This window comes from Suncus etruscus, chromosome 1 (assembly GCF_024139225.1).
Source record: "Suncus etruscus isolate mSunEtr1 chromosome 1, mSunEtr1.pri.cur, whole genome shotgun sequence".
NCBI classification, from domain to species: Eukaryota; Metazoa; Chordata; class Mammalia; order Eulipotyphla; family Soricidae; genus Suncus; species Suncus etruscus.
Window position 1 is genome coordinate 177,765,401 of NC_064848.1, and position 72,089 is coordinate 177,837,489.

Below are 72,089 nucleotides of genomic sequence, written 5' to 3' on the forward strand. Positions count from 1 at the left end.
TAAAGTGGCCAATTATCTCTCAGCCATTGGTTGCATATGATCTTTACCCCAAGCTTTGGAAATAAAGACAACATTTAGCAAACGTTCTGCTCCAAAGCTAATGTTTTGGAAAGAATAACAGCATGTTGGGAATAAATTACATGGTCTTTAGTGCATTTTAGTGTTATTGCCTGTTAACACGCAGTGTGGTGTGCCAGCTCATGAGAGCATACCAGTCTGTTAGGAATCGATTTTTGAATTGTTGAGTTTACAGCATCTGTGTTGTACCACTGATCAGATTGGAAATACAGGGGTCTGGTTCTTTAGGAGATGACCTGGGGGTGACTGTGAATCATAGTTCAAACCTTTATTCAGATAATAGCCATGAGCATATTCTGTGCAAAAACACCTGAGGTTTTTCATCTGGGACTATCCAGTCTCCCATTTCATTTTAGTCCTAAAACCAGATCACTTAATATACCTAATACAAAAAAAAATGACTTGTTTTACTTGAAGATCAACTAGGTATAGGCTCTTTTCCCAGACTCTATAGTAGGATGTGAGAAAAAGGATCCTTGACCCCAGTTTTAGAAATACTCAGAATAGCAAATCCATAGAGATAAAATGTAGGTTAATAGTTTGTTAGAACTGGGATGGAGGTTAAAGGAATCAGGATGTACTAGCTTAAAGGGTTTCTCAGGAATACTATAAAATTGATTGTGATCATAGTGTTGCAACTATGAGAATATACTCTCAGTTCTGAAACTGAATATTTTCAGTGGGAAAATGATATGGTAAGGGAATCATTGCTCCATAAAATAGTTATAACTAAACAGAGAGAAGAAAGATGCTCACAATTTTAGGTGGAAAACATTAAGTACTAAAAACAGGAGAACAGCTCAAATGCAAAGGGAAATTCAAAGCTTGCTTCCCAGACCTGAAGCCTTTACTGTTTTGTTTTTGTTTTTTTTTTGATTTTGGGGTCACACCCAGCAGCGCTCATGGCTCTACTCTCAGAAATCGCTCCTGGCAGGCTCGGGGCACCATATGGAATGTCGGGATTCAAACCGACATCCTTCTGCTTGCAAGGCAAACACCCTACCTTCCTGTTATCTCTCAGGCCCCGTGAAACCTTTACTTGTTACTGGAACTGGTGCAGTCCCTCAGTAGCTCAAATGGGTTTTTGAGGGAAGGAGAAAAAACTGTTTTCAGAAAAAGAAAAGGAGATTTTCACTACCAAATATAAATAAGGGTGACTGCAAAAGATATCATAGGAGAATAAATTTCAGAGCTGGGTTTCTTGGTAGGCTATCCATGCAAATAAGCACTGCCTGCTCATACAACTGACCCATAGGAGGGCCTTTAACTGAAAGGAGAAAAGAGTGATGGATGATATTACTTTTGGATGTGAGGTAGCTCATCCTCTTACTGCAGTGCCACCAAGCTAAAGAGTTTCCCTGGAAGAGTATGGTCTTCATTTTCTTCACTTTGCTCAGTAGCCCTTGCTTTTGGGGCAAAGAACTCTGGGATCTGGGCTGCCCACATAACAAACCAGTAAGAACTAGCCTCAAACAATTTGTGAGCTAAAATATTATCCCTCACTCAAGATACACACATCTATTTCTCAGGCCATGTTGGCTATCATAAAAATAATTTTAAAGGGAAAAAATTAATTTGAAAAATAATCCAAAAGTGAAAAAGCAATGTAAATGTATTAACTAGTTTTAAAAGATTCTTCTTGGTGATTATATCAATTGAATGAGCTGGAGGAAAAAAATGCTATTTAACATAAGAATGTTTAACTTATCAGCAAATACACCAGTTTTGGAAGTGGGAGAATCCTTAGTTATGTCAATATATCAAAATTTATGCAGGTTTCTTTTTTTACTACCTTTCACATTTAAAAATACTTGTGTCAAAGTCCTGGTGATGTCAGCCCAAATACTGGCAACCTGGAGTTTTGGTTGGTTTGGTGTCTCAGTATTCATGGTTGAATGGTGAAGCAGATATTGTAGGTGGTAGGTGCTGCTACAGAGGCTTCAGCAAGGCTAGAACTTGCTCCATCTCTTCTCCCAAGATTGCTAGCTTTCAACTGTATGGCTAGTGTACCCCTGATTTTTCATGGCTTGGTTTACATATTTTTTGAGAATAGAGTGAGTCTAAGGATCTGGCTGAATGAAGATATAACGACAGCATTTGTGGGGGTCTATCAGCAGATTCATATATTTATTTTATTTACTTATTTTTCATTTGTTTGGGGACCATACTTGGCAGTACTCAGGGATTACTCCTGAGTCTGTGCTCAGGAATTGCTCCTGGTAGTAAGTGGGCATCATATGCAGTGTTAAGAATCAAACAAGGGCCTGCAAGTTAAACACCATTAATCCTTGTACTATTTCTCCATCCCTTAGATTTATGTATTTTAACTAATATTATTGTAGGTCTTCTTAAATTATCAAGCAGTGCATAACCACACTGAATAGCCATGGCTAAAGAAAAAGTTTGTGGGAAGACTATTCCAGGTTTGGTTTGCTCAGTAACTTTTGACCCTGGTTTCTGTACTATGACACTGAAAACCTTTTGTTGTTTTGGTGCTGTCCTTGGTTTCTCCACCCACATTGCTATAATAAATATTAAGCTGAGGGTATTGTTAAACGGGCAGTGATTTGGTAGGTATGTTGGCAGAGAGTTCAAATCTTCCCTCCCCTCTTGAAAATGTCCCCAACTGGATGTCAGTTTGGTCAGTCCCATATTGAACTTTTTTGAAGCTTGTGAGTCACATTAAAATGAGTGATGTGTATTCTTGCTGGCACCTCTAGTAGTAAACTGGAAGAACCCAAGAGAAAAAGCTCCCTTTCTCTAGTTCATGCCCCACCCACGTGATATGAAAATGCAAGCCTCAGTTTGGGGATGCTGCCAGATTTCTGGTGTGGGACTTGAACTTTTGGCCTCCAGGGAAGAAGTAAGGATGCTACCAGCTGAGTGACACAGACCAATTTCCTGTGTCGATGACTAAACATATCTAAAGGTATGTGAGGCATTTCTTCTTTCCACCTCACCCAGTGTGGGCACTGGTGCTGGCATAGCCAGAGCCATGTTCCCTCCTCTCCCCTCCCCCCCCCCCCCCCCCCCCCCCGCCCCAGGTAGCTGCTACTGAAACTCTACAAACCTCTTAAGCACTTTGTCAGCTCATTCTGGTGGCCTTGGTGATGTTTCTTCACTATAAGTTTCTTATTTAAAAGGAACTAGCTTCGGGCCCAGAGAGATAGCACAGTGGTGTTTGCCTTGCAAGCAGCCGATCCAGGATCAAAGGTGGTTGGTTCAAATCCCAGTGTCCCATATGGTCCCCCGTGCCTGCCAGGAGCTACTTCTGAGCAGACAGCCAGGAGTAACCCCTGAGCACCGCCAGGTGTGGCCAAAAAAAAAAAGGAACTGGCTTCAAAAAGGCATATTAGTGATTGGACTTTCCCCTACCCACTATACGCTCATACATTAGAAACAGAGATTAAAGAAAATACCAGGGTATTAATAAAAAAAAAAAAAAAGGAGCAAAGAAAGTACTAGATCTGGGTCATCTACACATTGAATACTCTTGTGATATGAAAGACTTTAAGAAATAAGTGTGACTATTATGCCTGGAGCCTGTAGTTAGTTTTATGCCACGATGCTTCATGGGTAAAATCTCCCTGTTTTTAGGCCAAAGATTTTACCTTTCTATTTTCCCCATCTTTTTGCTGTGCCTATGCAAAAACAAAAAAAGGCAAAACAAAACAACCAAAACTGCCATACACATACACCTTTTTCTTTTCCTTCTTTTTCTAATCTTTTTCATAGAACCTTGGACACAGATTATTTTTTTACTCATATTTCTGCATTTTTCTATATAGCTATGAAAAGAATAAAGAAAAGCTCAGGGCCAGGTGCCAAGTGGTCTCAGATGCATTGGTGGGAAAAAATAAGGACAGAACTAAATATCCAAGCCAAAGTCAATAACACTAGAATCAAGGGACCTAAACTTTAACAATGTAAATTTAAATAGACCTGTTATCCTGGCAGGCCAAGGGGCAAAGGGTGGTGGTATAGGATGCACAATGGGTTCGTTGGTGGAGGGAGGTTGACACTGGTGATGGGAATGGTCCTGACTCACTGAAATGAATCTGAAATTCAACTATGAAGGACTCTGTAAATCACAATTGTTTCAGTAAATAAAAATTTTTTAAAAAGAAAAAAATAGGTGTGACTAGAAAAATGGTTACTTCAGACCCATAAAATGACTGAGAGGTGAACATGAAACCTAAAAACTAAAAGTAGAATGTGAATATTTTCTTGATTAAACTTCTCCAAATGTTGCTTCGACTATTGTTTAAAATCTTTACTTTTAATGATAGGTAGAAAGGAAAACAGCATAATAAATCATGTACAAAATAACCTACTTATTTTACAGACTGGAAAATTAATCACTGGACAAAAGACAAATCCTTAATTTACCTTGTCTTTTTTCCCCTTTCTTTCCCTGCCAGGCATGATTTTTCTTCGTGTCTCTGGGGTAACCTTTGCTGTGGCTGCCCATGTACCTCCTGGAGGAGAGTGATGATAACTCTCAATGTGTGGTCTTTCCTAGAGTGCTGAGACCTCTTCCTAATCCAAGTGTCCTTTGCATGGTATATCTCACTGACAGAGTTGTGAGTTTCCAGAGACTTAGAAAGGCCTACCTATGTTTTCTCCTCAGTTTATTCCCAATATAAAAGGATGAAGATTATCCTGAGCACCCTGACCTCCAGGACCAAGAAAACTGCCTCTCTAGAACTCCATTAACATTCTCATAGGCTGCCAGATATTTTTTAAATTGTACATGGAGGGAAACACTGACGTAGATGATTTGTGTTGAATAGGTTCCACTGATAATGTTAGTGGGTTAACTATTTTTTAGTGCACACTTTCTCTTGGTGCTCTTTCCTTGAAGATCGAGAGCTTTAAGAGCACTCCTGCAGTTCCTTCAATGTTGTATATATTTGCCTAGAGGACAAACTATCTAGAGGACAAACTATCTGGGCTCAAATTTTGAGACTCTCTTTTGTTACCATTGACCAATAAGAATATCTCTGAGCATCATTTTTTACTTTGTGACATGGGAGAAATACTGCTTAGATGGTTGTTGGAAGTATATAATGAAGGATATGGGGCTGGAATAAAAGTACAAAATATAGTGTGTTTGCCCTGCATGTGGTTGACTCCGGTTCAAACCCTGAAACTCTCAACACTCCCTGACCCAGATTCAGTTCCTGACACTATCCAGAAGTAATACTTGAATTCAGTTTCAGAAGTAATCTTTGAGAATTGCTGGGTGTGGTCCCCAAACAAAAACAAAACAAAAAATGAACCAATGCTAAAGTGGCCCCTTGGTGTCCAGTATTTTGTAAGAATCTGATATATATTAATAGTGATGTAAGTTAGCCTCATCCTGTGAATTACATTGCTTTTTATTTCATTTTCTCTACCTCAAAGTGAGCTGCAAGCACTGATGAGCAACAAAGGTAGGGAAACTAGAATCTGAGCTTCCATTCTGTTGGTGGAGTGACCTTTGACAAGTGACTGCACATTTGAAGCTAATTCCACCTCTGTAAAATATGGGTGGTGTCACTTACCTCATGTTCTCTCAGAGTATCCAGTGTTAGAAGAAACGGAAAAGGGTCAAATACATACTCAACACTCAGTAGATAATGGCTGAATTGGGACTTGGTTTTGGATGCCTCTATTCAATTGTCCCTTTTTAGCTTATGTTTTCAACTAGAGGAGAAGGTGACCCACCCTCCTCTGCTATGGTGCTTCCAGCAAAGAGCCAGCAGGACAGGAAGCCAAAGCATGAGCGAACTTTTGGCAAACGCTCGACAAGGAGTATGATCACAAGACCACCATGCAGAACTTCAACAACCGAATGTGCACATTATGTGATCCAAGCTGGAATATCACCCAAGTGTATTTTGGAACTGCAATGACCACATCCCAGTTGGACTGGGGAAGTAAAACTGTCCAGCCAAGGATTTTATTATTTTTATTTAAAAGTGTGAATCATCATACAAGCAACTCAATCCAGCCAGGTGTTGTTTTCAGATCCTACATTAATTTCAACCTCTTGGGCAGAGTAGCAAGGCAAAGTGCCTCTGAGAAAAGTTCTGACCTTTGGGAAGAAGATTTCAGTGGTTAATTGATATCCTACTGGATTAGGCAAGGTGACATTGGGAATTTCATATCAATTTTCTAGGACTTAGTTTCCTTGCTTGTAAAAGAAGGTAATGATAGGGTAAACTGTATAGGATATTGTCAAGATTAAATAAGATATAAAAGTGTTATTTGAAGAAAACATGATACAGAATAAGTACTGAATGGATCTTTATGATAATAATATTACAGTACCAAGAATTGATAGTTTAAGGGGTTTCATGTTCTCACCTCTATTTTAGTAAATTTATATTCTTTGATGTTTAAAGCTTTCCCATCTAACAAATGAAATAGTAAGATTGAGCTGTTGAAACTATATGATAACTGAGCAAGATCTCTATAGTTTATATGTTTGAGACTAATTTTGTATTGATAAGCTGTTAGAGTCAAGTCTTTCAAGAAATCAAAGTAATGGATAGGAAAGAGAGGGCATTACATTGAAGGTAAATAGTTTGGTTAATAACAGTCCAAAATGCCTTAATGTAGTAAAAGTATTTTGGTATCTGAGTTGCAACTCTGAACAAGAGAAACTTTTTCAAGTTTTACAGACTTTTCTGAAACCACCTGATTTCACCTGCTTCACGTTTTAATTCTCCTGGTATCAGCCAAGTCATGGCCTAGCAACTACTACTTGAATCCATTCTTGCCCCCATGAAGACAGCGTCTTTTTTTTTTTTTTTTTAGATTTTTTTTTCACTCCAATTTCCTTCCTATTATTTCCTCTAATAAAGGGAAGCATGTAGCAATTTGACTTTTTATTTGAGGTTGATTGAAGTTTCTGAAGTGTCTTTCTAAACACAACCTCTACAGGGACCCCCTACTAACAGGATGTTAGTAGCTATTATTGGGTCTGTAATATTTGAAAGATAATTAGTATTGCACTATCCATAAGGCTGCTGAGGGGTGGGTAAATATAAAGCTCATTAGAGTCACATTCTGAAGCACAGACCATTCAATACAGCAGCCCCTTTTCCCTTGGCTGTGTAAAACACAAGGCTTTGGTTTTTATAGAAGGAACATACTCACCTAAGTTCAGATATCTTCCCTATTGATACTCTTGATACTTCAAACAGTGGTTTTGCTTGATGTTCCCAGCATTATATTGACTTTTCTTTCTTCAGATAAAATCATCTTTACGTTAACCCAAAGGTCAATTTTTAGGTAGTAACATCTTGTTTTTGCTTGTTTTTTATTTATATTTTTTAACTCCTAAATTGGTGAAGGGGGTATTCTGTTTATGAGTGAAACCCAACTTGTAACATGCTTGTAAACATGGTGCTTAAATAAAAATTTATTAAAAACAATAAAATTAAAAAATAAAAAGCTGAGCTCCTTATTTGGTGCTTACAAGAACCTCCCTACAAGAAAAACAAAAACAAAAGCAAAAGCACTCTGAAAGCAAACAGATCTTGTAAAATAACTGCTATCAGAACGTGTGAGGTCTAATTGTGGTTTGACAATTTACTAGCTGAGATATCTGATTATTTGAAAAGTATTCTAAACTTCCTTCCACACTTATAAATAGAAATTATGAAAATAATTCTGCTTACCCCAAAGTAAAGTGTCAAGAAATAACAGATATAGAAATACAATGACTAAACGTTTTCATTTTAAAAAAAGAATACAATTGGGCCCGGAGTGATAGCACAGCGGTGTTTGCCTTGCAAGCAGCAGATCCAGGACCAAAGATGGTTGGTTCGAATCCCGGTGTCCCATATGGTCCCCCGTGCCTGCCAGGAGATATTTCTGAGCAGACAGCCAGGAGTAACCCCTGAGCACCACCGGGTGTGGCCCAAAAACCAAAAAAAAAAAAAAAAAAAAAAGAATACTATTAAATTCAATCTCAATCCAAGTGATAGCACAATAGGTAGAGTGTTTTTGTCTTTCACAAAGCAGATCAAGGTTTAATACTCTGGAATTCCAGTGATAATACAACAGATAGAGTGTTTCGCCTTTCACATACATCGCAGACCCAAGTTTAATACTCCCAAATCCCATATGTTCCAAGAACACTGCCAGAAGTAATTCCTAACCTCAGATCCAAGAATAACCACTGAGCACTACCAGGTGTGGCCCCAAACGCAAAAAGATAAATAAAATAAATCTCAATTTATAAAGAGATTGGCTATGTTTATTTTAAAGGGGAAGAGATACTTCTGGGGAAGAGAGAAAGTATAAAGGATAACTACTATTTTAAGGAGTATTAGAGAAAAATCTAAATATTTTGATAGAATTCTATTTTATTTTTTGAAGATATAAAAAGAACGAAAAGTATTCTTGGGTTTGTTTGTTTGTTTTAAAGTATTTAAAATTTTATTTTATTTTTAAGGAAAAATAACTTTTTTTGTAAACCAAGTAGAGGAGACTAGTGATAGTTTCAGGGTGTCTGGAATTTTAGTCTCTTTGTATTGAAGCACCAAGTTTTCTCTTACTAAAGTGTGTTGTGATCAAACTGATATTCTACTGGCTAAACGTAATCCTTTGGTCTTAGGTGACCTCTTAAAAACTATGCATTAAGTTTTCTAGGGAGGGAAGGCTCAGAAGGTAGCACAAAGATTAAGGCACACATGTTTTGTATGAGGTTAACCCCCGCTCATTTCCAGCACCACATAGTCCCTCAAGCACCACTGAGCACAGATCACCCAAGTCTCACAACATCCTTACATCTTAGTGCTAAATCTCCAGCTCAGATAGCCAATAACCACGGAAGCCTGGCCCCTGAACATCACTTAAAAGCCCCTTGCCAAATGTACTGGCCGGAGGATTACTTTCCTTTGTTGTCTTTGACGCATTGCGACCTTAGGTTCATTCTAGGACTGATATCCCAGGGTCTCATTTGTTCCCTGTATTTCAGGGATTTTATTGTAAGTTATTTCCTCCCCAGAAGTGAGAGGATCAGGATTCAGTTCAAAGCTATTAAGAAATTTGAACAAAGAATAAAAGTCTCAAATTGTTGGTTAACATGACTAATTGTGCTTAAATCTAAATTATGTGAGTCTTCCATTAATGTGACTCTCCTTTTGTCACTTGCACTTTTTATATACAGGGTAAAGCATAGAATAGTCTATGCAGAAAAAATAATTCACTATATATTGAATTTATACTACTTCCCAGAAATTTCTAGGTCTTTTAGGAAATCCATTCTAACTGTGCTACAACTCCTGAGACAAGTACTGTTATTTATTTTTTATGAATAAGTAAATTCATCTAAAAAAGTTTTACTTGAATCATCCTTGATAAATGGTAGGGAATGCTTCTTGGATGAAATAAGGTATATCCAAGTTCTCATAGAGGGTACATCAGCTGGGGCTGGAGTGATAGTACAGTCAATAGGGCATTTGCCTTGCATGTGGCATATCCTGATTCTATTCCCAGCACCACATATAGTTTCTTAAGCCCCATCAGGAGTGATCCCTAAGCAGAGATCTAAGAGTAAGCCTTGGGAACTATTAGAGCAGAGAGCCAAAAGTAAGCCTTGAGCACTATTGGGTGTGGTCTAAAAACCAAAAATAAATACATTAATTTTTCTAAGAAATAGGAAAGTCATTTTATGCTGTGGATGCCATGGATTTGGCAATATAGATGAAAGAGCCTGGACCAGAAAGTTCAAAACTATTTTCTGATACAAATACATGTTACTTTGGACAAATAAATTCATATCTTTTCCTTTAGTCATCTATTCTTAATATTGTTGGAAAGATTAAATAATGTAAGTAAAGATTCTATTACAAGACCTAGAACCAAGGAGAACACTAAATAAACTGGTTTTTATTCACCTTCCTCCTATTCCATATTTTTCTTGTCCTCCTCCTCCTTATGATCATTATCAAAACCATTACTCATCCCAACACTAATTATCAATAACATCTATATTATTTAATTTTAGTGTTTTAGTGATATAATACCATAATGGATCTGGAAATGCTCTGTATCCAAAACAAAAGTACTTTAAAGATATTGGAAAGTATTTTAGGACCTTAAAGAGCTGAAAATAAAATTTTGCAAATGTAATAATTTAACAAATTGAATTTAAGGTAATTACTGTGAATTTTGCAATTTTTTGACTCCACTCCAATGGTTTTATGCCCTAAAATGCTGACAGTTGAATTAAAATTAAAAATAAAACTCAATTGACCATCTTTTGATGTCTACTTGTTCATGTTGTTGGCATTTATAGAGGTCAGCTTTATGTATTTATAGTTCAGTTAATTATTGGAGGCTTAAACAGACCAGTTAAATCTCTTGTCTTAAAAAAAACTAATGAAGTACCAATCAGAAATTTAATATTTAATAGACATATGAAGAGATAGAAAAACAATGAAGATCCATTGATTCTTTTTGTACCCAGGGGATATAAAAACGAGGAAAAGAGAGCTTACTTTTAAACTAAAATTGTACATATGGTACTGATACATATGCCTGTTGAGCCAAACCCCAACTGAGAAAGAATATAGAAAGACTCCCCAGAAAACTGATGCTTTGCTTCTGCCTGTAAAAGTCTGAGTTGTATTATATCTAGACTCACTTCTAAGAGTGTAACCCTTAATGAACACAGCTGCTGTAAACCCAGCAGCTTCGAAGTAACAGTCATAGTGATGATGCTGACAATAAAATATCGCCATAACCTATCAGCATGACTTTATTGCCTTGTAGACTTATAACTGCCTCACTCCTGCATCTGAGGCGAATTTTGGAAATCAAAATTTCCAAAGGAGACTATGACCATCAAAATCCCTGCTTCCTAATTTCCCACCCCCAGATATTCCTTGTATATTTTGATAAACTTTAGGTATATTTATATATGTTTGCCAAATTATTTTTTAGTATAGGGAAAGAACTCCAATACTTGAGTCATTAGCAAAGTAACATTCATCCTTGTCTTGTGTAGGACTTAGAAATATGAAAAGAGTTCACACTGCCAAGGATCACACATAGTTATGCCATAGTACTGCTCAGCATATAGGGTAGGAAGGGATTGAACTTGAAACTTCATGCTTGAATAATAGAAACTCTGTCTCTGAGCTATTCTTGGGCTCAGGGATTGAATTGTTTTTAAAGTTGGCCTTTTTGTTTGTTTATTTGTTTTAGGGGGCCACACTCAGCACTGCCTGTAATTACTTCTCAGTCAGCACACAGGAATCACCATGCCTGAGAGACCTTATGGGATCTTGGAATAAAACCAGTGTCAGCTTGTGTACAAGACAAGTGCACTACCCACTTTACCAACTCTCCAACACCTAGAGTTGATCTTTGTAAAGAAAATGCCTAATTTTATTACTACTTGTATTTAAAGCTTTGTTTAGTGTCCAAAAGGAGTCAGGAGTTGGATGAAGTAAAATATCTACTAAAAAAAAAAAAGGATAAAATGATTGCCTTTTAAATTTTTCACCAAAGGCTGGAGTGATAGTACAGCAGGTAGGGTGCTTGTCTTGTAGGCAGATGTCTTGGATTTGAGCTCTAGTATCCAATATGGATACCTGAGTTCTGCCAAGAGTGATCCTTGAGCATAGAGTCAGGAATAAGCTCGGAGCATCACTGGATATGTACCAAAAACCAAAACATTGAAATAAAAATTTGCACCATGCATTCCTAATTCACTTTATTTCACCCTGGTCCTTACATTAACTGAAGCTTTGTGGTATTTACCAAGCTTTTCTTCCATGACAGAGTCTAAATTTCATGTTTCTTTATAGCCCACATCAGAACCTCCAGGTTCAATGTAGCTTCATGGCCTCTTTGCCTTCACTTACAAATTCACAACCATTTTCAGAGGAATTTTAAAGTTTTACTATCAAACTCATCTATCTGTACTTCTCCCTGGAATTTTAAGCCACTTAACCAGACTCATCTGACCTCATAGATTGTTTCTGGCTTCACATTATGGGGCTTGTTCCCAGTGATGCTAAGGAGATCACAGAATCAAACATGAGCCTCACATAGAGTAAGGAAGGCATTCTACCATGAGTCACATCTGTGATCTTCAAATAGGTTTGTAAAATGCCATCTGACTTTTTCCACTGATTCTCTGCAGCATAGTTTGTTCCATTCAAGGTTGTCTTCATAGTTGGAAGTGGAAATTCTTTTCCTTTCTCTTTTTTTTAATGTGATGATACAAGTTTGAGGATACCTTTATTTTTCTCTCAAATTTTTAATATTCTGGTGATGCTTTAAATTTTCAAGTTACAATCTTTCCTTCTGTCCATTATTTATTTAAATGCGAGGTTTCCTCTGAATTGAACAATATTATCTCTGCAGTGCATGAAACTTTGCCCATATTCTGAGGAATTCCAATTTTCATCTCCATGGAAGGCTTTGAATCTTTTATGGAAAATCATTTTTTAGATCTTAACATTCCAATACTAAACTATCATTTACTTTTTCTCTGTCTTATCATTATCCTGCCCCTATTTCCACTTAGTTAATAATAATGGTTGATTTTTCCCAGGATCCTTTCTGAAACTAAAAACTTTAGAAACCCATACTCTTATTTTATTTTAAATCTCACATTATTAATGCCATACTCTGCATGTAGTTTCTATATAATACGTCACATATATTATATTAAAATACTGGCATACAATGTTTAAATACACTCCTTGCATCTCATATTTATCCATTAATATTGTTCCTAATTTATAATTTCTTGCCTACATTTTTCCAACATTCTGATAATTCAGAAATGACACAAGTTTATTTGATCCTGCTGTCACTTTTACTTCTTTCTCACATTCATGACACACACCAATTCCTTATTACTAAAACTTTCCTGATGAAACCAGATATAGTCGTCAACTCAGCACTTCTTGGAGTAGCCACAAGCATTGATAAGCTAATTGAAATCCACATGTCCTGTCTTCCCTACCTTTCCTACCATATGGTAAATAAATAGATAGTACTGACTTTGTTTATAAGGGATATTTTAAGGGAAATAAGACCATGTCATTATTGACACTTGAAAATTCTATGAGAGTTTCTTCTTGCTTTCAAAATAAAGTTACAAAACTCACTGATTAATCATGTAAGGACTTTTATAAACTATTTATTGGAAAGCTTAGACTCACTTACCATTTTTGACAAGAATATTTTCATCTCCCATGGCAACACATCTTCCCACTCATGTAATCTCAACATCTTTCATGATTTCTTTTTGTGCATACCTTAACTTCTTCCAAAAACTCCCTTCCCCATTCATTGCCTATTTAGCCCCAACCTACTCTTACCTTTTCCTAGACTTCTCAGTGCAGAACTAGTTCATCTTCTCTTCCCTTCTCCATAACAAATTTTGAATTTTCAGTAGAACATATAGAATTTTTAGTATATTTTAACTGCACACATAATTTCAAAAAACATTCCAGATAATCATGCTGACATCCTCCAGTGCAAAATGCCTAGCAGGTGTTCAATAAATATATGCTAAAATAATACATCCGTGGGCAACCCTCTTTTCTTTCTGAGAGATGTGACAAGCTTGGCTGCTTCTTTTAATTTCATCATTAATTTGATATTTCTTGGATATCTACTATGTGTTAGTCATTGAGCAAAATGCATGACAGAAAGCTGCAGTGTCTGCCAAGGCATCACACAGTATCTAAAGTAACAGGAACTAAGTGAGAACCACTTTAAGTAGCTTTTACACAAACATTTCAATCTGTCATGCTCCCTTCCATGGGTGAGGGAACTGTAAATGAAGTATTTGGTTCTCAGAGAATTATGGCACAATTCTTGGCTCACTTTGATAAATATTGATCTTGTATAAATTACTTAGGAGAGGCAGTTGATGGTTCTCTGAGCAGCACACACAACCCCAATTCCCCTTTATGCAAAGACATAAATCATTTATGAATAGAGCCCCACATGCTTTATGAATAAGTCCCTTGGATTCCAAAATGACTGATACTCAAGTATTTTTCTCATTTGAGTGCAGACCTAAATTTAAGCAAGCATTCAGACTACGTGAAGATACAATGCCCTTTTGTTCACAGTAAGGTGAGAGATGCATAATAGGCTTCCGAGGGTCAACATCGAATGTTTCAAAATAAACACCATTAAATGCAACTGCACATTTTCTGCCCTTAATAAAACTGATGGCAAGGGGATAGCTCTTTAGAAACATCTCATGTCATGTCCACTCAATTTTAAGTTTAGTCACTTAGAAAGAGGGTTAGACTGTGTACGTATGTATGTGGAATTATAGAGAATTAGTTTTCTTTGACTACAGTTGAATCAAGCCTTTGGTTTCATCTGGAAAGTTGTGAATAGCACAATAAGGGGTCTATGTGTGGTGAGGAGTCATTGAAATAAAGAACCAAAGGGCAGCAAACATTGGTTTTCAGGGATTCTTGTGGTAAGATTAATAATGAGTGTTTAACCTCTGGGGACTTCATCACTAAAGGGACAAGAGGGAGGATAAAGAGACATACTGACAAATAGCTTGTGGTCTCTTGGCAGGATCTGGAATTTGACATTAGAGCTCACACAAAGGGTCAAAATGCTGGGACTTATTGGGTGGGGGAGAAAAAGGAATGTGACTTATGCTCTTTGGTACTTTTATTTATGTGACTTTCTCCACCTTGAACATTTTTTTGTCTTCCAACTTTTCCTCCAACATTCTGTGAATTTTTATCATTTCTTTCATAACTTAAATTTTATATATCCCATGTCACAAGAAATCATATTTTCATGGACAGAAAATTTTTACTGAAGTCTCAGAGCCATATAGACAAGAAAAATTACCAAAAAGTTATTTCTAATGAGACAGCATCTAAATGTCCACAGTACATTAGTTCAATAAATTTTGGAAAATTCCTACAAATAAATGAAATATAGCAGTGAAAATGTAGCATATATATATATATATATATATATATATATATATATATATACCAGATAAACATTTGTCCAGATTAAATATGGGTTAAAGAGAAAAGGAAGACTGCAGAATAATATTTATAGTGTGATTAAAAAATAAATAAACCATCATGTTATATTTATACATGATATGGTTTATAATAGATATGCTTAGAGAGTGTAATTAGAACAAGAGGAGGGTGAACTTTCATGTTTTACATGAAAAATGGTCTATATTGGTTGAATTTATGGCAATGGAAAAAGATTATTACACAGTCGTGGTTTTGCAATTGAAGAATTTTTGTTAAAAAGTTTATTGTCAGGGCTGGAGCGGTGGAGCAAGCGGTAGGGTGTTTGCCTTGCTTGCGCTAATCTAGGATGGACCATGTTCGATCCCCCAGAGTCCCATATGGTCCCACAAGCCAGGAGCAATTTTTGAGTGCATAGTCAGGAGTAACCCCTGAGTGTCACCGGGTGTGGCCCCAAAACAAACAAAAAAAAATTTATTGTCTTTGGGCCAGAGCGATAGCACAGTGGTAGCCAGGACAAACCTGGGTTCAATTCCCAATATCCTATATGGTTCCCCGAGTCTGCCAGGAGCAATTTCTGAGCACATAGGCAGGAGTAACTCTTGAGTGTCATCTGATGTGGCCAAAAATTCAAAAATAAAAAAAATTATTGTCTTTCAGGTTCAAGATCAAATGTCATCTAATCCAGGAATGGGCTCTCTCTCACTTCCATAAAAAAAGCAAAATTTTGTACTAATTTTGTGACACTGCTCCACATCGCTGCAATATTAGGGAGAAAACACTGATTTTGAGATCAGAATACTGGCATTAAAGAACAGATCTGCTGCTTTTGTATTTGAATAATGTTGAGAAATGACAAGAACTTCTAAGCCTAAATTTTCCTTTTTGAAAATGAGAGAAACAAATTTATCACCACAAAACCCTAAGAAGTTGCAGGATGAAAGGAACATGCATAATAATTGTGTTCTGTTGTTGTGTGTCTTATCATTGTTCAGTTCCTGCCAAGGGAGAGACTTGACATTTATTAGTTCAATCACTAGGCAAAGGATGAGCAACTCTAATGTGTCAGACACTATGCTGAGCTCCAGGGAAACATTAGTGAACAAGAAAGATGGCAGTCTTTCCTACTTGACACTTAAAATTAAGTAATAAACGCACAGAAATAATCAATCATCAAACAATGTGATAAGAGAGATAAATGAGATCATAGGAGAATCAGAAGTGCTTTTTATCAGGAATTATATTTTCAACTAAGAAAATAAAAAAGCTTTCATAGTCAAAGAAGACAAAATGTGATGTGTCCGGTGAATAGGAGAGAAATGAATGACAGTGTGGGGCATTGAAGATTTTAAGCATGGTAGCATAGCTGGAATTTGAAAGATGATCAGAGAGAACATAGGCCATCTTGCACTCCACTAAGATACTTCCTCATCTTCCGTGAGTTTTGTTGGTTCTCCAAAATATCATTGAATGATACAATTTAAATATATTTCAATCTTAAATTTGTCATTGGAGGATTAAAAACAAGTCTCAGACTCAGAGCCAACACTACTTTAATATTTATGGAGAGACTCAGCAGACTCTAAGAAAAATGGATCCATTCAACTTCTTCAAAGTTAGGACATGTTATAGAGGAATATTCTAAATGATATCACCTGGGTGATGGAGAGGGTGAAAGAGTAAATTTGATGGAAGAGGCCAGGAATTTTTTAATTCAATTATTATTGGTTCATCATCTATTTCCATTGAAAATTTTTTTCTAGTCTATGAAAATTTCTCCAAGAACACTGGAGAAAGATTTTGCTATATATTGCAGTTTTATGAAAAGCAGGTTTAACTCAAAGAGTTTAAACAGGTTAATGTAAATTTCATAACTGAGGCAGATAAATTAAATACTACTCATGAATAATAGGCAACAGGCAATTCCTCCCTCATACGTTATTATTAAAATTTTAAACATACATGAAATAATTACTAGGTCAATAGTCATATGCCCATTGCCCATATTCTACAGTTAATGTTATTTTTGTGAAATCAATCTTAAAACCTTAAAATTTTTTTAATTAAAGAACCATTATTTAACAAGTTATTCATAGTTGAGTTTTAGAATACAATGTTCCAGCACTGATACCATCACCAGTGTCATCTTTCTTTCACTAAAATGTCCCCAGCCTGCCATATTGACAGACACTTTTCCAAGTTTGGTTGTTAAAAGTTTGGGTCTCATAATTTTATCCTTATTGACTGTGTGGTTTGATTATCTCTGTCATTCCTTCCTAAGTCCATTTGACTCCTGCCTTTTGTTATATTTGTCTTTCTCCTATCTTACACTCTTTTTCTCTCTTTTTCCTTCTCATACTCTGGGGCCAATGGTCCTTCCTTAATCCATTTCATTCCCTCATTCAGATATACTAATTACCACATGCAAGTAATATCATAATCCTGTTTTTATCCTTCTGATTACTTTGTTTAACATATCTTACAGTTCTATTCACACTGTAGAAAATTGCATGATTTCATCATTCCTTGTAGTATTCCATTATGGACATATACTACATCTTCATGATCCACTCCTCAATGGTAGATATTAATGTTGATTTCAAATCTCGGCTATAATACTAAGTGCTGAAATGAATAAAGATGTGTACATGTCCTTTTGAATGAATCTTTTTCTGTCCTGGGAATAAAAACCCAAAAGTGGAATTGCTGGGTCATATGACAGCTTGATTCTGAGTTTATTAAGAAACTTCCAAACTGTTTTCAATAGAGATTGGACTACACAACATTTCCACTTGCAGTGGGTGAAAGTTCCTTTTTCACTACATTTCCTCCAACACATATTGTTCCCAGTATTTTTGATATGATCCATTCTCACTGGTGTAAGTTGATGGTTTGCTATCATCTTGATTTGGATTTACTTAAAAAATTTATAATAGTATATAATTACTAGTCATAGTATATAATTCTAGTAACTGTATATAATTCTACAAATAATTATTTAAAATGCATTTATAAGCTCCTAGCTTCAATCCTTGATATCAAAACTAAACAAAAATGTAAATGCTGTATCTTAAATTTTGTAAAATCAAGTATCATATTTGTTTATCTCCATATACCCAATACTCAGTTTGACTCTTGACATATATCTGGCCCTTGGTAAATTTTTAATGAATGATCTGATAACATCATCCTAGTGAATAAAAATGGGCCTCAGCTAATGAGGCAGCATACTATGCTCTCTGGTAATTTAATAATAGAGAAAAATACATTCCAAAATATAAGGAACCAGAATTCACTAGGGATCAATACAGCAGATTATATGTTGGATGAAGAAAAAAAAAATGCAGCAAGTCTTTCTCCATATGCTGACACACACTGGAGAGGGGTGTGAAGAATTCAAATGAACCATGGTAAACATATTAGACATTAGCATGAGGTCTTATTTTGGTTAATGATCAATTAATTATACAAGTAGCAGATGGAGGAGCTTCTACTTAACAGAGTTTCTAGATTTAAAATGTGGATGTGGGCCAGAATAATAGAGTGGGTAGAGTGCTTATTCTGCTTGTGACTGACCTGGGTTCAAACTTTGGAACCCTATATGTTCCCCAAGTCCACTAGGAGTGATTCCTGAGTACAGAATAAGCCTTATGTTCAGCAAGGTGTGACCCCCACATCCAAAAATAATTTGATGAGATATAGAAAATAAATGAGTTATTGTGAACTGGAAATAACTATTTTATTAAATATTAAATATAATAAAGTAAACATTAAATGAAAAAATAGATATAAGAAAAATTTTTTTCTACTTACTTTAAAGAGTCCTCTCAACACTGGGGAACTAAAATAGTACTATTTAATAAAGGACAAAATTATAATAGATAAGAATCTTTAAAAGAAATTTGATATATTTAGACTAAGCAGGAGAAAATAAAAGATAATGTGTAAATGATCTTCAAAATTTGAAGTGTTAACAGTAAAGGGCACAAAAATAATGATATCGAGATGGTAGTTAAACTGCATATAAGTAATCACAAAAAGTGTAAATATGCTAATATTTTCAAAACTATAAGATCCATACACATTTTAGGGCTATTATGCCATATGGTTAATAAACAAAGGGAAACTTGGTGAGATAAAGTTGCAGAGAAAGTTATAGGTAAGAACTCATGGAAGAATGCAATTGTATAAAGATGGGAAGTGGGCAAAGTTGATATATAATCAGATGGAGTCTGCCAATGATAATAGAGAAAAACCTGGCTAATTAACCAACATCTAACTTGTACCCCTAATCACCTACATTTATGCACGTGCAACACTTATGCACACACTTATGCATGGCCTATGCATGCCAGAAATAGAGGAATCTGCATTAAGATGAAAATAGTGAATATAAGAGCAGAAAATATAAGCTACTTCCTAGGTGTTACTGATGTAGGAGAACTTCACTGGAGGGGTTCACATTCTAATAATCTGTTGTCCAGAAACTCTCCCAGTTCTTCAACAAACCAGCTTTCCCAAAGGGCAACTCTCAAAAGGCAAAATGCTTTATCAGAGAAATTAAGTGAGAAAAGCCAGGAGGGAAAGAAAGTAAAACTCCAAATTAATCTTTTATAACCTAACCTTGGATGAGAAAGGTTTTCTGCTGTATTTAATTCTTGAAAATTAAGTTATGTGTCTAGTCCACATTATAGAGAAGTTTACACAAGCATGTGAGAACCAGGAGTTGAAGTCATTCACAACAGAAAGCTGTGCCCACAGCAATCAGTACACTAAGAACCCAGGGGAAAAAGCAGACCTGATGCTGGGAAACATGGCATAATTTAGGGATGGAGGAAAGGCAGAAGAGGAAGAGGTAGTAACTTGAAAAGTAGACAGGGGCCAGATCCCTAGGCCAGATTGCACTTCTCAGACCTTAGTGGTTTGGATTTTATTATGAGTGTGAAGAACATTTCTTGAAGGGTTTTGAGCAGAGAAAGTTAACATTTCTCTTATGAAATCATAGTCATAGTAAATAGCAATTCTATTTGTTCTACATTTTTTAATGACCTACCTAAGGAGAAGCTGGCAATTCCACATCAGTTGTTCTGTTAAATATTTATTGCATTGTGCTGGCTTTTAGTACCCTGAACCTGGGGCCAGCTAATGATCTGTAAAGACATGATGTAAAATCATAGATTTCAAAGATTTTAGCTCCTCTCTGGGGATGAAGGTATAGTTGTTTTATCATCTTAATCGTTGTCAGCATTATTGTTGTTGGGTTATTTATTACATCGATTGAGCATTCTTTACTATAATCCCGGGGGAGGGGCGCGGGGGGAAGTTGAGAGAAGCAAGGAGTTGGCACAAGAAATAATATGGTGAATGTGATCCTGACAGTATATGTAGTTACTGGGGAAGGTCACCCATTACTCATGGGTATTCAGGAAGTTCTCCCTCCCAAAGAATAAATGCACTTAAGTTGCTGATTCCTTCTCCCTAGTTACCTGGGTCATTTAATCCCAACACATAACTGCCAGTTGAGCTCTTCTCTGGCTGGACTGCTCCGCTTTGAAACTCTCCCCCTGGCTACCTCGCCTAATGATGTCAGATGGGTGAGTGCCCTGCCAGACCTCCACTCTCACAAGATGAGGTGCAAGGGGAAATGCACACTGTCTCTGCTCAGGAAACATCTGGTTGATCCACCAGTGCTCAAAACTTGTTTAACAAGTTAGGGGAAGAGAATAGCTTGGGAAGACACTGCCCGCAGTTCAGCAATTTCTCCAGCCCGCCAACAAGTTGCAAACTGAAATGAAACGTGAGGAAACGGCCTCCGTGGCAGGCTCTCTCCAGGGACCCGCATCGCTGTTGCACAGTCCCATTTCCTCGCTTGTAATGGAAAACGAATGCTGTTTACAAGAGTTTAAAGTAGCTGGAATGGAAATGTGAGACAAGCGGTGTTGAGGAGGGCAAACTCCTACTTGGAGGCTTTCAGCCTTCCAGGACTATTCAATACGAGGCCCGCTACAGAGGCTCCTAATGAAGAATATTATTCCCTTTCCCTTGGAAAATGAAACACCACATTCATGGGTAAGCAGAATCTATGACCACGTTAAAACACATCCAACCACCTCCTAAGCCATGTGATATAAAACAAAAAATGGCTGTATATCCTTCACCAAGCTCTTAAGTGCCATTTTTTGCCTTGTGTGGTTTCCAGGGTTCTTTTTTTTCAGTTTATGAACCACTAGAGAGGAACTGGGTAAAATAGATAGGAGTAAATGGATTGTGTATGTGTGGCCCTCACCCCCTCAATCTCCATCTCCATTCTTGGGGGAAATACCATTGTTGTTGTTTTTTTTCTTTTGGTTCTCAGGATTCTAACCTGTCAGTGAAAAGGGCTTCTCTTCTTTCTACTCCAGCTTGCTGCCTGCCTCTTGCCTATCCCCCAGTTAAATCAAAACTATGTTTGCTGGTGTATATGAGCTTTTCTTTTTGGAGGGAAGGAGAGTTGGGTTTGGGAGCCACATTGGGCCTTGCTCAAGGTTTACTCCTGACTCTGCACTCAAGGATCAGTCCTGGCAGTAATCAGGGGTGACAAAGATCAAAGCTGGGTTCACCACATAAAAATCAAATGTCATCATCTTTCTCACCCCAGATGTGAGTATTGTACCATGATCAGTTTAAGTCTACTAAAGGTGTTCCATCACAATGAAAAAGTAAGGGAATTTTATAAAGTAAATAAGTGGAGGACAGAAAGAAAAAGCAATCCTAGCTTTTAAAAATTCTAAAAATGCATTTATTCTCCAAATTTGCTCTCTGGAAGTTAGGTGGAAGATAAGGTGAAATGAACAATTATTTTTTAATGTATTTCTTTTTCTAACAGAATGGTAAAAGAGAAGTCACTTCGGGGAGGAAGGTTAGAGAGTTGTTTCTCTGACACTGATTCATTCATTCCTTCAGTAGAAAGTTTTGAAAGTTTTTGTGTTTTCTGTTGAGTATAGATTTGGGGATAAGACAAGGCAATTTACTCATAGTTTTAAATGAGCAACAGGGAAGCTGAAGTGATCTATGATGTGTGAAGTGCTTAGCCTATACCTGTCACTGACTGAGAGGTCAACAAATGTTAATGATTATTAGCTCTTAACTCCAATTGCACAGACCAATTTACCTCCCATTTCTACCATCTCTGAAATTTGCCTTGGGCTATTACTTTTACCTATGAAAACTTTTTTCCAAGTTTTGTAAAGTATGTCCAAATCCAACTTACTACTGATTTATTTTCTCTATGGTATTTAAATTTGAAAACTCATAATCTGTAATGGTGCTCAATTGATGAAATCTAACACCTTAGAAATAAAGCAATTCTCCCTTTTATTAGAGGTCAAATTTCCTGTATTCACTAGGTTCTCCAGAGAAACAGAATCAATAGGATGTATATGTGGATATGTGCATTGTAAAGAATGGGATCCCATATGTATGTAGACTGAGACCATGAAAATCTGCAGTCAGCAGACCAGAGACCTGAAAGAGCCAACAGTTTCAGCTCAAAATACCGGCAGGCTTAAGACCAAGAAGTCATGTTTCAGCTCAGGTCTGAAGGTAGAATAGTCATATATTCCATCTTAGCAACCAGGAACACTTCCTGCTTTCTTGCAAAAGGTTCAGCCTTTCCTTCTATCAAGGGTTTCAGCAACTTGGAAAAGGACCACCTACATGAGGCAAGGCCATGTACTTGAATCAGTCTACTGAATGAAATGGTAATCCCAAGTCAGAACACTGAGCTGAAGAAAAGATTTTATAAAATACTTGGAGATTCCAGGACAAAGTCAAGTTGGTAGATATATTGAAACATCACACTTGTTGAGATCCTAATATCCACAGATTTAAATAAAAAGAATTAATATTAAAAAGCAGCTATTGTATGTTAGAAGTATTGGGTGATCTTATTACAGCTTAATCATTGGTGAGCTAAGAAAACTTTCCAATTTAATGTAAAGAGCATAGGGTCTGGAGCTCAATAAATGTATGGCAAGTCTACCTGCTAAGAACTTGGAATCTCAAATCCAGACTTCTCAGTTTCCATGATTTTCCCTCACTTGCTGAGAACTTGAGTCCTTCTTCCTTCTTTCCTTCCTTCCTCCTTTATTTCCTTCCTTCCTTCTTTCCTTCCTCCCTCTCTTCCTACCTTCCTTCCTTCCTTCCTCTTTCTTTCCTTCCTTCCTTCCTACCTTCCTTTCTCTTTCTTTCCTTCCTTCCTTCCTACCTTCCTTTCTCTTTCTTTCCTTCCTTTCTTTCATTGGGTCACTTCTACCAGTGCCTGAGGGCTATTCTGATTCTTTGCTCAGAATTGATCTCTGGTAGTTGTCAGACTATATGTGACTGAGATTTGAAGTGTTTAACAGGATTCAAGGCAAGTGCTTTAACCTCTGTGCCATCTTTTTGACATCATGGATCCTTTGTAAGATTATGCTACACCATCAATGTGGCATGACTTGAATTATTTGTTTAGATGCCTCTGTATATCCATCTTTCTCCCACAAGGTCTATTTTGAAATCCTACCAAAGAGAACTAGTTCAAAAGCCTCCTTCTACATAAGTTTCTAACCTCCAGATCCAGAAGGACACTACCCTTTGAACTATTCTTTATTTGGTAAAGGCCAAGTTGCTATTTTTTAATACTGTAACTAAATTAAGGAAAAAGATTGTTTCACTCTCATGTTACTGTGGAGGGGTGGTAGAGTTGTTTTGTCATTCTTAATTTGAGCCATTCTTTGAATCCCAGGCTATGAGTTATTCCAGTTCTCATTATTTCCCAGCCATCATGAAGGGGAAGAGATCCAAGCTACTTCATGTCTTTTTTCTTTCAATGTTCTGAGCTGGGGGTGACACATATTATTCAAGCTCATGTGACTCCGGCCAAAAGTTGGTAAAATGGCCAGTCTGCATTGCAAGGGAAACAGAGGTCAGGCACTTTGCTAAAACTCAAACACTTTGGAATTTGAAGAAAACAGACCCTCTGGAACAATTAGAAGTTAGCCACAAACTTCTAAAATATTACAGTTTCCTTCCACTAGGTGGTGATCCCACTTTTCTCATTATTCTAAACTGTTTAATACCCTTTTGCCTCTGAAGCCTCCAATCCTCGAATGGAAGAATAAATTCCATACTCATACACTCCACCACCCAGCTTGAGATCCAGTACATCATGCAGAGACCTTCAACAATTACTTCCATACTATGCTGGTTGGTTGGTGTTTCATTACGTAGCTTATTATTGAAGCATGTATCCAAGTAACTTATGATCAATGTGTGTTTTTCAAGACACTGTGTTTGAATGATTCTAAGCTCTCAGTACATCTCCATGCTTCTTTTTTTTTTTTTTCATCTCCATGCTTCTATCTATTCAAACAAAACTAGCTCCTTCCTTGTTAAAGGAAAAGTAGAAAGCCACTTTGGAGACATCATATCTATTCACACTTCTTGTATCATCCCTCCCTATCCTACTTCTGGCCCTTGAAATAACTCTGTGCTACTCTGAAGGCACATCACACCAGCATATACCAAAAGGTACAAGGACAATAGGCTGGAACTTTCCTGCCTCCCTTTTTTCATATTTGAAAATAGCTAAACTTTTGAAACTGACTTGAGGCTGGGCTTCTCTGTACTTTACTGTATAATTGAGAGGGTTGCAGGAGTCCTCAAACTTTTTGAACAGGGGGCCAGTTCACTGTCTCTCAGACCATTGGAGGGTCTGACTATAGTAAAACAAAACTTATGAATGAATTCTTATGCACACTGCATATATCTTATTTTGCAATGAAGAAACAAAACAGATACAAATACAATATGTGGCTTTCGGGCCATAGTTTGAGGACCAATGGAAGGGACAGGCAGAGAGTATTTTGGCTGATCCCACTCTGATGATGTGGAAATTACTAGAGTGATGGGAAATCCTTTAGTACTTACTGAAGCACTGTACATACAGTCTAAAGTACTTGGCCACACCTCTCAAGACCAGCCATGGCCTGACTGTCTATGTTTTTAGCCTGATAAGTGTCCTTCCCTTCCTTTTCATTACTCCCACCAACGTGCCTTTAGGTGTTCTTCAGATATAATAAAGGGTTTTAGTCTGTACATTCTTCTCGGGAACTGCCATATCTAACTCCTTGCCAGATGGACACCGAACTCCTAAACAGTGTTTCTTAAATGAAAGCAGGTTTCAAAGCTTAGAAAGGTAATTTTTAGAATCTACTAAACTCACATTCCCAGCAATGTGAGGACAGGATAGATACTTGTCACTGTCTTTCTCAAGTTGTGCTGGGAAGCAGTTTTGAAGGGCAGGTATTTTAGGTGCAGGTTCTCCGTGAGGATTCATTGCCAGAGAAGCAGGCCAGAACTCTCTGTGAAATGGGATCCTTGTCAAGGGCCATGACCCTCTGCTGGAATACAGTTCTAAGGTTGCTGTTAACTTTGCATTGTTAGGCAGTGTTGGCATTTTGCCTGTGGAAAAAAATTAGCATCAATAATACTGCTACTCTAGTCATTAAAATCCTGAAAGCCTGACTAATTACTACTGGACTCAGTTCAAACTGCACAATTTCAGTTACAGTAATGTCACACCGACAAAGCTACTTCTCAACAAGAAAGAACCTTAATATCTTCAAGGGAAGAAGGAAGGAAGGAAAGGTGGGAAATCTAGAACTGTCAAAAAAGGATAAATTAGTGATATAATTATTTGCTGGAATTATTTGCTAGAATTATTAAGATTAAAGTTTTATTTAATGTATTCAAATTAAGACTCTATCTAGATGTGGTTAGTGTTTGGGTGTGTCAATTGGCCAATCTTCTCTGAATAAATGTATTTATTCATTTAGCTACCAGTTGCATGTCTACTGTATAATATCTTAGTGATATGGAATCAAAGTTAAGTAACTCTTTGCATTCACAAAGAGAAAATTACCTCTTTAGAGGTAGAAAATAAAAAATAAGCATAGGAAAAGACAAAAGAGAATGAAAATATAATACCAAGTGATTCATACAGTCAATTGGAAAGTGTTCCCTGGACAAACAGGTGTATTAACCACTGAAGCACCAGTTCCATGCTTTTGCACCTCTGAGTTTTATTTTCAGTTTATGGTTATTTCTTGCATACCATCACATCTCAATGTGACTTAGGGCAGTCTCCAAGTTATCAAGTACAAATACCAAAAAATGTTTTAACTCTACTGATTACCTAATTATGGGACCTTTCCTTTTCTACCTTACCTAGAAACATGGTATTATTGGCAGTCCCAGAGATCTTAATTTACTGCACAGTAATAAAAGATAGTTTGCTTGACATTACTGAATGCTTATTCTCTGCTTAAAGACTTAGCACATGTGTTTTTCAGTGACTTCATAAATAAAATCTCTATTTGTTATAAGTAATTAACTCATTACATAATTGCCTATATTGGTAAGTGTGAGCCTGGGAAGATACAAGTCTCCCTTTCCATTTTTTTTCTGTGAGTAATAATCCTTCCACCAAGTACAACCCAATTAGAGAAAATGATCAGGCACGCTGAGCTGATTTCTAGTACTGAACATCTATAACAACAACTCTACCCAAGGCAACCTTATGCCTGCCTGGTTTTACATGTGACTAAGCCAAACATCCTATTACATGCCAGTTCCATGAATCTGGTTGAATGTAACTTGGAAACCAAGGAGATTGTAACTGATTTAGGTTCCTAAGGTAAGAAGGAAGCAGCAAAAAAAAAACAAGTCTGAGTCAATTTGTATTTATTAGGTTTGGAATTCAAGTTCCTTTCTAATGAGAAAACTGATAGACTGAGGTATTTGTTTAAATAAATCACTGGTTTTTGACAAAACAAAGGAATAGATCATATTGAATGATGAAAAACCTCTAGTTTTCAATTACAAAACTAATATCACCAAGCAGAGAGAGAGTGGGAAGAAGAGGTGGGTTAGAATTAATCTAAGGACATTAGTGGAGGGTCCTGGGCACTTTGGTGGTGGTTGAGTGCAATGGCTAAATAAGACCATAAACAATAACATTGTAAACATCACCTAAATTAATATATGTATTTTTAAGTAGCTTACTTTTGACTTTACAACCTGAATTTCTAAGATTATTAATCAGAGTTTGGTACTATCATCTACAGTGGTTATTTTTTTTCCCTGAGATTACCAAGGCTTTTCATTTGGCCACAGAATAGATTGCCTCACCACTGTTTTGGAAAAAAGCAAAGAATGCTGGGAACCCTTTTGTGGTAGGAGAGGTAGGCAACTTAGATATAATTCCTGAGTACAGGGGACAGTCCAAACAGTCTGAAGAGAACTGTGCCTTCCTGCATACAGATATACTTTATCATTAAACCCCACATGTAGCACTGTCAACACCACTGAGTGTCACAGTCATCTAGATGGTGCCTCCACTTCAAGTAAAATGCCTGGCTAGTGAGGCATGGATAGCTTTTCTCCAGTGCCATATGGAAAAGGGAATGAAAATCTTAGACATGCATGCAGAGAACCAATTACCACATTATGTTCTCAACCAGGCTTGCTATTTTTTTTAAAGTTGTTGTATATCAGAGTTTGGGGAGACACAGATAGGAGATAGGAGGTGGGGGAGACACAATGGATGGACACCTTAAATCTTAATCAAATCAAGTCACCAAAAGCACATGCAAGGGTACCCCTGCACTAGTCTTCACATCTTGGTGTACAATCAATGTCTACTCAAAATGCCATATCACTTCTGATGGCCTCTCCTACACCATAAGAAATCCCATTCTGGGAAGGAGCTGGATGGCTAGGGTCTGTCTTATTATTTCTCAACCCAACCATCCCTGAAATGGCACAATGGAATGATTGTATTCTCTGTTCAAGACTTGCCTTTTAAAACATAAATATGCAAAGATTTCCCTGATCTGACCCAAATTCAATAAGGCAGTCAGTCCTGGGGTCAGAGAATGGGACAGGAACCAGGCAGGTGAGCTGGGCTTAGCTGCAAACACTAGGATGGGATGAAGTGCTGAGGTGGATACAGGCTTCTTCACATGAGGAGAGGAAGGGATGGTCCTTTTAGGATGTCGTTCCATGAATATATGGCTCTCAATTTCCTTGCTTAGAAGCTCTTTTGTGGTAGTTCTGACAGGCTTTCTCCAAGTCCTTCAAGAAGTTAGGAACTCCACTCTGCAAGACAAAAGAGATGGTCAGGTTCATGCCTCAGATCCATTATGTAGGATTCTTTGAGATGTGGCAAGAGGAAACAGAGATAGTCTGAGGAATACCGAAATAAAATCGGCCCCTGACCAGATTTCAAAAGAGTGTTGCCACAGAGAGAGAGACAAAAGATAAGATCCAGGCCACAGGCCAGACCAGACTTAAGGGGATACTGATGCAAGAAACTATCTTAGATTTCAGATCTTGTGAGTAAAAATGAAGCTGTTTCAGAGATTGCTTTATGAAAATAAAAAAAAAGGAACAGGAGGTGGAATTAGACTGAGTTATAGGACTCTGCCAAAAAAATTAAAATGAAAAAATTCCTTAGTAAAATAAAAAATGGTAAGGATTTGGAGGCACCAGTAGAATAGACGTATTGAGTTGTGTGCAAAAATTGTCCCAAGCCTGATCAAACTTCTACCTTGTCCATGAAATATGTTATAGCCATCTCAACTTTTTAAAATAAGTCAATGGCTTCTTTAGATAACACACAAAGTCAGAAGCTGAGCTGGACTTCAAAATAGCATCAGTTTGACTCTAAGCCTGTATGCTTTTTCACTCTCCCCAGGACTCTGTTGAGCCCAGCCAATATGTAGGATTTGTACCAGCCAGCCTAACAAGCCCAACAATTCTAAGCTCTAAGGCATTCACTAGTGACGTGAGCTGCCACTGCAGTTTCCTTTCCTACAGAAACACAAAACCACCCTAACAAAACCAGTGGCTTCCCTGGGGCCTGGACGCGTCTGGTTGTCTCCAGAGCCAGTCTGGTGTGTCTTACTCCTTACTAAGCAGAGACGGGATCCAGAGGCACCATTGTTGCTACAAGGAACAGACTATTGTCCTGAGGTTCCAAAGAGTGATTCTGATGGAGGGCTGGGGGCATTAGCAGTCCGGAGACAATCCTTTGTCTTTTGTTCCAGCCTCCATCCTGGGTGTTGGCAGCCCCAGTCCTCGCTGTAGTCACTCAACCAAGCTGCTTCATAAAAGAGCCTCATTAGGCCTGAGACAGTGTGTCTCTGCAGCCCGACAGCCCCATGGGTTAAGTCAACATTTGTCAAGCACACTTCCCCCTCCTACCTCCTGGGATCTCACCTTGGCTGCCCAGTTAATGAGCCAGGACGGAATTTGGCCACCCGGGTTATCGAAGTAATGCATGAAAACTAAAGAGGGAAAGAAAGGACAATTGAGAAAGATGAAAAAACATTTTAGAAAGATCTAGCCACAAATCCTGAGAATTCTAATTCTTTGGATTAGACCCAGAAAATAAAGAACTTTAATACATAATGCATATTTTTTTATCCCTTGCCTGGCTTAAGGGACACACACACACACACACACATACAGCATATATATATATATATGTATATATATATATATTTATATAAGGACTATATAAAACATAGTCACAGGCATTCTGCTATGGATTAAACACCTTGAAAATGGTAGGTAATTGGATATAATCTCTCATCTAACAACCCTTACAAGTCTAAAAAGGTAGAGATATTAAACCCAAGTTTAAAAATGATAAAACAGATTCAGAAAAGTGAGTCTTTTCTACTCAGGTGACAGATGTAAAAAGCACAGAATGATGTTCAGATTTGGCCTGACATGCCAGGCAACTTTCATTCCAGAACAGCAAGTGGCTGACAACCCCATTTACTTTTCTTCTTGGGGTCAGAAACTTCAGGCTGAGTAGGATTAATAAACGAGCATGGGGAGCAGGCACTGTGTACTCTGACAGATTCTGCCAGCCTTTTGTCCACCCCAGGCTTGGCCAGGACCAGCCTGAAATGACTCTCTTAAACTCCCACATCACTGGACTGTTCTGATTTAATCTGGACAATGCAAGCATCCATCCAGAACAGATGGAGGATAGGCATGCATCTGGCCTTCTAGTCCATCTTTGGGAGCTGCATGGAGAACTTTCACAAGGTGAATTAATCCCTGGTTCCATTATTATAGAGTCCATTCTCTGATCTCAGGGGAAAGCTTCCATCTTCTGACTGGCCTGCAGTCAGTATGGCCTTAAGGAAGGAAATTTACTTTACCTTTGCTTCCCTTCTTGCCATCACTTTGGATCACCAGGCTCTGCTTGTATCTCTGCACTCGGATCACACTTGATTTCTCAGGAAATTGTGATGCAGATGTGCTCTGTGCCAGAATCACATAGATCTTGTTCCCATCTAAATTCATTTCTTGCTTCTGCCGGATATAGACATACTGCAACTCTAGTCAAGGAGGCATACCCTCTATAACTGCATTGTAGGCCTACACAAAATTAGCTCCAATGCCCAAAGCCAAGGAAGGTTATGTAAAACCTCCCACATGGCATCAACTTCCTCTTTTTACTCAACTGTTCTGCTTTCCTTACCAGCACATGAGATGGTCCTCCAACCACCAGTATTCTGTTTTCAAAGCATGCCCTACCTACCTATGAATGATTATTGCTTTTAACTGTGGGAAATGGGAGAGATAGAGACATTTTTCTCTCAGAAGGCTTTGTGATATATCATTGCTCACTCCCCAGCAGGATGGGTCTGGGATCTTCACTTATTTTGAGTCTCAGTTTCCCAATCCAGGAGAATAGAATAATTTGGTGAAGTAGTGGAGTTTAGGGGAGCAGAAAAATAAGGAGTTAAATAAGCAGGTGATAAACTACAGGTTCACCTCACAGTGTCCCACCTTTATCCAAAGCTCTGATGATCAATTAGGCACAGAAAATGGTAAAGCAACGTGACTTAAAAGTGTAGTCATGGGGCCGCAAAAATAGCATGAACATAAGGCATTTGCCTTGCATGAGGAAGGATGGTGGTTCGAATCCCGGCATCCCATATGGTCCCCCAAGCCTGGCAAGAATGATTTCTTAGCGACGATTCAGGAGCAACTCCTGAGCACTACTGGGTGTGACCCAAAACTAAAAAAACAAAAAAAAAGTGTAGTCACAAGAAGATCTAACCTGTACTTAAATATATAGTAGACCAATATCAACTCTGAGTTAATTACTGGCTCACCAGAATAACAAAGCTATTTCACCTCAGTATACATTCATTCACAGAATGTATAAGTCTAGTACACTATTCTAAGAAGGACTATTAAATCTTGACAAACATTAGGGACACTTATGGAATCCTATCATGTTATATTCTGTCTAACTTTACATATAGCATCAGTTTGATCCAAAGCCTGAATTTTGTATAAGTATCTTCATTTCACAAGTGACAAAGTTAAGGCTCAGCGAGGTCAAAGAAATTTGTCCCAAATCCCAAAGTCCAGCTATATTGATGAAATTTCAATCCAAACCCAGATCCAGCTCCCAAACTTTTATAACCAGATAGGATGCAAACTCTTTAATGTGTTCATAATACTTTCAAGTGGCAGAACTTTTGGAAAATCAAAAAGCTATTCTAACACCATCATACTTGCTGTAACATAGAAGCAACTCAAGCCCTATGCCTCTTCCAAGACTCTATGGAATCCATAGGTGTCCCCTTTCACTTGGGTACCCCTGCAGGGTTGTATGAACACCAGTTTCTCTAGTTTCTTCCCCAGGTTTCAATTAGTCAGGTTATTAAATGTTTTAGGGGAAATTTATGTTGCTTGGGTCTTTTATTTCTTCCAAGCTTTTCAATTTTCCCTAGAAGCAAATATAGTCCCATTCTCTCCCACACTCTACTCGACTCATGTGCTAGCCATCATTTGCCACATCATTGAGGGAATCTTAAATTGATATAAACCAGCAAAAATCTTTGAAGAGTTGTTAAGGCAAGTGTGCTATATAACATATTACCAAAAAACTTCAACTTTATTGTGGGCTCAGAGAATTGAAAAGTCCTATGACAAATAATATATATATATATATACACACAACATGGGACCTACCACTCCAAAACAAATGTTTTTTGCATGAGTCTTTCATCTCAAGAATTTAACAAGTCTGGGGCCCTGAGAGACAGTACAGGGTTAAGGTGCTCATCTTGCAAGCTGTTAAGCCCAGTTCAATCTGTTGGCAGGCATAGCAAAGTCCCTAAGCATTTCTAGACTCAATCCTGTAGTGTCCTAAGCACTGCCAGGGTGGCCTCAATAATTCCTGGCACTGCAGGGCCCAAGCAGCCATGTGTCTCAAGCCTTTGGACTGACCAACTGGCTTCACTGGCTGAATATCACTTGGGAACCCTTCTCCATCCCTCAAAATTTTAACAACCTATTAGATAGGTAATTCACAGATATAGGAAGATTAAGGAACTCACGATGGTGTTACAAACACTGAAAAGGGAATAAAACAGAACTTCAGAGAGTTCCAAGCATGTGCTAGTGAGAAGACCTCTTCAGTTGGGACTCTATGGGATCAGAGAGGTGAGACTACACTCTGGTCAAGTTCACTAAGTCCACAAATAACTGGACCTGGCTTCCAACCAGCTTGTGCCACTCACTAATTGTGAACCTACGAACAATTTTCTTTGCCTCAATTTCCTTAATGGTGAAATCAAGTAGATGATTTCCCCCTTGTGCAATTGATAGCAGGGTTAGAGAATACCATATAAATTCTAAAATCTAAGGGAAATCAATATTTATTTAAATGTATATAGTATGTACACATTTTCACTAGCAGGATATGGAAACTGTGCCAATAAATCTTTAGAGAGTTTATAATCCAGTAGGGAACGAGACTGACACTGACACAATACTCAGCACAAATAGTACATGTATAACATTTCCCCTCTGTCAATTACTTATGAAAATATTAATTTATGGAGTGTCAGAGCTAAATAAGATTACAGTAATCGTGCAATCCAAAGGTTTTCATTTAAGACTCTATTCAGATGATTTTACATGGAGATCCACCATATAAACCACTCAGCTGCTGTGATTGAATGATCGAATGGCAGAGTCAAAACCTCACAAATCAATCATTCTACCCTGAGTCATTCTGCTCATTCAGCAACTTTCCGTCCTGACCTCCCAGGTTAGTGTTAAAGGAATTTCATAGAAATCAGCTAAATATGGGGCCAAAGAGATAGCACAGTGGTAGGGCATTCGCCTTGCACATAGACAGATGGTGGTTTGTCCGGCATCCCATATGGTGCCCTGAGTCTGCCAGGAGCGATTTCTGAGCACAGAGCCAGAAGTAACCCCTGAGCGCTGCTGGGTGTGACCCAAAAAAAAAAAAGAAAAAGAAAAAGAAGGACGGAAGGAAGGAAGGAAGGAAGGAAGGAAGGAAGGAAGGAAGGAAGGAAGGAAGGAAGGAAGGAAGGAAGGAAGGAAGGAAGGAAGGAAGGAAGGAAGGAAGGAAGGAAGGAAGGAAGGAAGGAGGAAGGAAGGAAGAAAGAAAGAAAGAAAGAAAGAAAGAAAGAAAGAAAGAAAGAAAGAAAGAAAGAAAGAAAGAAAGAAAGAAAGAAAGAAAGAAAGAAAGAAAGAAAGAAAGAAAGAAAGTCAGCTAAATGTGACCTTAGAAAATCAGCTAATAAAGTGTGAAAAAGTTTCACCGGGGCCACGGAGAATGACTCGGGTTGGATAGACTAGTATGCCTGGAACCCAGAGTAGGTCTTATGCCAATAAACTTCTGGGGTGAGGCCTTTTTGTAATCAGGTCAAGGATTTTTTTCCATTTTCCCCATTTTTCTGGACCTATGCAAACAACAGTGATTACCACTATCACACCTTTACTATATTTTTTACTCTTATCCTTTAAGGGAAAAAATACAGTTTACTGAACTTAAAAACAAATAACTGTAGTAGAATGCCTGTCTCAAATACAGGCAGGGGATGGAAAGAGGGTAGGGGGGAATGTTACACTGGTGAAGGGGGGTGTTATGTTTATGACTGTAACCCAACTATGATCATGTTACTTAGGTAGAAAATATATTAAAAAGAAGAAGAAAAAATCAGCTAAATATGACCTTAGTCCATTCAGCCGCTTGATTTAATAACTAAGAAAATTGAGTGGAAGAAACATAAATCCATTGTCAGAAATCCAGGAGGAATCATCTTGAGGTCATTTGAAATAGAAGGTATGGGGAGAGGTAGTGGTGGTGGTGGCATTAGAGAGCCAGAAATCTGGGGCATAAGCACTACAAATGTAGGGCCCGCATATGCCACTTATCAGTCATTTTACCTCTCTAGGTCTCTCTGAATTAAGAGAATATATGAATCACTTTTTACCAAGCTTGTTTCCAGTGCCCAATTCTATAACTCAACAATTTTAGGGCCTAAAAACTTCTCAGGAAAGTATAACCTTCTCTCCAACAACCACCATTCCACATAGTCAGACCCCGGTACCAAACTCTCACATATCCAAAAGCCACATATGGAGCAACAAACTCTAGCAGGTCCTCCTGGGAGAACCAGCAGACATCACTGTCCACACATGCTGGAAAACTGACTTCACAACCATTGGGTGATGGCCAAGACACACCAAAACACTCAGAAGGCCAAGTACCAGTGTTTCCTCCAAAAGGATACATCTCTGTTGGACATGGGAAAGGGGTACTTCACTTCCCAGTAGATCACAGTCTTTCCATCACATTCTTTTCCATAGAGTTCTAAAGAGGGGAGAAAAAAAAAGAATTTATAACACCTACAAAGCTTTTGACCTTTAATTAACAAGAAATCAAGGTATGCCAACTTCTAGGGTACAATAATTCATTAACTCCTAAGGCACAGAATTCTAGACAAAAGTTAAGTAGATCACCATAAAATATTGGTGTCTAGAGATAAATTCTAGTATATATCAAAACAAAAACTAAAGGAGTAAGCCAAGCTTATCCATTGGAGATCAACAGCAAGAGTCTAGAATAGAGCATACTAAAAAAAAATAAATAAATAAATCAATGATCCAAAACTAAAATTTCAGAAGTTTTAAAAATCAGTTTAACCACCAGGTGGCACTGCTGTACCAAGAGTTTTGATTTAGAACGCTCTTTCTTTGGTAGAATTAACCCATTCCAGTCAATTAGTGCATTTTGGAGATAAATAGAGGCTCCAGTGCCAAGCAGTGTGATTTCTAGACAGAAGAAAGTGGCAAGATTGTTAGAAATGGGCTAACCCTAAGTTTCTCACTTCTGTTTCTTGATATGAGACCAAGATTCTGGGTGGGTATAAAATGTCCTTCTATTTCTGTATACAAATAGCAGCCCACTCTGTTGTTGATTTTCTTATTTGGGGGGGGGGGCACACCCAGCAGCACACAGAAGTTATTCCTCGCTCTGTGCTCAGAAATTGCTCCTGGCTCGGGAGAACAAATGTGATGCCTGGGATCGAACCCGTGTCCGTCTTGGGTCAGCATGTGCAAGGCAAACGTGGTAGTACTGTGCTACTACCCCAGCCCCAGCAGCCCACTCTTGCAGTGAGATAGTGAGAAATGAAATTCTGTGACAAGCACATCCAATGATAAGCTTTACAGTCAGCTCTCACCTAACCACTGAAGAGATGCTGAGGCAACCTAAGGAGATACTGATATAGGAAACTGAATTTTGTTCAGAATTTGAAAGCCTATTTAAAACAGACCACAAATTCCAGAACTTACCAACCCATGGTTAACCCATGGTGAAACAGGAAGCAAAATCCAGCAGAAGGAAGGAAAGAGAAAAGAAGAGAAGAAAGGAAGGTAGAAACTAGTGAAGGGAAGGAAGGGAGATAGCCAAGAATAGAGGAAGGGAAGGTGGAAGGAAGGGAAAGAAGGAGTGAATGAGTGAGTGATGGAGGGAAGAAGGGAGGAAGAGGAAGGAAGGAGGGAGGGCGAGGAAGGGATGAAAGGAAGGGATGAAAGGAATGGAAGGAAGGAAAGAAGGAAGAAGGAAGGAAGGAAGGAAGGAAGGAAGGAAGGAAGGAAGGAAGGAAGGAAGGAAGGAAGGAAGGAAGGAAGGAAGGAAGGAAGGAAGGAAGGGAGGAAAAAGAATCTGTGTTTACAGGCTGGGCATTGATTCTCTTTCAGGGCAACTTTTTTCTTCTTCTTGACTACATGGTTTAAGCAAGAAGCAAATGACATTAACTTCAGGGTTGGGATAATGAGCAAAGATTAGTATAAAGATGGTACAAGTCTTAGCTGAACTATTCTCGAAGTTGAACCAAGAAGTGATGCAAAAAATATTACTGGGAAGCTCCCAGAATATTCAGGAGGACCACAACTTAGCTTTAGAACGTCCAGAGTTCTAAAGTTCCAGCTTTAGAATCTCAGAGAAAAGCCAAGTTGTTCCTACAACATGGCCCAGACAACAGGACTGAAGCCGCTGATGCCAAACAAAGAACAGCACAGGCCCTGTGATTGTTTCCCCCACAAAGCACATGTATCTGCCATGACAGTTTCTGTAGAGAGGATTGTGCATACTGCCTGCCTTCTTGCATTTTTTTCCCCAAAGTTGTAGCCACATGTATACCTTACTGGCAGCATCTATATCCCAGGAATGGATCAAGGCTACTAGAAAGTATTAAACAAAGAACACCTGAATTCTGTTTAGGATACATAAGCAAAACAAATCTAGATGGCAGGGTGTACTGGAAAACTAAGAGATTTCAAATAATGAATTAGCACATGATCCATACTAAGCCAATCCAGGACTCTATCAATTGGAAAACAGTATTATTCTTTCTTTCCTTCCAGATAGTTTACATCACTGGAATATAAATCTGGATCCTCTGGTGCCCATCTTTGCCTTTGCAAAGACATGAGCCTAAGAATAAGGTCAACACAGAAGAAAAGTCTCGATAGAAAATTATTTAAGTGCTGGATGCAGCTATCCTGGAAATAAGAAAGTCAGAGTTTTCAGTTTAGTGAACTCATAATCTCATTGTCCATTTTCCATCCTGGAATTTTATCTCTCTATTATATGCGACCATTAGTCCTGACTCTAGAAACAGTCTTTCAGAGTTTGTGTTGCCCATGTTGGTTAACTTGATACTTCAGTACTACTGTGGCTGAAATTGCAGAGGTCCGCTCATAGTTTTTAGTGGCAGGAGGAGTCTCTGTTAATACCTTTCATTCACTTCCTTTACATCTAAGAATTGACTGTATTTTAAGAATGGCCATGCTAGGTACGGTCTTGGGATCCAGATGGTCCTTCCATCAGTGCCAGATTCTATTTCTTCTACTATACCAATGCTTACTGCTTTTGAACATAACCTAATTTTTATTAATATTTTCTTGACAATATAATGCATGTTGCTTCTGAGCCTCAAATACTCATAAGCCATCTACCTCCCCTCCTTTTCCCCCCTCCATATATAATATATATGGATATATAATATATAATATATTTCTGATATTTAGAAAACTTTTCATTCAACGTTCAAAACATTTCCTAAACTATACTTCCTCTAAGAAGTCTTCCATGATGACCAACATAGATAGAATGGTAGTCAACTTAAAAATAGGAATGGGGCTGAGGTATAGCTCAGTGAGAGAATACATACAAGCCTCACATGTACAAGGTTCTAGGTTTGATCTCTTTCTGTCCCTCTTTCTTTGTTATACAAACAACTACCATAACAATAATAATAATGACACAGTAAAAAAAAAAAAAGTAGCCCTCAGAGTAAAGTGTACACAAGGAACAAATCCTGGCAATTATAAAGGAACTTTTCATTTTAAAATAAAGCATTACATAATAGAAATTCAATTAGTTGCATTCTACTTATAAGAACAGATTCTACTTTCTAGTGGATTGTAACGCAAATCATCACGGAGATAGAAAGATAGTACAGCAGATAAGACACTTGCCTTGCACAAGGCTGACCCACTTTAATCCTCAGCAACTCATAGGGTCCCCTGAGTCTGCCAGGAGTGATTTCTTAGTGCAGAGTCAGGAATAACCTCTGAGCACCACCAGGTATGATCTCCTAACCAGGATAATAATAATAATTACTTTTCTAAAAAACAAATTGTAGTTATCACTTACCTTTAACATATGAGTCCCACTGTTTTCGGTATTCTAAGTCCATGAAGACATCTACCAGTAGAGAAGGTGGGCAGTCCTCCATAACACCTAAGACTTTGTATTCATAGAGTCCAGATTGCTATGAAAACAGAAAAGGCAGAAACAGCTCCTTGATCTCTCCACTGTGAGAAAGTGAGTTCTACTGCACTCAAAAAGTAGCAGAGATGAGGTTCATGTCACACATTCATTGGTGTCAGAACAGATAAAGCCCCTGTGATTAGGAGTATACTTTCACTTAATTTGGTAGTAGGAATAGGAATAGTAGTGATGACTATAAATGCTATCCTGCATCTTAAGAGATTTTTTAGAAGGATTAACTGATAAATATTGCATTTTCAGAAAAGGTCCATTGGAAGCTTAAAATGATCAGAACATTGTTCTAAATATTAGAAGCCTGTTGTGAGATGTTAAAAATCCATCTCTGGAAGGGAAGCTCTGAAACAACATGTTCAAAAATCAGAACATTGGGAGATTCACAGAACTAAGCATAGGGAGTGTGGAGAGGGGAGAGAGAAAGAGAGGGAGAGACAGAGGGAGACAGAGACAGAGAGAAAAGCCCAGGCTCTACAGGGCTTTATAAGCCAAAGTGGTAAGGGTTTTGTTGTAAGTGCTCTGGAAAAATCAAAGGATGCATTGAAACAGAGCAAACATTTAAAGGAAAGATTTATTCTGCTTGGTAGAAAAGTATCACAAGGGATCTTCTGAAGATGGGTTAAAGGCCAGTGTGATGCTCCAAGAGATGATAATGATTTAAATGTGAGGTAATGGTAGTGGTGGAGAGAGTCAGTGATCTAAGGTTGTATTGGGAAGTAATGACAACAGGAGTTGCTGTTGCGTTGGCTATGGGAAGAGACAGCAATGAATTGAGGATGAATCAAAGAACTATAGCTTGAGCAGCCAGGTAGGTGGATGCTTTGTTTTCTAAAGCAGTCATTCTCCAATGAGATGTGTGTGCTGTATTTTAGAGCATTGAATGTTTACTAAAACTTGAAGCTAGTATGCCATGTAAGCAGCCAGCATTAGGAAGTGAACAACTATTTTAGGCATCTCTGGGAACATAATGACACCCAAGCATTATTTGATAAACTTTATTCATTCCGAGAGATTTTTTTTCAATCACTCCCCCTCTTCTTTTTTTTGTTTTTTTGTTTTTTTGATTTTTGGTTTTTGGTTTTTTGGGGGCCACACCCGTTTTATGCTCAGTGGTGACTACTGGCTAAGAGCTCAGAAATTGCCCCTGGCTTGGGGGGACCATATGGGATGCCGGGGGATCGAACAGTGGTCCTTCCTTGGCTAGCACTTGCAAGGCACACACCTTACCTCTAGCGCCACCTTGCCAGCCCCAACACCCCCCCTTTTTTAATAGAAAAGAATTGTGTGTGAAAGGACCAAAAAGATGGAAGAAACACCAGGTTCGAATCATGGAGTCCCTCTTAGTCAGAAAAATGTCCATTCTAGAATCCCAAGTGCAGAATTTTTGTTTTGTTTTGTTTTGTTTGTTAGATAGAACCCTATCTGAAAGGGTTCTATGCTAGAGTTGATCTTTCTAGACACATTTCTCTCTGTATGGAGATGTAATGTAATTCTTGACAAAAAGGTCTAGTATTGTGGTCAAACTAATGGCTCTTCATTTCAATCCAAAAATAAAATAAATAGAATGAAGCCATCTTCTTAACACCACATCAGACACTTAGGTGATGTCAAGCAATAACATGGTGAAACTTTTTTTTTGGTAGGACGTGGAGGGGTATATTAATGTTTTAGATCTAATTTAATTTTAGTGCTTGATTATACTCTTTCTGTCTCAGCAAATTATACAATTAAAATATAGGTTTGGAAGCTTCTTATGTTAAAAAAGTTCAACTTTTCTGAGGGAAAAGAAAATGCTTTGAAGCTCCCTTCTATCTCCTGCAAGTGAGCACAGTGAATGGCATGTACCAGATTGATAAATAAAAGAAATAAATATAAACAACCCATTCTAAGCTTGGTGAATCTTCCTTGAAATCCTGTGGTTTTAGGGGTTTCTCAGCTGAAAGGATATTAAGTCTGGAATAAACACATTCCTAAGTACAGGAATCTTGATGTGTGGGAAAGCTAAGGAGGGGAGATAATGAAAGGCAAAATCAAAATTGAATTCCTGGTCTTTCAGCTCTAAAAGTATGCATCTTTGCAATCAGGATATCCAACCAACCAATGAGAATCAAGTAGACCAGAGGCCTCATAGGTTATCCATGGAGGATAACTGTGGGGAGAAGTCTTCCTGTAGAAAGTAGAGAATGGGGACATTTCCTCCTCACACATATGCAAAGACACAAAGCCACAGATTCATTCCCACACTTCAATCCACTTTGGAATAGAGCCAATCAACCCCTTGTTTAGGAAAGGGGGAGGGTATTTTCTATATGTACTTAGGAACATTATTGTGTTGAGATCATTATCTCCCCAACCTCCCATGAATTGGGTTTGGTTATCTGGTGAAATTAAGACATACTGTTTCCTTAAACTGGGTCCCTTTTCCTCCAGAATGTGGTCACAACCCTTAGTGACCTCAATCCTATACATGTCACAGAAAAGAAAAACAGAAAGTCCTTTAGGAAAAGAAAATAGAAAAACATAATTTACGTGAATACAGAAGAATGACCTATTGTGACAACTTCCTTTAAATACTCCCTTCGTGGCAGAACTGAGAAATGCCAGAACTCCAAAGGAACAAAATGCCCAGTAACACCTTTCCTAGACTATTAAGAAAATGTACTTTTCAAGTGCGGAATAGCTCCACCCAAATTCTTGAATCACAGCACTTTCTCAACACAGTTTCTTTTTGCAAAAGGATCACAGCAAACATACTTGCATTTTAATGTTATCTTTAAAAAACATAGAATGATTGTTTTAATAATCACAAAAAGAATTAGAAAATGCCAACAAAAATAGAGAAAAAAAACAGCATTACCAAAATACCTTCCGGTATATTTTGACATCTTTTTTTTAAGTAAATATTTCTACAAAATAGTTTAATAAATAACAAACACAGATAAATATTCTATAAATGAAATTTATATTTCTATAAATTTATATTTCTATAAATAAAATTAGCATTGTTATTTACTATTTTCAAAAATAAATTCTTGGGGCCAGAGAGATAGCATGGAGGTAAGGCATTTGCCTTGCATGCAGAAGGATGGTTTTCGAATCCCGGCATCCCATATGGTCCCCTCAGCGCTGCCGATGTGATCCAAAAAATAAAAACAAAAACAATAAAAGAATATATTCTTTGGGGGGTGTCATAGTAGTGATCAGGAGGCCTGGTGGTCACTCGCTGCTATTGCTACATATTTCATAGTCCTTGTGTTCTGGGGGCACATGCAGTGGTGTAAGGGAGGAAGCCTCCAGGGCACAGGGCTCTATGGGGCAAGCACAGTAAATGGGACTCAAAGGTTCACCAGGCATACACCCTAAACCCCTGTGCCATCTCCCCAACACCAGTTTGTTTCTGGGTCACACCCAGTGATGCTCTGGGCTTACTCCTAGCTCTATGTGCAGAGATCTCCTGAAAATTCCCAGAGGACCAGGTGCCAGGGTTCAAATCCAGGTCAGTGTGTGCAAAGCAATTGTCTTAGCTTGTATAATATTTCTCAGACTCCAGTAACCTTACTTTTAAACAAACTGCATTGATGTTATAAATGCATCATAATTAATTTTGTTACATTCATCAATATTTCTAAATGCTGGTTATAAATAAAGATTACTACAGTATTTTTTTCACATGGACCAAGAGGATCCATCATTTAGATAACTTCCTTAGAGAAGTTTTGTGGTAAAGGGCTCAGCTATTTTAGGAAAATACTATTTATATGTGGTGTAAAGCTTTTATTTATTAGGGTTTTTGTTTGGGGTTTTGTTTGGTTTGGTTGAGGTGGGTTAGATTGGGTTTTGGGTCACACCTGACTTTGTATAGGGCTTACTCCTGACCCTGCAATCAGAATCACTCCTGGTGATACTAAGGGGACCATATGAGGCTCAGGGAATCAAATCTGGAGTGGTCACACTCAATGCAAATGCCCTGTCTCTCCAGTTCCTAAGCCTTTTGAAAAGTATGTACCAGTTTATATTATTAATGAATAGCAAAGGAGCATGTCACCAGAACTGGGTACCATTGTTTGTACAATTTGATAAGGAACAAAAGTAAACATCAGCTTGATCTGGATAAATTTTTTATTGTTCATATGTAAGCTATCTTTAAAACTAAAGATACAGGGGCCAGAGATGTGGCACAGTGGTAGGGCATTTGCCTTGCATGTGCCTCGCACATTTGCCTTGCATTTGCCTAGGATGGACCGCGGTTCGATACCCCAGTGTCTCATATGGTCCCCCAAGCCAGGAGCTATTTCTGAGCGCAGAGCCAGGAGTAACCCCTGAGCATCACCAGGTGTGGCCCAAAACAAAGCAAAACAAAAAACAAAAACAAAAAACTAAAGACACAGAGTCCAGAAAGATAGTATAGGGTCAAATACATGCATTGTATGAAACTAACCTATATTCCAGGGACAATTGAGGACCACTAGGTGTGTCCTTAGCAGCTACAAGCACTACTGGAAGAGTTTACATGATCCCCAGCACTACAAGACCTGAGCAGCAACACATCTGTGTGCCCTTACATTAAATCCCAGGCCTGGTTGGCTGACATCTAACAGTAGACCATTTAGGATACATGTCTACCATGTGCATAAACTGGGTTCAATCCCTGGCAATGCAGGGTCCATCAAGCATCACCAGGTGTGGTTCTCACTACCTCTCCAGACCATCAGGACTGGGCAGCACTGCATCCTCAGTCTTTGCATTGAATTTACCAGCCCAGTTAGCTGATAATCCCTGATGAGGACCTGGATGCTTCCTGGAAGACATTGTCCTACCTGTCCCCCTGAAAAAAGGTTCTTTCTCACCCACCAAATAAAATATATTCTAATGGCAGGGGTCAATGCTACAGCCAGCATTGGAAAATGTGTGCCATGCCTGTAGGAAGAAAGTCAATAAGTTCATCCGATTTTTCTTTTAGATCTAAGAGAACATTGATAGGTTTAATCCCTAAGGAGTATAGATAGGCAAGTAAAATAGTAGCTAGTACTTGAGGATTTCTTCAATACCAAGAATAGAGTTGAATGTTATATATATATTGTCCCATCTAATCTACAAAAGGACAATGTGAGTTGTGGCCAGTGGTTTGCCTATGTTTTAGACAAGAAAAATGAGTTTTAAGGATTTGGGGGTGGAGGGGAAGGGAGATATATATCCAGAAAATGCAAACCTACCAAGATAGAGAATATATGAATGGTGGATGGTCTTATTAAAATGGGGGTAACACAAATAGTTTAAAATTAGAGAGTGGTGAAACTGACATGACTCCATAAATTTGCTCAATTCACTGACCTGAACATTTAAAACTCAACACATCTTATGATATATGAATTATATCTTAGTAGAGTTGTTAAAATATTTGTACAGTAATAAAATTCACCCTAGTTCATACAATTAATGATGACAGAACCTGGACTTGAAGCCAATAACCTGATAACAGCAATCCTGGTCTGTGATATTACTATTAAAATGTCATTGACCTCTCTGAACATATCATGAGCAAAATAAGCTATCTTAATTATAGGTGGCTATAACTGGGCAAATATATAATATTTATCATTCCAACTGTCATGCTTTGAAAAATAAATAATTTTTTTCATCTAGACAAGCAGTGTAATCCAGCCCTGCCTAGGATGTGTATATTGGGATATCTCATCTCCCTAGCTATCAGTCTAACAACAAAGTACCTTTAACTTACTAGATGCTTCCAAAATGTATTCAGTCATTTGCTACCCATGCAATTTTGGCAGAGCAAAATTGCCAGTAGTTTATATTTGAGGAGACTGAGTCTTATAGGCTCTTTGGCCTTAAAATGACAGAGCAAATTACTTACTACTATATGTAGACCATGAATTACTAAATTTGTCATATTAACTAGTTTTAACAGTTCATTATCAAAAAGTAGTATTTACATTTTTAAATAATTATATATAATACCTTAAATTTACCTCTTAACCCACAAAGTCTAAAAAATTATTGTTTGGTCCTCTATAGGAAAAGTTGAGCAATTCCTTCTTAGGCAGTGCCATCAGCACTTCCAAAGTGCAAGAAAAATTCTGATTTACTGCAGAAGTTATATTGCAAAGGCACAAAACCATAAGCACCAACTATATTTCTATTTTACTTTGAATCAGAGTAGGGTTTATCATGTAAGCTCACATCACCCTTTAAAATAAATCTGTCATTATTGAGCATAATATTTAGGATAAATCTTAGCAAACTTAGAAAAATCATAGAAAAATAAAATCTTGAAAGATGCAGGGGACAAGAAAAATACCACTTTACTTATGAAGGAATTTTACTTATGAAGGAACTTTACTTATGAAGATGAGAATTAGAGATGAGAGTTTATTAAAATAACTTATTAGAAATCAAATTAATTGGAAATTAATTAGAAATCTAATTAGAAATTGGATAAAGGCTTAATGTGATTCTTATCATACTGCTTCTGCATAGAGGTAAAAAAGGAGAAAGTATTCCCACACTATCTATCTATCTGTCAATGTCATAGCCAAGAGCTATAAACTCATAAAATTAAATGAAGAGGAAAAAAAACATAACCATAAGCAAAAGAAATAAAGACAGAAAAAAAAAACAGGAAAAGTTAAACAGATACTTCTCCAAAAAAGAATAACAGATGGTCAATAGACATATGAAAAAATTAACCTTATTTATTATTAGGAAAATGCAAATAGAAAAACAATCAGATATGTACTCTAATATGTGGAATAATGTCCTATATATCCAAAATACAGAAAAAAGTACTGATGAGTTGTGGAACAAAAGAAACACACATTCATTGCTGGGAGGAATGCAAATGGACTGTCTAAAAGTGGTCCTCAAACTTTTTAAACAGGGGGCTACTTCACTGTCCCACACACCATTGGAGGGCCAGACTGTAGTAAAAACAAAACCTATGAACAAATTCCTATGCATACTGCATATATTTTATTTTGAAGTGAAGAAACAAAATGGAAACAAATACAATATGTGGCCTGCAGGCTGTTTTTGAGGACCACTGTCTATAAGGTAAAAATTATAGAGATTTTTTTCAAAATTTAAGAAACAGAGCTATCATATGATATAGCAATTTCTCTCCTAGGTTTCTACATAAAAACATAAAAGCGCTAATTTAAAAAGATACGTGTATACCTTAATTCATTGCAGCACTATTCACAATAGTTTGGATATGGAAAAAGTCAAATGTCCAATACAGATTGCCGCATATTGAAACTGTGTTGTACACACACATATACATACACACCTACAGTGGACTACCACTCTGCTATTAGAAACATAAATTAAACTTGGCTCTCACTGCAACATTGATAGAACCGGAGGAGGTCTTGCTAAGCAAAATAAATCAGAAAGTCAAAAACAAATACCGGATGATCTCATTCCTCTATGAAATAGGAAAGAAACAGAGTCAGGGACTAGACAATGTCCCAAGAAAACAAAAACAAATTCTTAGTCTCCAGGGACAGTATCTAGGGGGAAGGGGGGAGTGGCCTGAGAGAGGCAAGTGGACTATGGTAAAAAGAATACTGAGTTAGGTAATAGGGATGGAATAGAAACAATGTACCTCTAAAATAGAGAAAGTGTCATCTCTGTCAGTATGAAGTTCATCAAACATACATACAAGTATGCAGAATAGACTAATCATCCATTAGATAAAAATGGAGTCTTTCCAAAGAATCATCAAGCTCCAGTCAAGCCAATTAAGTTTAGAACTCTAAGGTGGTGTTGTCTTCAAACATTTCTAGATTATTCTAATGGGCTTGAATTTCAGGTATACTCCCAGGTACATATTTTTCCAGATATTTCCATGACATAATCACTTATTTCACTTCTATCTCCATTCAAACATTTCCAGAATCCTTCATTCAAAACACATCAACAGACATAGCTACAGCTTCCATACATTCTCTCTTTTTTTTTTTTTTAATAATTTTTATTTTGACCAAAGTGGATTACAAATCTTTCACAGTAATATTTTAGGTACACAGCGACATTGAATCAGGGGCATTCCCACCACCAATGTTGTCCTCCCTCCAACCCTGTTCTTAGCATGCATCCCATCTCCCCTTCCTTTGCCCCCCCCCCCCGGGCTGCTGGTATAAGTGGTCCCCTCTGTGTCTAGTTTGTTGTAGATTGGGTATCGATTCTGCTGTCATTGGTTTTGGATTTGGTACCTAAGTCTGATCATTTTTCTTTCTACTCAATGTTCATTCGACTGTTTGGTCTTGGTACCCTCCATTATTTGCCCCTCAATTTGTGAGGCAGAACAAGATGGTTCAAGTTATGTGGTTCTGTTTGAAGGAAAGAGAAAAGGAGGGGGGCAAAAATCAAACAAGAAAAAATATGGGAGGAATCCTTCTAGAGACTATAAATATCGATTTAAGAGAAGAAAGGGAATAAGGAAGAAAAACATAACAATACAAAAACAAACAAACAAACAAAACAAAAAACACCACAGCAATAAAGAAAACAACCAAACAATAACCACGGTCCTGAAATAAAATCAAAATAGAGCACAAAACCCACAACAAAAATAACAATAACAACTAAAAAAAGTTAATTTGTGCTTCCTTTTTTTTTTTATTTTTGCAATAGGCATAGTAAATATTGGAGAGATTAGAAAGAGAATTCCCTTGGCCTAAGAGATACAGGGTTTCTCTGCCCTTGAAGTATGTTGTCATGGGAATAATCCCAGGCTTCATACATGTTCTTTTACTCTCCCCTAGGTCCTTTTGTGGTGTCTGGAAACTTTCCATTCAGTCATGGATAAGATCAGGCCTCTTTCCATACATTCTCTCTACCCCTTTATTTCACTTTATTTTCTACAAATAATTAATTATATACTGTTGCTGTAACTCTATACTCTTTAAGTTTATTCTCATCAGTGAATATTGTTCACTTTTCCAAAAGCTCAATTTAGTGATGGAGGTGCAACTGTCATGTAGATGAGAGTACCTTGTAATAAATGCTAAGTTAATGTCATTACAAACTGGTAGGGGGAAAAGTGGGGAGGAAGAAGGAAGAAACTGAGTAGGTAAAGAAAGCCATAAAAAGAAGGGAAAGGATTCCTTTCTCTCCACATCCCCGTCAACACTGCTTGTTTTCATTCTTTGTGATGTGTGCCAATCTCTGGGGTGTGAGGTGGTACCTCATAGTTGTTTTGATTTGCATCTCCCTGATGATTAGTGATGTGGAGCATTTTTTCATGTGTCTTTTGGCCATTTGTATTTCTTTGTCACTTTGTCAAAGTGTCTGTCCATTTCTTCTCCCCATTTTTTGATGGGATTAGATGGTTTTTCTCTTGTAAATTTCTGTCAGTGCCTTGTATATTTTGGAGATTAGCCCCTTGTCTGATAGGTATTGGGTGAATAGTTTCTCCCACTCAGTGGGGGGGGGGGGCCTCTTGTATCCTGGGCCCTATTTCTTTTTTTTTTGGTTTTTGGGCCACACCCGTTTGACGCTCAGGGGTTACTCCTGAGCTATGCACTCAGAAATCGCCCCTGGCTTGGGGGGACCATATGGGACGCCGGGGGATCGAACCACGGTCCGGTCCATCCTACTCTAGCGCTTGCAAGGCAGACACCTTACCTCTAGCGCCACCTTCCCGGCCCCGGGGCCCTATTTCTTTTGAGGTGCAGAAGCTTCTCAGTTTAATATATTCCCATCTGTTAATCTCTGCTTTCACTTGCTTGGAGAGAGCAGTTTCCTCTTTGAAGATGCCTTTAGTCTCAATGTCCTGGAGTGTTTTACCTATGTGTTGTACTATATATCTTATGGTTTCGAGTCTGATATCGAGGTCTTTCATCCATTTGGATTTAACCTTAGTACATGATGTTAGCTGGGGGTCTAAGTTCAATTTTTACAAGTGGCTAGCCAGTTGTGCCAACACCACTTGTTGAAGAGGCTTTCTTATCCACTGCGGTGGGAATGCTGTCTAGTTCAACCTTTATGGAAAGCAATATGGAGATTCCTTCAAAAACTGGAAATAGAGCTCCCATATGACTTAGCTATACCACTCCTAGGAATATACCCTAGGAACACAAAAATACAATACAAAAATCCCTTCCTTACACCCATATTCATTGCAGCACTATTTACCATAGCAAGACTCTGGAAACACCCAAGGTACCCTTCAACAGATGAATGGCTAAACAAACTGTGGTACATATACACAATGGAATATTATGCAGCTGTCAGGAGAGATGAAGTCATGAAATTTTCCTATACATGGATGTACACGGAATCTATTATGCTGAGTGCTGAGTGAAATAAGTCAGAGAGAGAGAGAAAGATGCAGAATGGTCTCACTCATCTATGGGTTTTAAAAAAAATGAAAGACATTCTTGCAATAATAACTTTCAGACACAAAAGAGAAAAGAGCTGGAAGTTACAGCTCACCTCATGAAGCTCACCACAAACAGGGATGAGTTTAGTTAGAGAAATAACTACGTTTTGAACTATCCTAATAATGAGAATGTACGAGGGAAATAGAAAGCCTGTCTAGAGTACAGGCGGGGGTTGGGTGGGGAGGAGGGAGATTTGGGACATTGGTGATGGGAATGCTGCACTGGTGATGGGTGGTTTTCTTTACATGACTGAAACCCAAACACAATCATGTATGTAATAAAGTTGTTTAAATAAAAAAATTAAAGATTTTTTTAAATTAAAAAAAAGAAGGGAGGGGCCCGGAGAGATAGCACAGCGGTGTTTGCCTTGCAAGCAGCCGATCCAGGACCAAAGGTGGTTGGTTCAAATCCCGGTGTCCCATATGGTCCCCCGTGTCTGCCAGGAGCTATTTCTGAGCAGACAGCCAGGAGTAACCCCTGAGCACCGCCGGGTGTGGCCTAAAAAAATCCAAAAAAAAAAAAAAAAAAAAAAAAAAAAGAAGGGAAAGGAAGACAGAGTGCATTCAAAGAAACTTGGAAATTTCTAGTTTAATATTGTTATTTCATATAAAAGAATGAAAAAGAAAAATATCAAATATTATATATCAAAAGATCTGTTTAAGAAAAGAATTCAGAATCTGTCTTCTATTTTAAAAAAGAGCAAAATATTTTAAATATATACATATGTACATAGAAAATATAAGAAACACTAAGTTCATCTTTGTCTTTTCAGAACACATGATAGTACTTTTATTCAGCAGCACAGAAATCATGAGCACAAGTTTTCTACAGATCAGAGATGAGTACACATAATTCAGATGAACAAGGAACTGTTTCCATGAGGAAAACTGCTGGGTATTCTACAATTGGTTGAGTTTGTTTACTGGCTCTTCCTATATTATAAATTTTAAGTGATAACCCCCAGATAAAGTAACTAATATGCTGTGCATGCAAGCCATGCTAGACATCCCCTTTTATAACTAGGATACCCATCAACTAAGTCCTTTACTCATGTCATGTTAAAAATTTAAGACACAGGAGAATTTCATTTACTTTACCTACAGGTGACATTGAACTCTCTCACATGAGAATCTTGCCATAGGCTCAAAATAGAAGCCTTATTGGATCATTTGTTCCAGTTTCTCTTTATGGGCCTTAACACATACCATGAATTAGAGTGAAAAAGAAGAAGATGGTAAGAGATGATGGGGTGAATCTGGAATCTCATTCCAGCGGAGTGGAAATCTTGAGTTGAAAATTAAGAAATTGGTCATTGAAACTTATATTGAAGGAGCTGCAGCCACAGAATTAAACCAAAAGCTATCAAAAGTTGGGTAAGTCAATGACCCTACATTAAAGGGTCCCAACCAAGTAAACTCTAATCACCCAAATAGAAATAGGGTTCTCAAGCTCAATTTACCTGCAGGCTGCAGGAGGCAAAGTCGGGGTGATCCTTGAGTGCAAAGTCAGTAGTAAGCCTTGAACATTGGAGGAGTGTGACCTAAACAACTAAACAAAACAAAACAAAAAAAAAGATTCCTCTAGGGCAGGGCCACAAAATGTTGTACGGAGGGCTGTTTGCTGCCCACAGGCCGCAAGTTTGAGACCCCTGGTTGAGACTTAAAGACAACAATAATAAAGAATAACCTGGCCTAGTACCACCTGAAGCAACAGTAAGGTAGATTTGTCATGATGAAAATTGACAGAGTCCAAAAGAAAATAATGGTGACCAACTCTTCCTAGATAGTCAATCAAGGCTGATAGCTCGGGGCATTCTCAGAATGGGTGCACCCAAATTCCCCTTTATGTCTAAAACCACAGTAGCCCACAACCATACCTTGCACCCTTTGACAAAAAGTTCCAACTTTTTGGGTTCTTAGCAAAGCACCAAGCTACAAAATTTGTTTCAGATCTATAGATCCTAGTCTATGTGGCTGCAAGCAGTTGCATGACATTTCAAAATTTCATAGTAATATCAACCCAGCAGTATTATAGAAAATGTGATGGGAAAGTTAAATAGAAATCTACAAGCATCAATGAGTCTTAACAGTTACACCATACAGCATTAGAACAATTATTTCAAGTTGACCATCATTGATCTAAGTTTTGATAATTCCATTTGCCATTGTGTTGTCACAATATGAAGTAAATTTGTTTGTGCCTGCAAAGCAGACTAGGGTGATAGGTGGAAATTGGGGACACTGGTGAAGAGAAGGTCACACTGGTGGTGGGATTGGTGTTTGAACACTAAATGCCTGTATTATGAACAACTTTGCAAATCACAGTGTTATAATAAAAACAATGTTTAAGACATCTCAGAAATAAAAACAAGTTGTAATAAAAATGAAAAGAAAAAAGAACAGAAACAAGGACCAATAAAAATTCTGGATGCCAAAGACTGAGTGGAGTATTTCCAGGCAGAAGAATGTTGTGTCCTGATCTATGAGGAGAAGCCCTGCAAGGGAAACCTTCTCAGACCTCACCTTACGTCTTCTCATTTATCTCGTTCATTTTCTAAACTATTTTCTTTACTATTATAAAACTAATAAGCATAGCACTTTACTGAGTTAGGTGAATCTAGTTAGTTATTAAACCTGAGAGAGTAGGACTGTGGAAATCTTCTCAATTAGGAGACAGTTGGACAGAAATGAGAGCAGACTTGTGGACTTTTTAACTTTCACCTACACAGACCTTACTTACTCTATGTGGTCAGTGCCAGATTAAAGTGCAATATAAGAGTGGGTGGCAGAATACCAATGGAGTAACTCAATTCTCTAAGGCAAGATAACATTAAAAAAAATTTTTTTTTTGGTTTTTGGACCACACCCGGTGGCACCCAGGTGTTATTTCTGGTTCTGTGCTCAAAAATTGTTCCTGGCAGGCACAGGGGACCACAGGGAATGCTGGGATTTGAACCATTGTTGGTCCTGGGTTGGCCACTTGCAAGGCAAATGCCCTACTGCTGTGCTATCTCTCCAGACCCACATTAAGAAAAATTTTAAGAGAGAAATGCTTATTCACTTAGGAACTTATTAAAAATTCAAAGGAATATTTTCATGAGATGCTTGGCTTGATACAGAATCCACAAAATGATATAATGTCCTATTGTATGAGAACAGTTCAGAATGTTTCCAAATAAAGGATACCACAGGAAATAAAGAGAGAAAGAAATAAAATAGTAAAGAAAAAGTTGACTTAACACAGGAGGATCTGGATTCCAATCTGCTGAGACTAGCACTCATAGTTTACTTTCTCTTTCTTCACCACATTAAACAGGAAATTCATACCAGAAATCAAAGGTCCTTTTTGGTTTGGACTTTCTGAGAATCTAATGGCAAAAATGAGGAGTCTTATGCAGACTGCAGCATCTGTTTCCTTGCTCGAGTCTCAAGTCTCCATCCCAACATGTATGCACTCAACAAACAAACAAACAAACAAACACCTGCTCACTCAGAAATAAATGAAAGAGCAGCATGACAGTCTTTTGGGAATAGGCCAATTGATAAGCCTGGAAAATGGACTAAATCTATGAAATTTAGCTGTTCATTATGTAGACATACAAAATACCCATTTGATTTCTGCTTTCTGAGGTACAGCAGGGTTGTGTGAGACAGTGAATAATATCAGGGAAGAAAAGGCACAAAAACAAAAATTACAGACCTGTAAGAGAGGTGAAATGATCTAGGTTAGCTAGAAGCCAAGAGGTGTATGCATGAGCCTTGGGAAATAAAGCTGGAAATGAGAATTAGAATTAAATAAGTTCAGTATAATTCATTCAACAATACTCCCCTTCTTCCACAGATGAAGGCACTTGTTCAGAGTACAGGTGTATAGCTAGAAAGTTGAGTGCTGATGTCAAAGATGTATTGAGCAATCCATGTAACCCTTCCATGCATTCATTTCCAAATAGGCATAAAAGTAGCAAAGGCCCAGATATGAGGGCCAATGGGAGAACTGAGAATTCAATACCTGAAAAGCTTTGAAATAGTACCTGTAATAGCAGAAAGCATGAAGTGTATTAGGTCTTACAAAAGCCACTACTACAACTTCTATTAATTCTGTAATAAAAAGTATTGGTAAATGGATAAATAAGATCACCACCTCTCTTTCAGGGGTTTGACAGGTTTGGAATAAATTGCATGGAGGAGCCCAGGGAAAGGAAGGTTGAGAAACCAGGTAAGAGGTGACTGTACTTCTAGATGCCGCCCAGAGTGGCAAATTTTCTTGAAAGAAAGAGAAGACAAAATGAACCCAAAGTCAGTTGTGCCAGAACAGTAGAACAGTAAAGCTTGGCAAATGCCTGGATATGAGTGGCAAGGAAAAATGACAGAGCAGTAGAGAAGACAAATGGATTTTGCTTGAAAATATGTCCAATCTGTTGATGTTATAGAAAATTAATTCTGCCTGCCCTGTCCTTCTTCTTTGGGGGGGGGGGCACAAGGGGACACTCAGCAGTACTCAGAGGTTACTCCTGGCTCTGCACCCAGAAATTACTCCTGACAGTGCTCGGGGACCAGAGGGAATCCATCTTGAATGCCAGGAATCAAACTGGCATGAGCCACATATAAGGCAAACACCTTGCCCACTGTACTATTATTCCGGCCTCTCATCTTTTTATTCTATCCAAGGGATGGCTCTTTGCATACCACAAAGGATCATCAACTATTCATAAATGCAGGAAAGGGACACCTTCTGAGGGATGAATTTGAGAATTATTAGTTTAAATAGAAAAAGATTCCTTGAAGTTCTTTCCATTCTCAAAAGTTTTAGATAAAGATACAGATGAAGCCCACTACCATGAAGTCTCCAGCAGTGAAACCCTGACAAACAGACTGATCATTGTGATGAGGCGATCAATGTCACTGAACTGCTAAGTACTCAGGGCAGTATTCAATGTCGCCAAAATGGAGTTACCTTTGTTCAGAGAAAAAAAAAAATCTGACAGCTCACTAACTTTCACATCTGGCCCTGCGACAAGATTATGACAGGTCTGTGATAATAATCCACCCCCGCTGCCAGGAAATCTCACTTTCATTTGCCTTTGCTGAGAGTGACTTTTAGACTAGACCTCGGGTGTCATCCTTCCAGAGCCTGTTTAATAACTCTATTTCTCCTCCTACCCTTTTAGTTAACCTTTCTCCCTAAAGTTCCAGATTAAACTTCTTCTAGTGCAATTTACAAGGAAAGGGCACAAGAGAAAATAAATTAGTAAAATGCCTGGAGATGCCTGGAGATACATCCCATCTTTACATCTCATCACTGCCAAGTCTTATCTCCTTTGCATTCCATTTAAACTCTAGACAGTCCTCCCTCACCAACGCTAGCAACCAATCTATTGGCACTTACCCTAGCCAGGATAGGTGGAGGTTCCCTGATCTCTCAGGGGTGTACAGTACAGGGACCTGGGGAATAAGCAGGCCCTCGATTTAAACTCTTCCAGAACTATACACAAAAGGGGAACAGTTACACTAGCAAAGGAGAGAATGGGACACATGCTGGGAAAAGGGGGTGGAGGGAGGACAATCCTGATGGTGGGAATGGGCCTGATTTTCACTGTCACTCTGTACCTTAAATATTACTGTGAAAGTTTGGTTATTCACTTTGGTCACAATAAAAAGCATTTAAAAAAAAAGAAAGAAAGAAAGAAAGAAACTCTACCCAAACTAACAAACAAACCACTTCCTCCTTGGGGCCTCTGACACTTCATTCAGCTCCGTTCAGAACTCAGCTCCCAGGCACCGCCCCTGCATTTCGCACCATCCCGCCCCACTCCCGACTTCCGTGGCGGCAGCGGCCCTTGCAGGCTTCTCCGATCCTCTTGGGGGGCAGCAGCTACCTTGTCCAGCCGTCGGAAGATGCTGATGCCCAAAGTCTCCACCATCAGCTGCCAGTCGGACTCAGTCAACGCTGGCTGCTTCAGCTCTTCGCAGGCCGCCCGGAACTGCTCCTCCGAGAAGGCGCCAACGTGTGGCCCGTCCATCCTGGCTCAGCCTCGGTCTCTCCCAGCTGCAGAGGTGGCGATGGACTCGACCTGGCCTGGGCTCGGGGGCGGGGCGACAGGGTGGTCCCACGTGATTGGTAGAGAGCTGAAGAGTGATAGAGAGAAGGCGGGCTTTACAGGGAAGGAGGAGCCAAGGGAAGTGGGCGGGGCCTAGCTAGAGGTGAGTATCCTACCATTTGAGACAAACAGGAGAGAGATTAGATGTGATCTTGGGAAAGTGAGCTGGGTTAGAAAGTGGGGAAAGGTTCTTAGAAAGGGGATGGAAGAGCCATCAAGATGCTAATAACATCTCAGAAAAAGCTCAGTAGCCCATTTAAAATCTTACTCTCATCTCAGTCACTTCCATTTGGGCCCCTCTCACTTTCTCCTAAGATGATGAGTTGGAGACAGAGAATGTCTCAGAATGATACATTTGGAAAGTGAGATGAACAAAACAGAAATACTTCCAAAAGCTTATGGTCAGATGTTAAGATTATGCTTCTGTATAATTTCTGTTCTATTTCTCATTTAATTTAATTTTTTGGATTCAATTAAGAAAAGGTATCCATGGCACAAAAAATGGTTAAGAACTTAATCCATAATGGATCTACAATTTGCTACCGTGCAGAGTGGAAAATGATCTGAAAGATATCATGGTACCCACCAGGATTTGTCCAGCTTGCATCATTTATGTCTTTGTGCTACTCAAAGATCCCCTTTGTTTCCTCAGGTCTCTTGGGTATTACTGTTTTTCTACTAGCAAACCATTCTTGGCTTTGAATAATGTAGTGTAAACATAAAAAACAAGGTAACAACACAAGGGTGCCAATACATGCACCCTTGTATTTGGGGTAAATACAAAATAAAATATGGTAAAAATTACACAACCGCTTAGAATTGAGAAAATAAATATAGAGCATTTTTAATAGTCCTTATCAAAGTAAATGCCCAATTAAAAAAAACCAGCCTGCTTTATAGTACTTTACTGAATATTTTCTCCTCTCATATTTGGTATTTGGTGATGTGCTTTAAACTTGGTTGTAAGTTGCATTTATGCTGTTTGAAAAAGAAAGAACATATTTGACATTATGGATAATCTTAGCAGCATGGCTTTATTTGATTCAGAGATGGTTTTGTCTTGCTTTATGGGGCTAATAGGAGGCATACGGTATTTTTTTTATAAACTATTTGCACACTCCTATCTTTTAGTTGTTTTTTTCTTCTATCCTTATATTTTTTGATATTGACTCATTTTTGTAAAAACATTATATTTAAACTAGAACTAAATTTCTTGAAAAATAATCTTCATCTAAAATAATTGACTGATATATTTTCAGACATCTTCAAGGACAGCTATTACAAAGGTGCATTTTCATGATGTTGTACCTTTACATTACATTAAACTGATGAGGACAAGAATGAGAGTATAAATGGTACATTGCAAAATATAAGTTAGAAGGCAGACATTATAATTGTGTTTAATCCATGTATTAAAACATTTCATATGCTTAAGAAAGTGTTTTCCCAAAAAATTCAAGGTTGTTTTATTTTAGTATATTACAGAATTTCACCCATGCTAATTCTCTGAGAATTAATGAAAGAATCATTTTAGGAGACCATTTTATTTTATATCATCTCAGAAACCTAGAAAATATTGGAAATTCTAAAAAACCTGTTCTTCAGAACTGGCCTATATATAAGTCTACCTGTTCCTTTATGAAAATGCTGTAGAGAAACTTTCAGCAATGTAATTTCAGCTAAAGCTCTGGTCTCAAATATGAAGGAAGTAGATAATGACCCAAAAATAGTCTTAGATACATGGTTTAATGGGAAATAAAGTATATGACTTATAGTTCATAAAAGAAAAACAGTAAAATCCAGGAACATAAGATCCTGGGTATCATTATAATGGATAACTATAACCACATCCCTCCCTTTTGCCTATGTTGCTCTAGGAGGGAACTTTCATTAGTTCAAATACCTATTTTAATATATGTTGGCCACCTCTAGTGGAGCTTGAGGAGCAGAGCCCTACTTGGTGATGTAGGCCAGACAATTTGGTGTTGGGTTACACTTGGTAGTGCTTAGTGGGGTCAGAGTAGGGGGCAGTTTAATCTGCCCTGGATTAAATTGAGGGTCTCATTGTGCTAGCATGTGCTCTTCCACTTATTTATATTCTTCCCCCATTCCTAGGGTAATTCTTAACCTTAGTTATTCACTCCTCAAGGGAAGAGGATTTAAACGTCTTTATGATTTATTATCATTAATTTTTATTTGTTTACCTATTTTGAATACCTTCTTGGGTTATGCAAAAGTTTCTTTGGTTAATATGTGAGTCGCCATTGGAAAGTGTTTAAGAGGCCATGATTTAAAAGGATGATGAATTTGGGAGAAGATGCTACTGAGAAAGTTTGTGTCAACTCAGTATTTATACTACAGAATCTTTGTTTTCTCACCTTTCCCTGGGTTATATAGTGAATTCAAGGGGGCATGTTCTGCTACCATTGCAGAGGTTCTTTTAATGTTGCTTGTGCTTGGGGAAAAAATTTAGTTACAAGTAGAGTGTTATAATTCCTCTGATTGCTCAAGATTCTGTCATGTAGTATTTTGTTGCAATAAAGGTGAAACATTCCTCTTTAATAAAAGGTGAAATGTCGTGTGATTATATCTACTCAGTAAATTGACTTAGAACACAAGTAGGGCATAGGGTGACATTATATTTGGCACCTCCTAACTTCCTAAAATCCCAACAGATTCAAACACTAAGAAACTGGGAATTAGATTCTAATACTCATACATGAGACTGAAAACTGAGCAATGAGGCATAAATGGTGAGAAGCTAAAGTCTCATTTATTTATTTTATATTTTATATTTATTTATTTGGGGGGCTTGAGCCATACCCAGTGGCACTTAGGGATTTCTCATGGCTCTGTGCTCAGAAATCACTCTTGGTCAGGATACCATATAGGATGCTAGGTTTTGAATCCAGTTTATCTGCATGGGGGGAATTGGGCCACACCTAGTGGTGCTGAGGTGTTATTCTTGGCTCTCTGCTCAGAGGTCACTACTGGCAGGCTTAGGATGCCAGGGATCAAATAAGGTCTCCTTTATAAAATCTAAATCCTCCAAAAGCTGTCCCTTTTCAGGGGAAAATTAGAAAAAAAAAATTTTTTTTCAGGAGGAAACTAGAAAAATCCGAGCCTGTAGACATTGAGACTGAGGCATATCGTGTCCTTTTTGCAACCTTAGGTTGAAAGATTAAAAGGCAACTGGAAGAAACCAAAGCCCAAACCTGTTAGAGATTAAATCTATATGTTATTTGCACTGAGTGCAAGGTCAATGAATATGGTTCAAAACCATTGAAACTAGTGGCATTCTGCCACATCTAAAATCAGTGATACTTTCCCAAGTAGGACATAAGGAATTAACGAAGAAAAACACCACCCACAGAAGATGTATCTGCCACAAAAAGGATGACAGAGATCTGAGGAAACACTCTTCCTATGGTTGGCAACATATGGCCATACAGGACAGGACAAATGAAAAAAAATTTTGATCTTGTATTTATGATAATTCAAGGAAAGAGGTTGAGAAGTAGTACACGAAGAAAAAGAAAAATGAATTCAATGAACCATATAGTTCTCCAAACTTAGAAGAGATAAAATACTTGTTCTTCCACATTTCAAGAAAGCAAGAAGGTATTTTATATATATGTATTTTATATATACATGCACATGTATGATTGGCTTTAGCAAAATAAAAATATATACATAGTATGTACATAAATTTATATTCTCTAGTGACTATGTTCTACATAATAGCTTATTTGAATATTCTAACTTGAGTGTTTGCATGTATATATTTTATATGCAATGTATTCATCGTTTTGAAAATACATATGCCTATTATGTAGACGTATATAAAAACATATTTCAATGGATATATTTCACCATATATTCTATATAATACAAGTATGATTATATCATATATGTATTCTATATATTTGCCATAAAACATGCCATTATATATATTCTGTTATACGATATATATTTCTTTTTACACATGGAAAGCATGGCATGCATTTACATTATATGGCATGGAATGCATGCTGTTTAAAATAGTAATTTAATTTAGAAGTAGGATATTGTCTAATTTACATCAAAATTGTTCATATGTACAACAGACCTAGAAATGAGCCATGGTGTTAGCACAGGGGCACTGATGACACGGGAACAGGTCCCCAGATCCGAGTTCTCCTTGCTTCTTGGTTCATCCCCTGCCGCCAACTTTGTTTGTTACGTGCTCTGGTCTTTATTGCGCCTCAGCTGGTCTGGGAGCTTTTGCCGCCTCTAGAAGAGAACCCTCAAACCTTCCCATCTGTCCTTGTTTCTCACATGCTACTCTCAACCAGCCCGAATCCATCAGGCCTCCGAATCCTCCGGGACCTTTTCTGGATCGTGAATAGCACGTATGAGGTTCTGTCTCTTGTCCCTAGCTTGGGGAACTTCTGATCAGTGACCGCTCGTGTCTCTGCACTGCACGTTCCTAAAGCTGAACCAAGGCAGCTTCTGCTATAAACTAAAGTGCCCGCCCGGTGTCGAGTTTGGTGAATATTCTGGAAGAAGACTGGTTCAGTCTTAAATGGTACCTTTTTATTTTTTTTTTCTTCCTCCCTCCCTCCCTTCCTGAAATGGTGCCTTTTTAGGATAAAATGCAACAATATAATTTTAGCGCAAGTATTTCTAGATTAGCAAAAGTTAAACACCAACCTGTCTATTAAGTGAGGAGAGGGATAAGCTGGGAGAACCAGAGGTTTTCATGTCAGATTTTTAAATATGATAGATTTTCTGGTGACTGGTTCATGATTCCTTCTCCCCAGTGTGTGAAAAAGAATCCTGCAAATAAATAAGAAGAAATTAGGGGCTCTTGTGGAAGGGACTTACAAATTTTATCTTTAATTTGGAAATTTGCAGGGAACCAAGCATTGCTTTTTTTTTTTTTATCACAGTTCCTTGAGCCTGTGTGTAGAGATCAGTCTTCTAAAAGTTTAGTCTAAAACAGAACTCTTCAGTCACCAGTTTGTGAGAAACTTCAGAGAAACGGACTTTGAAAACAACTCCAGAAGCCCAATGTTAATTATGTTTCAGTTACCCATAAAAACAAAACTAAGAGCCAGCAGCCTAATCCTTAGGTACAGAATCTTGACCAAAAGTCATATGGATGGGGAAAGGAGCGATAGCACAGTGGTAAGGCATTTGCCTTGCACGTGGCCAACACAGGAAGGACCCCGGTTCAAATCCGATATCCCATATGGTCCCCCAAGGCTGCGAGGAGTGACTTCTGAGTGCAGAGCTAGGAGTAAGTAACTCCTGAGCGCCGCAGGGTGTGACCCGCCCAAAAAAAGTCATATAGATGTTGATCCCTTTCTCCTCCCTCCCCCATTTCAAATGTATGTAGTCCAAATGTGGAGATACAGTTAGTGGTCTAGGCCTAGGGTTTCGAAGGACAAAGGACTCCAGGCCTGTCCTCTCCCCAGTGTGAGAGCTTTGGGAGTCCTACGAACGAACAAGATGGGCCCTGTTTTTTTTTTTCAACATAACATTTCTTAATATTTTCCTAACATCCTTTAGCTTGGGAAGGCTTGCTGTCAGAAGGTGATCTTTTCCATTGTAATTTTTGGGAATATCATTTTGATCTCCCTGAACTGATTAATTTCAGTTTGTATTTGGAGGGAAATTTGACCAAACTTTCACTTGAGGAAGCTGATGGAAAGCACGGAACTGGTGGTATCAAGAAACTATTTACTTTGTATAAAATGCACTTCAAGTGTATCTAACATGGTAACTTTCCAGTAAGGGAAATTTGTTGTTTTGACCTTTATATGATCAAATATAAATTTCACTATTTATGAGAAAAACAAAACTACAAATTTTGTTTTGTTTTGTTTTGTTTTGTTTGTTTTTGGGCCACACCCGGCAGTGCTCAGGGGTTACTCCTGGCTGTCTGCTCAGAAATAGCTCCTGACAGGCACAGGGGACCATATGGGACACCGGGATTCGAACCAATCACCTTTGGTCCTGGATCGGCTGCTTGCAAGGCAAATGCCGCTGTGCTATCTCTCCAGGCCCAAAACTACAAAATGTTTAATAAAAATGTTATATAATTTATTTAGATTAAAATAAACTAAAGTGACAAAAATATAAACAGCTAATGAATTTAAGATGGATAGTAGGCCTTCCATTGTATAGTCCTTTTATTTTATTTTATTTTGGTTTTTGGGCCACACTCAGTGACGCTCAGGGGTTACTCCTGGCTATGCACTCAGAAATCACTCCTAGCTTGAAGGACCATATGGGACACCAAATATTGAACCCAAGTTCGTCCTGGGTGAGCCGTGTTCAAGGCAAATGTCTGACTGCTGTGCTATTGCTCTGGCCCCTAGTCCTTTTATTTTTCTATGAATTTGAAATGATTGGCAATTCTGAGAGAAACCAATTATTTGCTTTTATTTAAAATATAATTACACAGAAAACGTAGATATAAAAGTTATGGAAAGTGCACACACTTAAATAAATGAAAATAGTAAACATCTAAAAATATCAGACAATATTGACTTGAAGGCGAGAAAAAAATATAATTTAATGAGCTATAAGACAGCCCTAGAATTTCTTTTTTTGGTGAGTGGAGGAGGTAACTACACTTAGAGTATTCCTGCTTATTGCTGCTTGTGCTCAATAATCACTCTGCTCAGGGCTCAAGGAACCTTCTGTGATGTCAAGAATCAATTGAGTCTCATTCAAAGCAAATGCCTTTTCCACTGTACTCTGGCTCCAAACTTTCTGTTCCTTGTTATTGTTGTCATTATTGTTGTTTTGGCACTATCCTAGTGGTTTTAGAGCTTAATCCTGGCTTTGTGTTCAGGAATTATTCCTGGCAGTGCTCAAGATATCCAATATGGTGCCAGAGATCTAGCCCAGGTCAGCAGCAGCCAGGGCAAACATCTAATGTACTGTATTATCTCTCTGGTCCTATTTAGGAATTCCTTTTTTTTTTTTTTTTTTGGTTTTTGGCCACACCCGTTTAACGCTCAGAAGTTACTCCTGGTTATGCGCTCAGAAATCGCCCCTGGCTTGGGGAGACCATATGGGACGCCAGGGGATCGAACCACGGTCCGTCCTATGCTAGAGCTTGCAAGGCAGATACCTTACCTCTAGTGCCACCTTCCCGACCCCCTATTTAGGAATTCTTAATGCATAAATTTAGATTTGGTCAAAATATAGTCTTAAATGTTTAAGACAAAAATTGTAATCAAATAAAAGAAATAATCAAATTTCATTTTCAGACTCTTCTAGGAAATGGATAGATCAAGCAGACAAAAATTGGAAAACATAAGGGAGATCTGAGCATAGAATTCATGTGCTTATTCTATAGGACATTTTTGGAAATGTATATCCAATAAGTGGAGGATGCATATTATTTGCAAACTCTCATAAAACATTCATTAATATTGATGATTTTACAAGCCACAAAAATATTTCAACAAACATTTAAAAAAATCTATTTAAGTTTTTGGTGATTTTGCAAAATGTTTGATAATTATGTAAAAACTAAAAATAAAATAGAAACAAAACTGTCCAAACCCGGTCCCCATACATTGGAAAGCTAAAACAAAACAAATAAAATGATTTTATTATAGGAGGCTATTAGTAATTAATTTTCTACCAAATTACTATTTAATTAAAATACAGTGTCTTTTGTTTCTTCTGACTGGAGTAAGAAATTCATGGATTGTGATATTTAATACTTAAACATAAATGTGTGTTGGGTCATTGCACGACTGAAATTCAACTATAAACAACTTTTTGACTATGTCATGGTAATTTAATTTAAAAAATCTTAATGCTTTCAAATTTCAGAAATATGAGCTTTGTGTGCCCCTAAGACAAAGATGTAATGATTAAAACACACATGCATACACACAAAAAACACAAAATTAATTTTACAATAAAAAGATCTGGGCTCTAATTACATTAAGAACTGGGAAAATCACTATACTTTTTAAAACTCTATTTGCTCAGTAGTGATATAAAAATTGTAATACCTAGATCAAGGATGATCTTTGATGATAAAGCATTTTTTACGAATAAAAACCTTCTATAAAGTGAAAGTAAATACTTAGAGGATATGTTGTCTTAATTATATTGAATATATTTAAATTTTAACTCTTTTTACATTTTCAATGGTCATCCAAACAGTTTAATTTCATTCTATGCAACTTAAACTATTAAATGTCTACTCCTATCAAAAATACAGAACAAAATAAGGTAATGGTGCTGATACTGGGTTCCAAAAGTTTTATAAATTACTAACCTGTAAGTCATTTAATAATAATTTAAGTCTTCGAAAAAAAACTATGTTATCTTTTTATTTATTTATTTATTTGTGCAGTTTTGTTCTTGATATTGGTGCTATTATGTTTTCCAGGTGTGTTATGAAACTGCAGTTAGGGGCCAAAGTGATAGCACAGTGGTAGGGCATTTGCCTTGCACACAGATGACCCAGGATGGACCAGGGTCCAATCCCCTGCATCGCATATGGTCGCCCGAGCCTGCCAAGAGTGATTAACCTCTAAGCAGCACCAGGTGTGACCCAAAACCAAAAAGAGAGAGAGAGAAAGAAAGAAAGAAAGAAAGAAAGAAAGAAAGAAAGAAAGAAAGAAAGAAAGAAAGAAAGAAAGAAAGAAAGAAAGAAAGAAAGAAAGAAAGAAAGAGAAGGAAGGAAGGAAGGAAGAAAGAAAGAAAGAAAGAAAGAAAGAAAGAAAGAAAGAAAGAAAGAAAGAAAGAAAGAAAGAAAGAAAGAAAGAAAGAAAGAAAGAAAGAAAGAAAGAAAGAGAGAAAGAAAGAGAGAGAAAGAAAAAAGAGATAGAGAAAGAAAGAGAGAGAGAAAGAGAAAGAAAGAAAGAATGAAAGAAAGAAAGAAAGAAAGAAAGAAAGAAAGAAAGAAAGAAAGAAAGAAAGAAAGAAAGAAAGAAAGAAAGAGAGAGAAAGAAAGAAAAAGAAAGAAAGAAAGAAAGAAAGAAAGAAAGAAAGAAAGAAAGAAAGAAAGAAAGAAAGAAAGAAAGAAAGAAAGAAAGAAAGAAAGAAAAAGAAAGAAAGAAAGAAAGAGAGAGAGAAAGAGAGAGAGAGAGAAAGAAAGAGAGAGAGAGAAAGAAAGAAAGAAAGAAAGAGAAAGAGAGAGAAAGAAAGAGAAAGAAAGAAAGAAAGAAAGAAAGAAAGAAAGAAAGAAAGAAAGAAAGAAAGAAAGAAAGAAAGAAAGAAAGAAAGAAAGAAAGAAAGAAAGAAAGAAAGAAAGAAAGAAAGAAGAAAGAATGAAAAAAGAAGGAAAGAATAGAGATGTTCAAGGTCATGTGGTAAGTCAAAGGCAGAGTTCAGGCTTGTAGCTAGTTCTCTCTAGAGTCTATGTTCTCATGTCTAGATTTTTTTTATTTCTGAGTAGAGGTATTTCATATGCACACAAAATAAATATAAATATTTATTCAACTATAGCTATAAGATTTTTATTTCTAAAAGATGGCTTATTAATCAGGATATCTCATTAATTCTATTAATTAGAATAAAATCTAATTATGGGTAAGCATTTAGATATCACTTATAGCTTTTTTCCCTTTCTCTTTATTGTATACATGTTTCATGACTATATATTTATTGTTAATATTTGTCAGACAGGTGAGTACCCACAAAGAAAATAATTGAATGCTATGTATGAATTCAGCAAAAAAAAGTATGAGTTCTTAAATGTGAAATTATACGACTTTATGGCCAAAACAACTCTTGTAGAGCATAAAGGTCCATGAGATGTCTATTTCTAAGTCTTAGCTTGCCATTACCCGTAATACACCAACACAGCAAAGGACATTACTTTGTTATGTGTTTCATGTTATTTGGCTCACCTCTTTATTTTACAGTTGAAGAAATCAAGGCACAGAGAGATAAGATCATGGAGAGCTTAGTTACCAGGGAACCAAACTATATGGTCTTAAATGCACAGAAAATTTATGCTCCTACTGTATTCTGTCTGCCTATATAAATAAAATAAGATATGCAAATTAGATTTAGGAAATGTAAAGTTGCCTGTGAAAAGAGACACATTATGTGAAATTTATTATGTGAACTTTATTAAAAGAAACGAATAGTTCAGATAATGAAGAATGCTTGAATCCTAGAAGGGGGCAGAGAATCAGGTCCTTATCCACTTTCTAGTAAGGGGATTCCACTGCACGTATTGATTTACACTGTAGTTATTCAATTACACCATCTCTTACACTACCATGACTAACCACAAGTAGGGTGTTTGAGTTTAGGGTTCTAGAGTTTCATTTGCAACTGTTAACCCCAGCAGACAGTTGTGGCTCTCCATTAAACAGCGTCAAGAATGTGCCTTTTCTTCCCAGTACCTGGAAACTCTTATAGTGGCAGTCTCAAGTTTGAACCTAAACCTTGATTGTCTTTGAAAATGTGGATGCAATTAGTGACTTAATGTAAGCCATTCCACCAAGAAATAAGATTCATTGAGTCTCTGGGATTTCTATCTTTGTGCTGTGTGCCTGTGTCCGATTTGTTTGACTTTATGAAAGCAGTCCTTTAAACCTCACAATGTATTATCTCCCACAATTTTTGCTATTTCCTCTTCCCACATAATTTTTTCACTTATTCTCTGTGAGCTGTAGTTACCCTATCTACAGGCTGACAGGCTGTCATTAACCTTTTGCCCCTGAATACCCAAGTGATCTCTTTCCTGGTATTCACACCCCATACTTCAAGAACTGCATGAAAATGCTAAGGAATGCTCTATTCTCTCTTCCCACATCCCACTGGCTTTCCATTGCAATCAGTTTGAAACCTCTCATCATAGCCTAGAATCTTGTACCATCTGACCAGCTCTTCTTACACCTCTACCGCCATCTTCTCTGCCCTCCCCTCACTCACTGGCTTCCAACCTGGTGCTCTGATTTTTTTTTTTTTGGTTGTTGCCAAAAATTATGAAACTCACTTTTCTCTGCTTTTACTGCTTGTTCCATATTCTTTTGCTCTTTTGCTTGGTTTTGGGGCTGCAAACCATGGTGCTTAGGTAAAAGTTTCTTCCACCTCTGTGCTCCAGGGTTGCTCCAAACTGGGAATTAAATTCCAGCTTCCTGAATACAAACTACACTCCAGCTTGTTGATCTCTTTATTCAATCTTTCTACTTGCTTTACTGCTTATTCTTAAAGAATCAGCCTGAATCTCCCTCAGAAACTTCCCTACAATTTTCTTTATTTACTTGCTATATCAGCTTTTTTTCTATAAAAAATTTATCAACTTTGTCACCACTTAGAATTGAACCTACACACCAGTGGGAGCCATAGAAAACATTAAAAAAGTTAACCAATGTTGGGGCCGGAGCGGTGGCGCAAGCTGTCAGGCATCTGCCTTGCTCGTGCTAGCCTAGGACAGACCATTGTTGGATCGCCTGGTGTCCCATATGGTCCCCCAAGTCAGAAGTGATTTCTGAGCGCATAGCCAGAGTAACACCTGAGTGTCAACGGGTGTGTGGCCCAAAAACCAAAAAAAAAAAAAAAAGTTAACCAATGTTGATTGCTTTCTAGCATTCATTATAATATATTATTGGCTGAACACTTGTCTCCTCCATCAGAGTCCAAATTCAAGTAGATAGCAAGGACTATCTACTTCTAGTGACTTCAAAGATTTTGTTACAGAAGGCAATATGTCTTCTTCCTTGGAACTCTCAGAATCCAGACACCATGAAATCTTTGGAACTCTTTCATAACCCAGACACCATAATTTAGGAAGTCCAAGCAGCATGGGACAAGGAACCCTTAGAGGAGTTGCAAGTCCCTGGTCCACATAGTCCATAATTAGATCCTGGTTAAGAGTACCCACTTGCTAGCCATGGATGGTAATCATCTTTTTGTTTGTTTTTGTTTTTGGATCACACCCAGCTGCGCTCAGGGGTTACTCCTAGCTTTATGCTCAGAAATCGCTCCTGGCAGGCTCAGGGGACTATATGGGATGCCGGGATTCGAACCACCTACCTTCTGAATGCAAGGCAAATGCCTTACCTCAATGCTATCTGTCCAGCACCGGATGGTAATCATCTTAAAATAAGATTCTCTTGTTGAGCTTCCCCAACTAACACTCCATAGAGCAGCAATGAACTATCTTCACAGAGTCCTGCCCAGCTCTCAGATTCACAAGCAAAAGAAGTAGCAATAACTTTTAAGCTACTAAGATTTGGCAAGGTTTGTTACATAGCAATAGATGACTCAAAGGATATATATCTCATACGACTGTCTTAAACACAAAGAAAAAAAAGTAGAAATTTTTAAAATCAATCTCACTAAATGGTCTTGAACACATGAATTAGTTCTAAAACAAACAATTATTATTGACCTAACCTGTGTACAATAAAATAATGAGTTTTACTGCCTCTAGCATCTTCTACTCTCCTAATTTGTATTAGTATTTATATTCATAAAAGCAAATAATTTATACTATTATATTATTTTTAGAATAAAATCCTGGGATTATGACTACTATGGTGTAATGTACTTTTTAAAAAAAAGTTATATTGTTACATTTGGAAAACACATTTTAAAAGCTTGACTTCATAACGCCAAAGTTCTTTTCAACTCTATAGTCACTATTGTAAGTTCTTAGTTTTGATTTATTCTTGAAAGTACAATAGTCACTGAGGATTGGCATTTAGCTTTAGGAAGACTAGCATGAATGTTTCTAGACTATATTGTTTCTTTTTCTTTTTCTTTTCTTTTTTTTTTTTTCTTTGTTTTTGGGTCACACCTGGCAGTGCTCAGAGGTAACTCATGGCTCTACACTCCTGGCAGGCTCGGGGGACCACATGGTGCCAGAATTCGAACCACTGTCCTTATGCCTGCAAGGCAAATGCCTTACCTCCATGCTATCTCTCCAGCCCCTATATTGTTTCTTTTTAAAAGTAAATTTTTAATAAAACATTTGATTTGTATTTTATGAAAAGAAACCTACTTAGACTTGTGTTTCATTTATTTTGAGTGAACCCTTTAAAAATCAAATTAAAATATTTTGACGTTTCGGGCTCGGAGAGATAGCACAGCGGCATTTGCCTTGCAAACAGCCGATCCAGGACCAAAGGTGGTTGGTTCGAATCCCGGTGTCCCATGTGGTCCCCTGTGCCTGCCAGGAGCTATTTCTGAGCAGACAGCCAGGAGTAACCCCTGAGCAACACCGGGTGTGGCCCAAAAACCAAAAAAAAAAAATATTTTGATGTTTCAAAGGACTAGGAGTATATGCCCTACATGCTTAAGATCCTACTACATTTGTTCCCTGGCACTACATAACCCTAAAGTATTTACCACCTCTGGGTAAATAAGTAACTACTTACTTACCTCATGGCTAGCATCACTATCTATTGGCAGGAATGGCACCACAACATTGGGACAATGATGATCAACTGAGTCAAGTATTACCCAGAGATACTCTGGTACTACTGTGGAGCAGCCCTTCCTCCAGATCTTCTGCACCTTTCATTTTGGTTGTATTCTATTGGTTCCATTTTTTGCTCTGAAATTCCTACTTTACATAAACTAGACCCTTCAAACTCCTCATTTCTTATTTTTCCTTACTGTTTTTCATTATTTATTAATTTCCCACCAGGCTTGAGAGAATCTTTAAGTTTGTCTTTAGCTTTGCTATTTGTATTTTCCAGTATAATATAGCTCATTAATTCTTTATAATGTATTAAAATTGCAAAAGTATTTCTAATTCCACCTGTCTTTTCAAACCTTAGCTTTTTGCTCATGACTTGTAATTCTCATTTGAGAGATGAAAATAGAATCTTATGGAGAAAAAGATATACATTTTTTAAAATATATTCACCCTTTGCATTTTAGTATTATAATTTGATGCAATTTATATCATGAGAAGGATAAGAAGGGCAGAAACTGGAAAGAAACAGAAATAATGTTTAACAATATAGTATACTGTATTGATTCTGATATATCACTTTTAGACACTAAAATATTAATTACAGACTAAAATTAATATTGGCTCTAGTTTTTAACATGCCATCATGGAGAATATTGGAAATTAGAAAAACTGATTTTAATAACATACTAGCAAGAGAGGGACCTATATGGAACTCAGTGAAGGCACTAAAATTTTCTCAGAGAGGATCCTACGCTGAGGAAAAGGTTGAAATGCAAGCATGTACATACATTTGCTGAAGGGGAAAGAAATTGGAAGCTGGTGGTGTCTTTGTAGCTTCTTGATGAGCCATTCCAGAGAAGAACCCCACCCACTAAATTTACCAGGAAGCAAGATATGACACTTGTTTAGCCAAAACTCAGCTCCACCCAAGCCATTATGGCAAATAGGCCTCTTAAAGAATTGGCAGCTGGGACTAGGACTTGTTCCCAGACCTGTGGGATTTAGTAGGATAAATGTCAGGCTGCAAAATTCTAGTGATAGAAATTCCCCTATATGCCACCAAGCCTTCCCAATACATATTGGGAACTAGGCAACTAGGGTTGCCTATACAATACATATTGGCAACTTGGGTCATTTTTATCTGAATAATATAACATCTCAAGAATTAAAATAATCTGGCTTAAATTAAGATGTTTTTGACTTGGACCAGCCTAATATCTCTCTGGTCATTGCTATGCAGTTCCTTCAAAAGTGGCAAACTGTAACTGTTAGAAAAATATTCTACCAGGCAGCTGACAGACCAATTTAAATTTAACACAAACCTATCACAAGATAACGAGAACTGTGCTTCTTTCTCTGGTCATTGTAAGACCTGCTTAAACACAGCACTCAGGCATATGGGGGGAATGTGTTAATTAGTTCATCTGGAAGCAGCAAAGAGTTGCTTTAACTTGAAGCCACAGGTCTATCTAAACAATCAAAGCATCACACCCATGGGTTTCTGCCCAGATTTTCTAAATGTTTGTTTTACAATAGTTTACCATTGCAACCAGGCAAGAAAACCAACCATAGCCCTCATGCTGCATCATGCAAAAGGAAAAATTATTAAACTGCGGAAGTTAATGGGGACAAAAGCCCAGAAATGTCTTTGAATAAATCAAACTTTCTAAACACACAGAGCTTTGAGGAAGACTCAAAGCAACTGTGTTTTTGATATCCAATGAAATGAAGAATTTGGTGGAAGAGACTATCAATAAATTTGGAGAAAGTTGAAAAGAACATATGAAATATTCTCCATATACAACTGTGTGAGCTTAAAAATATTTTAAATACATCAGTAGGCCAGAGCAAAGTGGAAGAAACAAAATATCACCAGTGACCTTGAGATTAGGTGCTGAACATCATCAATAACAAAAAATATAAAAGAAAATACTTTGAAGAGCAAAATAATTGATATGATTGTCGTAAGAGGAGTAACATCTGCATCATAGAAATTCGACAGGAGGAAAGAGATAAGATGAAGAATTGTTGGTGGAAGAAATACTATCTGAAAAGTTCCCCCAATATGAAAAGGAAAACATTTACCCTGATCCAAGAGTTCCAAACAAAATAAACCCAAACAAAACAAATAAAACAAAAAGCCAAGATACACTAATCAAAATGGCATGAACCGAAGAGGGAGATAGACAGACTCCTTAAGAGCAACAAGAGTGAATTCACACGTAAAGAAACCCTAAAAAAGACTCACCACTGGATTTTCCAAATGAAATTTTATAGTTCCAAAGGAAATGGAATGATATGCCTAAAACCTTGAATGAAAAGGTCATTCGACTAAGAGTCTTTTAACCTGTCATTTTTCCACTCAGATTTGAAGAAGGTAGAACTCTAAATATACACTTCAGAGGTGCTCAATGATTCAATTCCCTTAACATAGTAATCGAAGGCTAAAAAACAAGCCAATGGCACCACATCAGATTAAAAGGTTTATACACAGTGAAAAACACTGGCTAAAATAAAGAATACCCTACTGAAATGGAAAAAAATATTTGTATGCCATACAGCTGGTAAAAAGTTAATATTCATATATGTAAAAGACTTATAAAACTCAACAACACGAAAACCACTATTTATTTGGGATTTATTTGGGGGTAAAATGGGGACAGTTATCTGAAGAGGAAATATAGATGTCCAATAGACATAAAAGAAAGTCTTGCTAACAGAGAACTGCACATCAAAACAACAATGAGATACTATACATGAGTGGAAATGTCATATAAGAGGGGTAAATTAGGGAGGCACCTAGACCAATCAGATGCAAGACTATTATGTAGTAGGATAGGTACATAGGGGACCACATATTCTAGCAGCCCTGGGGGTGAGGGAAGAGGATACGGGAGATAGGACAAAAACGGAGGTGTAGGGAGGACAATTTGGTGATGGGAACCCCCCCTGATGTTATGTAAATATTTAACTAAAATATTATTGTCAACAACATGTAAACCACTATGATCAAAATAAAAGTTACATTTAATAAAAAAAAAAAGCTAGAAACAAACAAAAAAACTAGAAACAATGTTGTGAGTATTATGAAAAGAGGACCCTCATTCATACTAGTACAAATGTCATCTGGCTTCTGATTCAATATTTGTGGAGAACAGTATGGCTTTGTCTCCAAATCATAAAATAAAAATAGATCTTGCATATGATCCAACAATTCCACTTCTTGGATCCCATAACACTAAAGCATTTTAAAAATATACATGTACACTTATGCTTAACACAATACTGTTTATAATAGCTAGATCTGGAAGTAATCCAAATTCTCAGTAAAAAATAAGTAGCACAATTTATTTATCAATTGTTGAACAGCCCACTGAACTAGGGCACATATATTTCAAGTAGGAGGACCAGGTTTCATTCCCAGCACTGCATGGTTCCTCAAGCAATGCCATGAGCAGTGAGCTTAAAGTAGTCTCTGAACTACCCTGATGAGACCTAAGTGTGGCCCCCCAAAAAGAGAAATAAATCAATAAATTGTAGTATATACACACAATGGAATACTATTTTGTTACAAGGAAAGATGAAATCTTGCTTTTTGCTACTACATAAATGGAACAAGATGGTTTCAGGTAGAATAATTCAAATAAGTTCAGATGAGACATAATTTTATTTTTTTACATAAGGTCTAAAGCAACAGAATGGATCATATCCACAGAAAATAAACCCTTAAACTGTGACAGCAATCAAGAGCGTGGGGAGATTAGAATGAACAAGGATGAAATTAGTAAAAAAACGTAAGGACCATGCTAAAGGGCCATGGGTAGCGGTAAAGATGAAGCATCTATGTACATCAAAGCATAAATATGGGAACTTGTAACCATGT

The 72,089-nt window shown here is 37.6% G+C and overlaps 1 protein-coding gene across 1 annotated transcript; it reads right to left on the minus strand.

The window, feature by feature from the left end:
* Nucleotides 1–26,922: 26,922 nt before the first annotated feature.
* PCTP (phosphatidylcholine transfer protein) lies at nucleotides 26,923–54,765 on the minus strand. Its single transcript, XM_049772675.1, has 6 exons — nucleotides 54,583–54,765; nucleotides 38,173–38,290; nucleotides 34,742–34,821; nucleotides 30,332–30,503; nucleotides 29,376–29,443; nucleotides 26,923–28,253 (listed from the first exon to the last, which is right to left on the minus strand). The coding sequence occupies exons 1-6, from the start codon at nucleotides 54,724–54,726 to the stop codon at nucleotides 28,173–28,175; spliced, it is 663 nt and encodes a 220-aa protein (XP_049628632.1). The 5' UTR covers nucleotides 54,727–54,765; the 3' UTR covers nucleotides 26,923–28,172.
* Between the last annotated feature and the right edge of the window lie 17,324 nt (nucleotides 54,766–72,089).

Coding starts and splice junctions, on each gene's coding strand:
- PCTP (XM_049772675.1), bottom strand. CDS start 54,726: ATGGACGGGCCACACGTTGGCGCCTTCTCGGAGGAGCAGTTCCGGGCG. Junction 38,291..54,582: donor TCTTCCGACGGCTGGACAAG/GTAGCTGCTGCC, acceptor CTGTTTTCATAG/CAATCTGGACTCTATGAATA. Junction 28,254..29,375: donor TCATTAACTGGGCAGCCAAG/GTGAGATCCCAG, acceptor TTTGTCTTGCAG/AGTGGAGTTCCTAACTTCTT.